The sequence below is a fragment of the Chinchilla lanigera genome, unplaced genomic scaffold, assembly GCF_000276665.1.
Source record: "Chinchilla lanigera isolate Chin_1 unplaced genomic scaffold, ChiLan1.0 scaffold00007, whole genome shotgun sequence".
In the NCBI taxonomy this organism is placed as follows: domain Eukaryota; kingdom Metazoa; phylum Chordata; class Mammalia; order Rodentia; family Chinchillidae; genus Chinchilla; species Chinchilla lanigera.
Genome location: NW_004955408.1, coordinates 16,396,712 through 16,468,800, shown reverse-complemented (window position 1 = coordinate 16,468,800; position 72,089 = coordinate 16,396,712).

Here is a 72,089-nt window from a genome sequence, read left to right as displayed (position 1 = left end):
AGATTAGTTGCTGAAGGAAGTCCTCTTGGAACAAGTGACAGAGAACTGGGAAAAATAGGAAGGCACTCATTAGCAAAGCCGTAGGCAGGGCATTTCTGCCAAAGGAAAAAGCAGCTGTAGAGGCTGTAAGGAAGAGATGTGTTTGGTGCATCCGGTAGAATGAAGGCCAGTGCAGTGAGTATATACTGAATCCAAGTACCTAGTTTAAATTGAAATTAATGTGTTCTCCAGGGGCCAGATCCTATTAGCCTTGAAGTTGTGTAGAATATGGCTTGATTCCAAGCGCAGTGAAAAGAACTGGAACAATGCACACAGAAGAGCACCATGATCAGGTTTATCTGTTACAATGATATCAGCAAATGAGTTATAGAGACACAGGAACAGAAGCAGGAAAACCATACAGAAGGCTATCGCTATGGTATGTTATCGTTGATATTGCCTTAGATTATGTTCTGTGGATAATATTGGGCATTCAGCAAAAAAACAATTTGACTGAATATGGACATAGAAGTGTTATTTAGAGGTGTATGGGTACTTCTTGCAGTCAATTCCATGTTGAGTTCCTTTTGTAACAACTTTATGTAGTGCATTCCTCAGCAAACTGACTATTCTTCCAATAGTCTTTCTCTTTGAGATGGAACACATGTATTACTAAAAGCATTAGAAAACCAAAGCAATTATTTTAAACATTACTTGAAGGTGAAACATAGGAACTTCAGCAAAGCCTCTGATTGGGTTCTGTGATGGCTCAAAGATAGCTGATCGTGGCGAAACTGATTATTAAGGATAAGGAAAGAAAATGAAGAGCCATTATAATCACGTGTATTCTTGTGTCATGTTAGATGACGTTTGAGCTGAAACAGTTGGCTGCTTGATAAAACTGGTGCCTCTTGTAAAGACTTTGCATAATGAGGGGCTGGGGATTTAGCTCAGCGGCAAAGCGCCTACCTGGCAAGCGCAAGGTCGTGAGTTCGGTTCCCGGTACCGGAGAAAAACAAAAAAAAAAAAAAAAAAAAAAAAAAAAAAGACTTTGCATAATGAATGACTAAGCAAGGCTTTCAGTTTATGCAATACAAAATGCGTATTATGATTTACCAATGCCGCTTTATCCAATTAATATTTCCTGAAGGGCTGCTATGTGCAGACTGGACCAGGGAAAACAGTCAATTCAAGTTCTTGATTTGTACAAGGCCACAACAAAATGAAGAATTTGAATTTTAAATCTTATAAACTATTTCTAACTTACTTGTTCTATTTTTAGGCAACTAATAATTTTTAATTAGTTTTTAATTAGTTGCAAACTTTGTGTTGCCTATTAGTATCTTTTTCAGATTTTAAAATCTTAGAAAAAGGGGTCTTTATGACTTGTACAAATTTCTTCTTCACCCCAGCCTTATTTTCAAGGGTATGTGTAAATATTTAGTGAAATTGTTGTTACCCCCAAATTCTTTGTCTTGAAAGTAAATTGTTCCCTTCATCATTGTAATGTTGAACCCCATGAAATGTAGTTAACTTTTTTTCTTGGCTTTTCTTTTGTCCAAAGTAGCTAGTTATTATTCAACTAGGTCTTGGTCCTGTGTTCCAATGGCAATAGTACTTTTTTGATAAAAGGAATGATGTTTGCCACAGTAGGTGTCATTTAAAAACAACAGAATATATCTTTTGTATGGTGTCAATTTTATTGTACCTGTGGTATCCTTGTTAGAAATTTCAATTGTCTTTGTTTTGAAATTTTTTTTATTTTACTTTTTGAAACTGCCATAAAATGTATATTTGTATTTTTTTTCACAAAACTAACTTTCTGAGGGCCTACACTATCACTGAAAGTACTAGTACTAATTAAGATAGTTCATATATATTCATATGCAGATGAAGGGATATATATTATTTCATGTAAATTTTAGACAGTCTATAATAGTGTAACATAATTTTGAAAAATCCACATTTTTGCAATTTACTCTTTTAAAAACTTCTCCTCTTGAGGGAAACTTTTCCCCCTAAGTTCTAGGAAGTCAAGGATTTCTACACCTACCCTTGCTCTACTGCATTGTAATAGCTGACCTTATTTTGACCTATAGTTCATGTTCAATAAATACTTAACCAAAGTTTCAAATGTATGGGCCTCAGAGTTTGAATGGCTTTCCCAGGGCCACACAATTAATATAGAGCTGTCTCATCCCAAAGTCCACTTTAGGGAATGTATATAGGCTTGCTGGGGTTTAATGTTAGAAACTCCTCATGTCATTTATATTTATCCAATAATATTGTAGACCTGATAATTTTCCTTACTTACTTTCCAAATTCTCATTTGGGAGAATTTCTTATTGTCAGATAAATAGCATCAGGTTCTATTACTGTAGAATAGAACCTGTTCTTCTTACCTGGTTCTTCTTACCATAATGGTATTTCCCCAGTGTAGCCTGAAAGGAAAAAAAGAATAATGAATGTAAAATTCTTTTTTCTTAGAATATCTATGTAAAGTTATTAAATTTTTCTCATACTACTTGATTGAAGTCTTCCTATCTCAGCTTCAGTGGGGTTAGAAAGAGTAAATTTTTGATCCTACTATTTCCTAGTAACAAACCATGGGCGATTACACAGTTACCCCTAAGTGTGTTCCCTGTTTCTTCTCTGAGTATTTAAGGTGCTTCTTTCTCTTGAACTCTCTTCTAAACATAGAACTCAGTTGTACCTTCTGAACTCACTTCCAGAAATTTCTAATACCCTATTTGCAGGGAGACAGGAGAGTGTTATATCTTTAATGTATGCTTAAATCTGCCACATCTGTGTATTTGTGCTTGTGTTGCCACTACAATACCTTTCTTCCTGCATCTCTGTTCCTATGGGGGTGCTCTCTCCCTGCAGGCAGAACAGAGACAATCTCTCCAGTAGTATATCATGTCTTTCCTTTATGGTTGTCTCCTGTGGACCAAAGCTATGGTTATTTTCCATTCTCTCATGGCATGGACCTTTTGAAACAGGGATCAAAGTCCACATCCCTTTGAGAGACCACACCAATCCCTGCTTCACAGTGGGACCAGAGTGGTCTGTGGTAGAACTGTTTCCTCATTTTCCTTTTGTACTTTTTCTCTCAGACCACTCTTTAAAGGTTCACAATCTTGAGCATCAGTTGAGGATTTAGAATTTTTAGATTGTAGTATCTACATAACTAGCAAAATTTCTCTTTCTGCTTTGAATAAAGCTTTAGTTTGCCCTAGTGAAGCTTTTTTCATGAAAAGATAGGAGGAATGAAAAAAAATGAGTTCTGCAAACTCTATATTTTTCTAACATACAAATGGTGTTGATATGAACACTATCCAAGGGTACATACCGATACTCTACTAATTTGTCTGCCTGGGGTCCCTCTTGGCTAGGCACCACAGATTTTCCATTTTTTTCTCTAATAGATTTCCCTTTCTTCCGTTTCCTTATTTCATCCTCTTCCCTGTGGTCCCACCATTCTTCCCAGAAATGATATGTCCAGGACTTTGAAGCCCCACTGTGCTTTAGGAAGGAAACATAAGCATGCGATACTTATCAGTTTCAAACATTTTTCTTTGCCTAATAAAGAATTTTTCTTTGGATTGTAAAGACTTTTCATTAAAAAGTTGTGATGAAAGATCCAGAATGTAAGATCAGGTCCATGAAAAATATACATGCCCTGTGTGCAGCAGCCTGTTAGCTCAGTACGGAATGCCTAGCACTTAGACACTGAAAATATTTGTTAAATGTATGAATGAATTAGTTTTGTAATGTGCAAAGCAAGTTTTGCCGCTTTGTTCTGTTTTTTACTGATACTTACTCAGGGGAAAGGGTAGAGGGATATAAAGCAGGAAAGCCTGGAAGAAGGAAATAAATGCTTACCTTGCTGCAAGTAAAATGATAGGAACTGATTATAAAAATATCTTTGGTGTTGTCAAACTGCTACCTTTGTTACCAACCTCTGCTGTTATCCCTTCAAATAGAGCATTAAATAGGAATTTAAATTGTCACTCTCTCGTTTAGGAAGGCTTTGCATTTTGCTTAGAAGAAATTCAAGCTTTGTCTCTGGTTTAGGGTAAATTTAATAGCACAATATAAACAGCATCACAGAGATTTAACTGTACAACTTGAATTTTCTGACCACCACTCTTTATTTTTCATGCAGTGAACTATCAATTAGCTCCCTTTTTAAGATGAAGTCTATGCAACTTTCTTCTTTTTGCTCCTTGAGTCCATGGTTCTATATTGTTTTAGAAGTATAAAATATTCCATTACTTTGACGTATGCTTTGGGGTTTAGGATACAATTTTAGTTCCTTTGGCTGACTTTACTCTAAAGTCAGAGCTCAGACTGCCTTAATGGCAAGGTAAAGTGTGTATATGTTATCCAGACATGAAAGGGGAATGTGCAACCTGTTTACAGTACAGACTGAAGAAAGCAGAAGTTTATTCTTTCTCAGTAGAAGCTAAAATCAGGTAAACCATTTAATTTCCCTTCTATATGTGTGAAGGATTTTGCAGATTTGCCAAATACATCTTTCTACTTTTTTATGTGAGGCTATTACATAATTCAACATTCCTTTCAAGAAATCATGCTTGATAGAATTTCATCCTTGCCTCCTTGGGATATTTTTTAATTGTATATATTAATGGAATTCACTGTGGCTTGTGTACTGCATACATCGATCGTATCTTCCCACCTTTCCCTTCCCCCTGAGCAGTATTCCTAGTCTCTAGTGGTCACTGTTCTACTTTCAGATCAACAATTTTTGTACATGACAGAGAACATGTAAGACTTGTTTGTGGCCAGTTTATTTCAGTTCTATCTGTTTTTGCTGCATATGACAGGATTTTATTCTTTATGGTTAATACTCCATTGTATATATATTGCATTTTCTCTATCGACTCGTCTCAGTTTCATAGATATAGTTTCATATCTTAGCTATTGTGAATTGGATTGCAATAAACATGGAAATGCAGGAATCATTTTTTTTTTTTTTTCGGTACTGGGAATCAAACTCATGACCTCGCGCTTGCAAGGCAGGCTCTCTGCTACTGAGCTAAACTCCCAGTCCCTAAGGAATCAGTTTTGTATGTTGACTTCATTTACTTTCTTAAACGGGAAGGGATCAAGATATGCAGGGAAGGGCAGTGGGAGGCACAGTGGATGAAAAAGAAATTAAGATGTGTTATGTACATGTACCAACTCCTCACAAGGAATTGAAACTTTCTGAATTACAAGCATGTACTAAACAAAAGAGTGGGATAGCTGAATCATATGGTAGTTCTGTTTTTAGTTTTTTTGAGGAAATCTTACATACTATGTTCCATAGTGGCTATACTAATTTATAATCCCACTAATAGTGTGAAAGAGCTCCTTATATCCATACACTCATCAGCATTTATTTATTATCTTTTTGCTTTGATAACAGCTATTCTTATTGGGGAAAGATGGTATTTCATTTATACAATACAACTTTATTTATTTATTTATACAATTTTATGATATGTATTAGTATTGATTATATATTGATTATAGTATTGATTTGTATATAATTTTTAGTATTGATTTATATTTCCTTGATGGCTAATGGTCTTTTCCATAGATTTATCTCTTACTTGTATTCTTCTTTGGACAACTATGTGGATGACTTGTCCATTTTGAATTAGAGTATTTGTTTTGTATTAATTTTTATATATTCTGGATAGTAACCTTCTGACAGGTGAATGATTGAAGATTATTTTGTCCCATCCTGTAGGCTGTGTCTAACCTGCATGATTGTTCTCTCCCAGTGGGGTCATGCGACAGTCTCAATATGTGTGGCATTGTTTTTGCATCCTTTTGTCTGTTCTATTGGCCCTCATGTCTGCTTTTGTGCTCTTCTGACCTTAGCTTTGTAACATCATTTCAAATCTGGGATGCCTCTTGCTTTGGGAGAGAACTGGGAGAGAGCTATGTGTTATTGTTTCCTTTACTGTGCAGAGGCTTTCTAGGGGCTACATCAATTATTTCTCACTTGGGGTCTTCCTATAGGCTGGAGATTTTCTCCAGGAGGGGCCCATTCTCTGCTTTGCTTTCTCTTCATGGTTTATGTGGCTAACTCATCCATGCCATTTAAACACCCATTTTCACATGGGATTCCCCGAGGAGAATGTCCTTGTCGCTTTTATCTCAATGCTACACACTTAGTTTCTTCTGTTCCAATTGATAAGGTTTTTTTGTTTCTGTTTTATAGTCTCATAATTTATAAAGCTGTGAGATTCCTTTCAGATAAAATGCTTCATTAAAGGTGAGAATTGAGGCTTGCTGCTATACTGACCATGTTCTACCCGATACTGAGTGTGTAGTAAACCTCAATAAATAGTTTTTGTATAAATGAATTCCTAAGGAAAACCAAATAAAAATTGATTCTGAACTATGTAGGCCCAATGAAGCAGCTGTTTTTCTCTACATAAAGCTTTTATCTATCTATCTATCTATCTATCTATCTATCTATCTATCTATCATCTATTTATCTATCTATTCATTTATTTACTGGTACCAGGAATAGAACTTGGGATCTTGCGCTTTCCAGGCAGGTACTTGTAACACTAAGCTATATCCTCGGTTACATAAAGCTTTTAAATGCTGCTCCTAAAGTACATTTATACACATGTATTTAAGAAGTGATAAATGTGTCTCTAGATCATTCACACTCCTCTTATGCACTTTTCCTGGCGCATTATCCATGTCACTGTTACTTCCCACTTTACTCCCTCTTTGTTTGTACTCTCTCTTAATTGATAACTTCCATTTATCTCCCTGGTCGCAGTCTAACCTTATGTCTCTGGGACGCTTTCTTTGACTCCCTAATTGAGATGTCATCTCCTTTTCTATAATGTCGCAGTGAACTTTCCATCTGTTTTTATAAAATTCTTCACATTTCGTTCACTCAGTTTTCAAAAATATCTGTGTCCAATAAACTGTTGACTCATCAGGCATGACAAGTTCAAACCTTGCACTGGCCCTTTACTCTGAGCTTTTGAAATATTCTGCCTGAAAAGTATATTTTTTATGTACTAGAGAGCTTGAGCCAAAGAAGGTAGTTCAGACTAATGGTGTGATTTATGGTGGGTTTTGGGTCAGTGCTGTTTCTGTCTAACTTCAGAAGGGGCTGGAGATTGAGTAACTAATACCAGTCACGTGGGTGTTCCAGGCTGTTATTAAAACCAAACAAATGCCTGGACAGAAGGGCTTAGGTGAGCTTCTCTGGCTGGTAGCATTTGGTGTGTGTTTTTACACATCTTCCTGGGAGAATTGAGACTGTCTCATGACCCTACTGGGAGAGAAGAATGGGAGGCTTGGGCCTTGTTTGCCCTGGATTTTGATCTAGGTGGATTTTCACTTGCTGATGGTAATTTGTATCTTTCTGCTGTAATGAAATATAACCAGTATAGAGACATCATTAATTAATGTCTGCTTTTCAGTGATATTCTCTGGGCATGGCTACCTACAGGTCTTTCCTCTGTCCCAGAACCCAACTCCCTCTGTTTGGGAAGGAGGCTGCACTATATTTAGCTGAGTACCAGTTCAGCTGATATACAGATTTAATGCAATCTCAATCAGAATACCAATTGCATCTCTCATGCAGTATCCTAAAATTTAACAACATCCTAAAATTCATATAGTACAAGAAGAGACCCAGAATAACTAAAGCAATCCTGGGTAAAATGAGCAAAGCAGGAAGCATCCGAGATTTGAAATGATGTTACAAAGCTAAGGTCATAAGAATAGGGTGGAACAGGCACAAAAACAAACATGAGGGCCAATAGAACAGACAAAAGGATGCAAAAACAATGCCACACATATTCAGCTCTTTGATCTTTGATAGAAGAGCCAAAAACATATACTGGAGGAAAGATAGCCTCTTTAATAAGTGATGCTGGGAATATTGACTATCCACAGGCAGAAGATTGCATTTAGACTCATACATTGCATCATATGCTAAACTGAATTCAATATTGTTGAAAGATCTAAATGTTAAAACAGACACAGTTAATATGCAGGAAGATAGAATAGGTAAAACTGTTGAAAATATAGGTATAGGCAAGGAGTCTGGACAGAAGCCTTATGCATAAATAGTACCAAGAATCACTAAATGCGATCATATCAAATTAAAAAGCCCAGCACAGCAAAGGAAACAGCCAGCAGAATACAGACAACCTACAATATGAGCAAAAATATTTGGTAGCTATTTCTCAGAGAAAGGACTAATGTTTAGGATATATAAAGAACTCAAAAAATTAGGCACCCAAATAAAAGAGCCAATCAAAATGGACCCTGGAGATGAATAGATACTTCTCAGAAATAATTGCCAATAAATGAGCAAAGCAGGAGATTGCCAATAAATATATGAACAAATCTTCAGCATTAGGGAAATGCAAATTAACACAACATGGAGATTCAATCTTACCTTACAAAGGATGGTCATCATCCAGAAATCAAACAATACCAAATGCTGACATTTTACATTGTTGGTGGGAAAGTAAATTTGTACAACTTCTATGGAAATCAGTATGGACATTCCTCAGAAACTTAAAACTGTAAATTCCAGCTATTCCCTTTCTAGGTATCTTCCTAAAGGAGTTAAAGACATCATGTTATAGAGATGCATCCATACTAGCACAGTTTTAATAGCCAAATACTGGAAACAGCCTATGTGTTCATTAATAGGTGAATGAATTAAAATGGGTATTTACACAAAGTGTAGTATGATTGTGACATAAAGAATAAACTTGAGTCATTTGTAGGAAATGGATGCACCTTGAGACCATGATGTTTAGTGAAATAAATCAGACACACAAGCTTATATATTTCCTGATTTCTCTTATATGGGACATTAAAACATAAATTTGTGTCCCACATCAGAATGCTACTAATCACACACTAGCAATTTTGTTTGTTTGCAGTGCTGGGGATTTTACTCAAGGCTTCCTGCGTGCTAGGCAAGTTCTCTACCAAAACATAAATAAAGAGCTAAGTAGAAGACAGAATAGTAAATAGGGAGATAGATAGTACTGAAATGGGAAAGGGCTCAAAAGGTGGAGTAAGGGGGACAGAGAGGCAAGGAAGGAGGTAAAAAAATTAGGATGTGTTGTATACATGTACCAACGCCCCATAAGGAATGCAAGCATTGTGTACTGTAAACATGTACTGTAATAAATAAAAACTGCAAATGACATGACCATAGCATAGCAGCTCTACTGAATTCCATGAGTGTCAGTGAGTTTTGCAACCTGAGGGAACACTCATCGTTCCCTCAACCTGAGGGAACAATATGGGAACACTCATCACAATATATTGCCGGTCTAGCATGGCAAAAACCTACTAGGACAGGACACAGAGTTGTGAATTAAGCAAATAAGAGCCTTTTCTTCAGTGGGTCTGTCTGCTGATGAAGGAGGAGCCAAATTATGCACAAGTAAATAAATACTTCCAAGTAAAAGTAAGACTCCCAAGCAAAACAGAGAGTTAGAAAAGTGTGTTAAGAGAATTTTTACTTCTTAGTAGACAAAGTTCTATGAGGGGGATGGTTTGTGTTTGATTTACCATTTGTCCTCCAAGTATGACAGATCCCTCGAGAATAGATACACAGTGAACAAGTGTTGATTTAAATAAAATCTAATAATCACTCCCATTTCTACAGATATCATTTTCTTTTGTGAGATTTTTCTGAGCAAAGTCTTGAATTTAGGGTAGCAAACTGCATAGGCACAGGGCAATTATATATTAATTTATGTGTGTGTGTGTGTGTGTGTGTGTGTGTGTGTCTTCTTTTAGATAGAAGTCTCTGCTGATTTTTGAGTTTGAAAATTTTGTTTGAACTTCTTTTTTTGTCTGTTTTTGAGAGAGGGTCTCATTATGCAGTTCAGGCTAGTCTTGAACTCACTTTGCAGCCCAGACTCTCCTCGAACCTGCAATGATCCTCCTTCCTCAGCCTCCCACATGCTGGGATTACAGACATGTGCCACCATGACTGACCTTGTCTGAGCTTCAGACTAAGCAAAAAAAATCTTTATATTGTCACTTAGATGATATAAGAAAATGGAACGTGAAGATACAAATGCTTAATAGCATTCGTGTTTGCTAATATTAAACATATAATTTTGTTGAACTTTATTGTGTATAGTAGTATCTTATTCCCTTTGAATCCCAATAAGTGTTTTACATTTCTACATTTTTAACCATTACTAAAAAGATACTGTTGTGAAAGATAATTTTATAGGAAGGACAACTCTACTACTTCATTCCACCAAGATCTTTTTCCAGCATGAGCTACAGATGCTTCATCTATGTTAATTATGCACTTTTCAGAACTTGGAAAAGTATAAATACTGATTGTGTTTATCAATCTTTTCTTGAAGAATTAACCTATATTGTGCAGCTTCAAGTATCTTTCTGAGATGTTGGGCTAGGTTGGAAATTTCTAAATAAATGGTGCCAGGCTGGGGACATAGCTCAACGGCAAAAGCACCTGCCTGGAAAGTGCAAGGTTCTGAGCTCGATTCCTGGTACCAAAAAAACAAAAACAAATAAATGGTGCCATATGGAAGTATTGTAACACCAGCAGCATAATCTGTTGTTTGGCAGTTAAAATATTACGACTGTGCATTCTCTTTGGTATCTATTTCTCTGTGTGGATTGACCTGAGGTAAATTGCCTTTTCCTTTCAGAGGGGCTCACAGTAAATGCAAGGATGTGTGACTGAGGTGGTGGTGATGGGCACATATACTGTTGTGCATGTGTGTGTCAGGCCTTACACGATCTTCTTCCACTTGTGTGTGTCAAAGGACAATACAATGGATTAGCCATGGTTATCTAAAAGGTCCTTTTTGGGTGTTTTCCTACAATTGCCTGTGGCTGCAATGGAAATAATCACCAACTATGTAAGCAAATAATTTCTTTTGTTTATGTTCTTAAAGTTATGTTAACTTTTTTTCATTGCATGCACTTTACACTTTGGAGGGGAATCAATGAGAGCAACACAGCTCAACACAAACAATAAAAGTCTTAGATCCACACAGCCAAAAGTTTTAAATCCCAGCTGTAATGCTCAGTAATTACGTGAACTTAGGAAAACAACTTTGTTTCCTTGGCCTTGATTTCTTCATCTGTAAATCAGCACAGGGTATTTTAAAAGCAGAAAATAGAGGAGACTCTGCTTTATTTGGAAGTGTGGTTTATATTTGTAAAACATTTTGTATCTTTCAAAATACTTTCATATGTTCTTTTCTCTCCCACATGCTATTTTAATCAACTCTTTTTCATGTCATTTGTGATGGAGGGATTCTTTTAGAATTATGGGGATGGTTGAATGCATGACAACCGTCACTGGATAGAGGGGCATGACAGCATTTTGGTTTATTAGTTACTTATGCTCACAGTTGGTGGAAGGGACGCCTTGTGCCTTGCAGTGCCACAGGAGTATTGCATCCAGGAGAGAGTGAGCAGCCACGGACTGTGGGAGGCAGCCTGTGCCAAGGGGCAGGGTGCACTGTGTGCTCTCTGTGAGGATGTGATTGCTTGGTCGAATAATTTCAGGGGATGGCCAGGAAGTGATACTTGGTAATCAGGAAAGAAAGGAAATGGCACTTTGTCCCTTTGAAAAGGAAGGTTGGGTCAGAGAGACAACTGGGCAGGGAAGGTGACAACCCAGGTAAGACTTTTCTGCTTTCTCCCCGAGTGTCAAGGCATCATTTTATATTAAGTCTTTATTTTAGGCCTTACATGCTACATGCCATGTTCTCTTTGCTCATCATAAGTAATGCTGGTACAAAATTTGGAAGATCTCAACACAATAGAATGTTGTCATAATAAAAAGTGAATTAGAAAATGAGAACAAAGATTATCCACGATCAGTCTATTCAATGTGCCTCATCTATAAAAGAGACTTTATGGAGTTATTAGTTAAGCTGGATTTCTATGGTCTCTAAAGTTAATGTGATAGTAAACACTTGTCTTAGTTACTTTTCCCTCATTCCTGAGACAAAATACCAGACAGCCAAAGTTAAAAAGTATATTTAGCTCACAATGTGTAGAAGTTTCAGTCCTTGGTTGGCTCCAAGGCAGAGTGGCACATGGCAGAGGACCAACTGTTCATGGCAGCAGAAGACAGCAAAAGCAACAAGAGAGAGAGAGAGAGGAAGACAAACCTTTCCATCCCTAGTATAGTATGCAGTCTACTGGGATTAGAATGGTGCCATTCCAATCAGTAGATTGATCCAGCAAGCACCCACACTTAATCCCAGCACCCTTAATCCCAGCATTGCAGCACAAATCAATCACACAGTATATTCAGCCACTTTCAAAAAGTTTCCCACCCCATGACTGCATGAGGTTTTGGGGGGAAATCGAGACACAAACTATGATAAAACTTTCATTGAAATGAAGGAGATAAAGTAAAATTAAAGCATTCAGGGCTAAATTGAGTTTATTTCTAGAGGACCATTTTTGCCAGTCAATTCATAAAAAAATCTATTAACTATTTATTGAAATTGTCAAATGCTTACTGAAATTTGTCACTTTCTAGAAATACCTGGAAAACAATACCAAGAATTGTCGTATGAGTCTGCATGGTTAGGAATGGTGAGTATACTAATTTCGAAATGACCATGAAATGAAATTACCTGGCAGTGTTTTCCACGTAAAAGTTATTAAGTGCTCTTCACACTGGGGTGATGTTTTTTCTAGTGAGCAGCAAGTTCCTATGAGATCCCAAGCAAGGCCACCAGAGAACCCTGGGCAGGAAGTGAGAGGGTCTCAGGCCAATAAGGAGGTGAGGAGCCCTGGGTGCAGCAGTGGCTAGGGTGAGGGCTGAGGCAGAGAGGATGTGAAGTGGTGCACAAGACACATAAATTTGTGATCCTACCATTTTTTATAGCAAATAAGATGTAGTTTTCTTGCTCTGTGGTGTAGTGTCAGTTTACCATGACGTGGTTTCTGCCAATTATTGATCCCCAAAGCAGAAATGCAGATTTTATATGACAGATAGATATTGCTTTGCTTCCAGCATTTTTTAGCTAAACTTTTAAATATTATGAAAAACATGTTAGACATTCATTTGCAAAAGTAATATTATACATTTGAAAACATCCTCTCATGCATTTCAACTAACAAATAGAGAATGCCGGAGTTTGGAACTTGTTGTAGGTATTGGGGAAGAAACTTAAAACAGAAAAAAAGTGTGAACGAACCAAAACATGAAGACAGAACAATTCTTCCATTTATTCACTAGCATTCTTTTCTTTCCAGAAATACTGCAAAGATTAGGTTAAATAAGGAAGGGAAATATATTTTATCATACGTCTGGGAAGCCCAGGGTGAAGGACTGAATTAAGCCCATTTTAATCTAAGGGCTCAACCAGAGCAATTAGCATTATTTTTTTCTCCCTCTGTTATTTTAAATTTGCTATTTTGTATATGTCAGACACATTCTGTAATTCCCAAATTGTCTTTATGCAGCCAGCCAAACTATAGCCATTAGTGCTAGCTCCATTTTAGTCTTGATGTTTTTGTTGCACATAATATTAACATTATTTATTAATAAAATGAAATATTTATTGTCAAATTACTTTTAGAGGATAAAGAAATCCAGCAACAACCTAGAGTCAGCAGTCAAACTGAAGATCTTTGCCACAGTGCCTACAAAAGACAAGAACTCTCCTAAGTGCATCTTCTATACACAGGTCTTACACTTGAAATGTAATGATTTAAAAAGTCTGGTTCCCATGAAAACTGCCTTCCCAGTTATGCAAAAATAGCATGGGCTATGATACAGGCTGAGGTATAACAGTGAGTGACTTCAGCAGGGGTTGTGCTGCAGCCTAATTTTGGGGAGTAGTGAGAGGAAAAGTAGGTGCCAAATGACTATGTTTTTGTTTCATTAATAGAAATAAAGTAAATAAATATGGGAATGAAGAGCATGTAGGTGTATTTGGGGATGATGCTACACATTGAGCTGACCAAGGATGTTAGGAAAACTTCCTGTGATATCAGAGAGTATTATAAAGTAGCAGCTGTTACATGATGAAATGAAGTTCATTTTATAGGGGAGAAAAGATGAGACTCAGAAAGTCCAATCCTGGGCTTCCCCAGGATCTAAACCAGGTATCTTTGGGGTGTATGCTGAGGAGCAGGGAGGAGGCATGGAGGCAGCAGTCAGAGATATCTGTCGTGGATGCTGATGACAAATAGATGAAATTCACTTTGTACTTTGCAAGGCTCATAAAATGGGCAAAGACTACAGATGAAATATACATTGGGTCCTTAACAGTTATAAAGCCTCAGTATGAAGTTTTGGAGAGTTTTTTAATATCTGGTGCAAATATTTTTTTCAAATATGTTACAGAAAATTATGAAATTCTCAATATCCAGGCAAACAAAAATTATAGAAATCTATCATGATGGACCCTATGTCATCTTGGTATATATCACCAGACTTAGTTGTAATCAGTTATACAAAAATTCAGCATATAGTATGTGTAGTTTACATATGCTCACATGTGTGCATGGTATAGGAATATATTTTCTCAGTGAATAGTTTTTCCAGTTATTTTGCTACCTTAAAGAGTTTAAGAGCATTTTTATAAACAACACTTTATGTACAATCTTAATTGTTACTTATGGCAATAGAATTTCCACAACAAAGAGTAAATATTTTAAGAGTTCTGTTTTATTTTTATGTAAAATTGGCAGATGAATTATTTTTATAGTATTATTGTTAAAAGGAAAAGAAAAGCCAGTCCAATTTAGTCCTTTTTATTTCAAAAGCAACTCATTATGCTTTTAGCAGTGCTGGGCCTATAACATTTATGCCTTACTTAGGGGTAATCAGCAGAAATGTTTGTCTCTGAAATTAAGTAATATTCCAACAAGAACATATTTCATTGTGAATCTGAGGAATTTCATGCAGCTAATGACCTGTTACAATTTTAAAATGTATTTATGATTTTGGAAGTAGAAGCATTGAATAGTGCATTTAACCAGTAAAGCATGAAGAGATACTGGATAAGACATTGATAATCATCTTTAAACATGGATTCCTCAGATTGTTATTTACTTATTAAGATATATCTCATAGTTATTTTAGCTGATGTTTTGTATGTTTATATTTAAAATAATTATTGAACATTGACCTTTTTTGAAGTCAGCACCTAACTCACTGCTTTATTCACAATAGGCTTTTAATACTTATTTGTTTGCTTGAATGAGTGATTGAATGTATTAATGAATGAGATTATCCAATTTTTCATTCCAATAGTATACTTAAATTATGTACTTTATAATTCATATTCAGAATTCAGGAATTGGGGGATGAGTTTCAAATACAATAGATTTAAAATTATAAATATTTTTGTCCTGGTAACATGTACTGAAAGAGGCACTTGACCTGTTACTTGAATTAGTTGTCATTTAGTGACAAATTTGTGTGTGTTTGTGTGTATATATAATTTTGACACATGAAATACTCATATGAGTGGGAAATGAGCATGTCTTAGGGAAAAAGTCACCATCCACATATTTTATAATTTATTTTTGAGTGATTATTTCAGATTGCCAACTATATGTAATCTCAGTAATCACTCTTTCTCGGTAATACATTTTTTTAGGAGCAGGAAACTATAAAACATAGATTCTTCTACAAGAGCCTATACGTACCATATAGAAAGTGACATAATGCATGAAGAACTTTAAAACCAATTCTTAGTGTCTCAAATGCAGGTACAGTTCCTTCAAAGTGAGTGAAACTGAGATCTTAGGTGAAACTGAGTGAAACTGAGATCAAAGTGAACGGCAACTGAGACCTTAGGCAATTAATAGCTAAAACTATCTGTTAGTTTTCTTCAAGATCTCTTTTGTTTCAGAACCATGGAGAGCACATTTTTCCCAACCAGATTATACATTTGCTCTTGAGGTCAAAAGAGTGCAAACACGTTTGTCTGGTTGGAGTGCTACAAATGCTCTAAATGAAGAAAAGTGTTTCTTGTTTTATATTATGCCTATATTGAATTGATACAATTATCTTTATACTCTAGGAAGAACACATTTTAATACTATGAGGTAATGATCTATTACACAGTGAAAAATGTCATTTGTTCAAATATTTCTTGATCATCCACTAAGTGAAAGACATGAGATAAACACAGATGAATGAACTGTTTGTTCTGTTCCATCATAACTTCATCACTCAGTGCTATATTATTCTTCAATTGGTTTTCTTCTATTTCTCTCTTGGAGTAGGATATTTTATATAGATAGATACTCTGCTCTATATTATTTACTGTATAATATTTAAACTGCTGAAACTGTTCTGTTAATGTACTAAAGTTTGAGATAAATATATAGGAAAAGTCTTGTACTGACAAAAGCTGAAACTTTACAGTCAGAGTTGGAGTCAAGTTAGTTTCCGGTACACAGTAACTATATGAGCTGAGGAATGATTTTTTATCCTTGCTAAACCTTTATTTACTCAATCTGTAAAGTGAAAATGCTTTTTCTTATCTTGTAGTGTTGTAAAAATTAGAGAAAATACTTGTCTTCTCAATATATGACAAGTCTTTGACTTAGTTCTTTTCATTTGAATGAATAATTTTATATAGATACTGTTATGCTCAGAAGAAATCATTCTCTGGGAATTTTCCAACTGGGTTTTTGAGAAATATTTGCTTTATACTTTATAAAAATTCAGTAAAATATACATTTTAATGGTAGTAAAGAAAAAACAATCCATTTATTATGTAGGCTATAATAACTGGTATTAATAATTTGGAAAATACTGTTTTCCATATTTTTCTAACTCTTGAAAACCAAAGTTCTGCATACTTTTTAGGGTAGCTTATGTTCATCTCCTAAAATATGTCTACCATCTAATTTTCTTCTTAAAATTATACTTGTATTTAAAGTATTTATATGCATAAAGTATTTTTTATTATTGCATTATGTAAATACTTCCACATAGAAAATTTTCAAATATTCCTAATTGGAGCAAAAGGATTTTTTTTGCTACTTCAAGTACTATTGCTAAAAATCATAATTAGTTCATAGTAAATAAATACATGAATTTTGTCAAAATAAAATCAAGTCAGTAAAGCCTGAGAAAGGATCATTAATATGCTAATGCTGATGGCCATGATATTAGCAGTCACTTTTTCAGGAATGACCACTGGGGTTAGTGCTATTCCTGAATTATAATTAGTTTTTATTAGTGAATTTGTATACAAATAGATACCTTAATCAGTACCTAGAGCTTATTAATCAAATTCATATGCACAGTTTTAAAGAATGAATGACACTGTTATGGCTTTTCATTCTTTAGGATATCATTAAACATGGCTGTTTGGAATGAGTATTAATGAATGCTTTTCATTAATTAAATTCATTTAAAGATATGTATGCACAAGCACGTTGTAATTACCGTCATATTAAGTAGTATAAATGCAATCACTGTCAAAGGTATGTAAAGCAGTTGATTAATATTCATATGTTGTGCCTGCTGTAATATTTTTCATGTATTATTGATGTACACAGTTTTACTTGAGTTTCATAGTGTATTGCTGAAAAATTTTGCAGTTTAATAGTGTAGTTTGTCTGTAAGCTGAGACAGACCATGGTTTGACATTTGTGTGGATGTGTCAATGAGACAAGGAGGAAAAGTAGTTAAATTCACATGGACGCCTCATTTAAGAGTACAAAACTTTCAGTTGGTTTTTATAGGTCATTCATGCTCTGTGAATTTACTACCAGGAAAGAACTTCAAGAATTTTTTAAAAACATTGTGGAAATATAACTTTACTGCACATATATAAAGTGCAAAGTTCCACATACCTGTGAAAATCACCATAAGAATGATAATGAATATATGCATTATCTCCCCAACTTTCCTTGTACACATTTTTAATCCTGTAATTTCTTTTTACTTCTTATGTAACTGGTCTGCTTTCTTAAACTATAGATTTGTTTACCTTTCATATAATTTTATATAAATGAATAATATATATGGATATAAATGGGGTGGTGCTTTCTGGGCTTTTGTTTTTTATTGTGCATAATTATTTTCAGTTCCATCCAGGCTTTGAGTTTATCAAGAGTTAAATCTTTTGTTAATAGTATTTCATTATGAATGCATGTCAAAATTTTTCATTTGATGATGACCAATGCAGTCTTCAAGTGTTCTTGAGTGAGATTAGAAAACATGGATTATGTCATGGGTGTCTTTCTTTTGTCCAGAAACTGTCAAGCTTTTATGACTATATTGACTCATCATCACTTCCTACCAGCAGTACATGAGAAGTCCAGGGGCTCCACATTCTTGCAAACACATGATATGGTCAATCTTTTTAATTCTAACAAATCAAATGTATGTGTAGTGGAATCTCATGACATTTTTCATTTGGATTTCCTTAATGAATAATTTTAAGCTTATTCTAAAGTGCTATATATTGTTGGTATAATTATATTGAGATCCTTATCTAATTTTGTATGGAGTTATTTTCTTGTCTTGGAATTTTCAGAGTGCTTTGTATATTTGGAATAATCATTCTTTATAAGATACTTGATTTTCAAACATTTTCTCCCAAACTGTATCTAAATGTATTTTTACTCTAATAGTGTCTTTTGAAGAGTGGATTGCTTTAACTTTGGTTGATGTTAAAATTATCAATTTTTATAAATTATGTTATTGATATTATATTTAAGAAATGTTTGCCTAAATGTTATGAAGACTTCCTTCTATATGTTTTTCAGAAGTTATATAGTTTTAGGTTTTACATATATCTTGACCAATTTTGAGATGACTTTCTGGGTAGTGTGAGCTGTGTGTGTATAAAGATATTTTCATGTATCTTTATAGATTTGCAATCACTCCAACACAATTTTTGAGAAGCAGTTTTTAGTATATGTGTGGGTCTATTTCTTGTATTCTGTTGCATCAATTTGTTTATGTCAGTTTCATATATCTTGGTAAGTGTAACATAAGTTTTGAAAGCAGTAGTGAAAGCTTTCTCAAATTTGACCTTTCACAAAGGTAGTTTGGATATCCTACGTTTTTTCATTTCTATATGAATTTTACAACTAGATTCACATTACAGAATCTTGAGATTTGAAAAAATGAGTGGAGCTTCAAAATATACAGGAGATCAGTGTGTCCAGAGACCACATTTGTGCTTCAGCAAAAAACACTGATGCTCTAGGAATATTGGACAATTTATTTCTACCACCTATTAGACTTTGGCTCCTCAGGTATCCCCAAGCAAACAGACCAGTGTTCTCATGAATTCAACGGAGTAAAAACTAACTATGCCCAGAAATATGAGACTGAATTATGCAGATTTATAGGAGAACACTATATGCAGTTCTGTGGCAACAAAAATGAAAATCAGTGGGAGGTACTCAGTCTTACAACAAAACAAACATAAATTCATGGACAAATTTCTTCAAATAATTAAGGAATTTGTTATTTACTATTGATCAAGAATTAACACCTAATTAATTCACTACTCAATTTTAGGTTAGTTTTGGACAACAGAATATTATAGTGACATTTAAACTAGTCTAGAGTATAAAGAAAGATGGATTATCTTCCAATCTAATTTGTTTTAACAACTATAAAGATAGGGCAGAAATGAATCTATAGACTATTTTCACAAGCATGTATTTTGCAAAACTCTTGACATAATATTAGCAAGTAGCTCAGAAATGTATCAAACACACAATTGTAAAATAGAATTTACTTAAGGAATGGGAATTTATTTTTACATCCATTATATATAATCATAATATATGAATGTATTGCAAGGGTAATTCATATCAATAGTGAAAATATATTTGACAACATTCAATGACACCATTCCTCAACCTACATCTCTTTTTAAAATAAAATAACCAGAAGGATGGTAACAATTATGATATATACTATTTAAAGTTAACTTCATAAGCCAAGTGTGGTGGTCCATGCCTATAATCTCAGCACTCAAGAGGCTGAGGCAGGAGGATCACCATGAGTTTAAGGCCAGCCTGGGATACATAGTGAGTTTAAAGCTTAGCCCAAACTACATAGCAAGACCCTGTCTCAAAATAAAAAAGTTAACTCTACAAATATATAAGAAATTAGATCAGAGTAGCTGCAGACATTGTTTAATAGTGGGTTTAAAATATTTTAATGAATGAAAACATATTGCATTTCTCTGCTACTTAAAATTCTAAAAAGATAAAACATAAAGATTTGTGTATAAAATTGAATATTATTCTTACTAAAATAGAAATCAATTTGAAGTAAAACCAGGCATATATATTATTAACATTTGATGCCTTAAAAGTTCTTGGAAATTCAATAAGTTTGCAATAAATCCTGGAAACACTGGAATAGAATGCTGTTACTGATGTATTACCCTTCTTTAAATCAGCAAACAGGAAAACAATTTATCAGAATTTTGGGTAATATATATGAAAAGAAAAATATAAGCACAAATACACACTTTTTTTTTCAAACAACAGTAGGACGTGGGAAACATTTAACTTTATAGTGGAAATATAGTGAAAGTCAAAAAAAGCACTGCAAAAGAGACACAGGATTTATGTGAGAAAACCTTTTTGAAAGTTATGAAACAAGGTCTGAGTAAATGGAAAAGAAAACATTATTCTTAACTGTGAAGGCTTCTTATGTCAGTTGTATAAAATTAGCATAAATTTAATGCAGCTCCAAGTAGAATACTACATAGATTTTTACATGTGTAAGATGAATTTAAAATTTATGGGAAACCATAAATGCTGGCAAAGAACATTGAGAGAAAATACTCTAAAGTTGCTTCAACCCAATGTAGTAGTAACACTACTTATGTGGAAATAGGCAAATCAATCAGTAAAAGCTGGGCTCAGCCGCACCTGCCTGAAATTCCATCATTTGGGGAGCTGAGATAGGAGAATCACAAGTTTGAGTCTACTCTAAACAATAGTGACAAAGGGAGACCTTGTCTCAAACAAAAAAAGAAATAAAATCAATGCACATGGGTATTTTCCACAAGATTTTAGAAAGGAAGCACATAATTTGTGTGGTAAACTACATATCACATTGTATCAATAACAGTTTGGTAATGAGAATAGGATAACGGTGAGTCTCTGAAAACATCTGTAGAAGAAAAATGACATTGGACCTCCCATGTCCTTCTGTGTGTAGAAGTAAATTTGTGTGGATTAAAAATTTAAGGTAAAAAAATAAAATCTTGGAAGAAAATATAGAAACTATAAGATAGAGGAGAGCTTCTCAACCATGTTGAAAACATAAAATAGGTAAAAATATAGTTTGATATAAAAAAGTTTTGTATGGTAAGATTACAACAATAATAATTGTAAAAAATGATAGAATCCAATACCCCCCCCAGCTGAAACAAAACCAGCTTCTTAAAACTATAACAATGCAATAGATGGGGAAAATATATTTTGCTGCTGAAAGGTTGTTCATGGTCATATCAATTTAAATTTTTAAAAATATATCATTTTGGCACTAGTTTTCCTGTTTTGGGGAGCGGAGCTCAGAGATATAAATGTACCTTCATGTAGGGACATAGATACAAGGCAATATGCACATTCCAAAAGGAAGAAACCTCCAGTGACCCACACTGTCCTCCCCCTCCTGCATACATACATCTGTATTCATCTTTGATAAACTCAACTTGTTCTCTTTAGAAACATTTATTTGGAGGCCACTAAGCACAACACACTATTATAGAGACTGGACTGAAGGCATACTGCACAGAAATGTTTCTTCTCTCTTGGAATTTGTATTTGTGTCAGGAGATAATAGTAGTAAAAATAATAAATATATGGTAGTCACAAATTAATGCAGAGATTACACGATAAAGGACCCTGTAGGTAAATCATTTAGACTTTATTCTGCATGTATTATAAAGTCATATGGTTTTGCTCAGGGGAGTACCATAGCTTGGCTTGTAAAGGATTATTTTGGCTACTCTTTGAAAGAGGATTGTGGAAAGGGAAGAGCTGCAGTGTATTTTGGAGACTATTACAATTTTCAAGGCAAGAGATAGTCGCGTTTTGGCTTAAGAATGGAAGCAGTGGATAAGGAGAGAAGTGATACTTTTGTGTTACACATCTCAGGAAGAGCAAATGGGGTTTCCTGGAGGATTACCTGGACAAAATAATGAAAGGAAGTTCTCTAGGAAAACTCATTTATTTATTTTTGCTTTTCATTTTCCTTTAAAGTATATTAAAGTAAATATCAGCCTTCCCATTGATTCATAAATTTAAACATATAACTATGTATCCTGTCTTGGTTACTTTTCTCTCGTTGCTGAGACAAACTACCTGACATGCAAAATGAAGGAAGGAAAGGTTTATTTAGCTTACAGTTTGTGGAGGTTTCATCCTATACTTGGCTGGTTCCAAGGCAGAGTGGCACGTGGCAGAGGGCTACAATTCATGGCAGTGGAAAACAACAAAAGCAGCAAGAACAAAAAAGGAGGAATGGCCTCAAGCAGCCTCTTTCCCTCCCTTACACTGTATGCAAACTACCCGCTCCAGGGTGGGTGTAGCACTCACACCCATAATCCCAGCACTGGATCATGGATCAATCACAAATCCTAGAAGCCCGCCCTATGATTGCATGAGGATTTGGGAGGACATGCAGACACAAACCATAACATGTCCCATCAAGTAGATAAATGGTGTCACTTTTTAACCTCAATGTCAAAAATTGGTGTAAGAGTGAATTTTATGAATTGCAATAGAAAGTTGACTTTTGGAAGTATAATGTTTGAAACAATTATTAGATATGTTTCTGATGGTAAAAATCAAATACAGTAAATCATTGAATGAGTGGTTACACACTATCCATGATACACAGATGAATGATAGAGAAGATATGCTGGGGAAATAAACTTTAGAGACATCAACAACACATACTTGGTATTTAGAGATTTAGGGTTAAATGAGAGAAACTAAGAGTAGAATGAAAATTGAAAAACAACACACTCAATCCCCACTATTTATATTACACCTCACTGTGTCAAAACTTTACTTGTTAGAGTGTTAGATGTTGGTTATTTACTGTACCAAGGAAGAATTCAGTGAAAGTACATTTAGGTGGGTATGCTAATTTTCATAAAATTGGTCTTTAAAGGCACACTGCAGGGCATGTAATTAACAAAAATTAATCCTGTAGTCCTACAATAACTTTGGTATTTCTCTATAATCATTGTATGAATTATCTTGTTATGATAAAGACTTGCATAATTTTAATATAGTACTACATACTAATGTGGTGAAGCTTTATAGATGACATTTTATCAGGTCGTATGACAATTTGGAGGGCTTGTGAGATTTGGGAAATTGTTCAGAATTTTAGAGACCATAAGTTTTTAATGAAAAGATTCTCAAAGGTAGACAACATAGTGTTTTCAGTGATGAATTGCCATGAATGATAAATGAAATATGTTTCTTCATTTTCTTTCTTTTTTTCTCCACAGTAAGTGGGCTGATTTTCTTTAGCAGACATGAAAGATTAGTTTCTCTCTGAGTTGTCACGTCTTTCAGCCTAATGGTTCCCTCAGAGTTATAGCTGTGCAACCTGCACAGAAATCCTTCCCATGAAACCCGGATAGAATATTATTTAGAGATTTTAAGATTTCTAAGACAGTGGGGTAATTTGAGAAGCTTTGGCTTTTGAGTCTTGAGGGAGAAGCAAGCAAAAGAGATGGGTTTCTAATATCAGGTAGGAATTTCAGTGACATTTAAAGTTTTCATCTGAGCAAACATCATAAGAAAACTTTTAATACTTGAAATCTAAAGGTGTGACTATCCTTTCTCTAAAAGTTACTACTTTTCTTTTAAATATGCTTATTAATGAATATGAATTTCAATGGTAAGAAAACATTTATTTCTAAGTGATTCAGAAATTCAGACTGATGTACTTTGAATTTGCTTTAACTTAGACAGTGGTTCATGAGGTTGTTTAAAGTACTGCTTAATCTGATAGTAGAGTAATTTATTTAAAAAATCTGGCCCTGGAGACGTAGCTGCTGCCTGGCAAGGACGGGGTCATGAGTTGAATTCCCAGTACCAAAAAAAAAAGATAAAATAAAACAAATAAAATCTAAGCAATTGAAAATGTCTTATATCTTTTAATATTCATGATTAAAAGCAAAAGTAACAAATTATTCTTCACTCCATACCAAGTAAAATAAGGCACGACTAGGTAGTATTTTCCTATGAGTTTGTAGGAGGTATTACAAATAATAAAATTTTAATTATGTTTTTTCAAATTCTTCACATGGAAATTTGAAATCAGAACCTTTAAGAATTCTATTTGGGAAACAAAAATCTTATACAATTGTGAGAACTTTTCTTTGGTAATATTTTGAAAGTATTTATTTATTCTATTTACTTTTTCAGAACAAACCTAAAAATTTTATTCAGAAAAGTTTTTGTACGGATGATGGCATTTGGAAGAGTTATCATATTTTTCCTTAAATAAAAGTTGTATAGCTGTAAGTACATGCTGAAACTTCTAGGTAACAAGACTTTCTTCTTAGTGTTCCTAAATTTTTCTTTCATTTAAAATTCTGACATTTCTTGGTATAGTCAGGTCCTTTTGGAATGTTAGCAAGACTAGGACCTCATGTCTCATGTACCTGTATTATAAGACTTATTAAAAATAACTCCTCTGGATAAATTTTGACAAACCTCATGAACTTCTTATTTCCCATCTTATCCTAATTCTTTTTTTCTGAAGAAAAACATGAAAGGCCTACTTTGTTAAAAAGTATTAGGGAATGTAGTCTTCATATGTTGAGTTTATTTTACTTAATTTAGTTCAACATAATATATTTGCATCATAAATGAACTTCTCCAAGATTCTGGAATACAAAATAATGGCATTTTTGATAATATTACATAATTTGAGATAAAAGTACCTAGCCTGTATTTTCCCATCAAATAAATAAAGAAATGGGAAGTAGAATGTTTTAGACAAATGTTCATGTTTATAGTTTATTGAGAAGGGTAGACAGAAAATTAATCATGAGTAGTTCTTATTCATGAATCATTAATCCTGATTTAGGTGCTTTTGAAGTCACTGAATTCAAAATTAATACTTCTGATTCTACCTTCTGATACAAACTGTAAACTTTCTGACAGGCAGACATTGGTAATTAGTTATGTCCCTGTGTTCCACTTCTCTAAGTACAATCTTTTGATACAGTCTCCTAAGAAGCTATTTCCATGTGAGACCTGGTACATGAGACACCAGGAGGTGTGAAAAACTTTGCCTCTCTCCATTTTAAATGTTTGGAAAAGAAGACATTTTAGACAACTTAGTATAATTTCCATTAACTCAAAAAGAAGATAAACCTGGCAAAGTGATGGTGAGTGACTTCTACAGTGTCATAAAAGTAGTTAACAGCAAGTATGTTTCCAACATGCAAGGGTGAAGAGCAGGATCCCGTCTGCAGACTATGTCCGCTCTGTCCACTTTTCTGAAGCCTCGTCTATGCAGCTCTCGCTCTTCTCTTTCTGTGTCCTCACTGTACACACAACCTAGAAAAACCCACGAAAGAAATATACAAAAGACAAACCTATGGTGAGGTACGGGGGGTATTGTAAAACTTCATACAGATCTTCTAGTTCATGTAGAGCTGTGTGGTATTTTTCCTATTTGTTCTCTACTCTTCCTGACAACTAGGTAGATCAAAACCAAGCTTGTGACCTAAAGTTAGTTTGCAGACTCACATAGCTTTCTGCGGTGCTTCAGAAATATTTTTAAAATATAGAAAAAAATAAAAATATTGGGTGGCTCTAAATTAGTCTCAAAATCAGTAACCAGGTTGGACTAAGGAATAATGATGCCTTTCTTTACATATGAGGTCTTCACTTGGCCAAAAGAATTGCATTTGTGTGATTAACTCTTGTTTCTGATACCAATTTCATGCACTAATTGCCAATTATCACTAAATTTGTACAGCATATACAATGTTATCCATACTGCCTATCAAAATGTAGATGACAAAAACTTAGAGCCAGTTGGCTATGTGATTTAACTTTCCAACTGTACCCACTTTGTTCTTTGACTTTGTGAATCCTGGAAACATTTCAATTTACTGCTGTTGGCAAAATTACACTATATCCACTTGATAGCGTATATTGGAATCTAGATTTAAAAGCACAATAATATGTAACCTTTCTTAAATTTTCAGTATTGAAGAAAGAAAGAAATAAGAGAATAAGTTAACCATGTCCTTTACATTTTTATTGCTTCCAGGTACATAATAATTGTCTGTACAACATTTTTCCCTATGAAATATCTAAATATAGGTTTCCTTTTGAAGTTCAGCATTTATTATAAATCTGGAAATTTTCATAAAACCTCCAAATGTCAAAAGATTTAGTAACAAATGGCAAAATAGTCTCTCAGGGCAGAGAAATTCTACAGAACAAAAATTAAAACTATGGGTAAGTCTGTTATTATTAATGATGCAGCATTTTCAGTAGCATAAGAGACCCAAGGCTTTGCCAGAGTGACCTGGTAAACTATCCTCTGGACATCAGACATTTCCTTTTTCCTCAGATCATTCCCTCTCTTATTAATATTTTCATGTGAATTCTAGACAGTCTTGGAAACAAAAGATTGAAATGCCAGCCATCATTTAATGGAACCATAAAGAATGCTCTGTATTCCCTTAACTTATATAAAGCTTTAGCACGGATTTAAGCAACATTTATTTCTTAGAAAGTAATGCTATTAACTGATATTTTAGCACTTTAAGATTCATGGGTTACACACTTACTTCTGAATGTGATGAAAACCCCTCCTGACTTCTTTCTAATAAATGATAGTGTAGTTTCCCTGTCTAATGGACCAGCTTCACTCTGGCACACTTGACCTTTAGTGTAAATGTTTCTATGTTAAAAACTTCTGATTTAGAACTCTTTAAAACATAGTACTCAGCAATATAGTTTCTTCAGGTGAGAGAATGGTGGAAGAACTGTTTTTAAAGTTAGGCAGTGAAGTGTGACTGTATCTCTCTAAAGTGCTCATTTTGGAGTAAAGACCAAACGATGGTGTACATCTTCCCATTTTCTATTCTCAAAGTGCAGAAAGATGGCGATAATCAGATGTTTCCCAGTTTCTGTCTGGATTCTGTTGTCAGATATCCCTGGCAAGTCAACATGCTATTCCTAGGAGGCAGGGTCTGGTTTCCCTGCGGAGGATTCAGGGCAATGACAGGATTCTATAAAGGCAGGCTTTGTTGTGTGTGGAGTTCTGTGTCTTTTACTATTGTTATCACAGTTTCTATTTCTGTTTCTCTTCTTTTCTTGAGGAGTCTTACTCCTCAGTCTTTTACTGTTTACAGCTTAGCTACCTTGCTTGACCCTTATATAATTATCACGTAATCATGACGTTAAATCTCAGCCCATTTAAGACATGTGGCTTATTAAATTGTTTATTTTCTGTGAGTTTCTGATCTCTCATTTGAATTCGGAAATCATTTGTTCTTTACTAATGCTATTGTTGGAAAAGAATTGATGTAATATGTTTAGCATAATGCCTAGAATATATTTCTGAATTCTGTACTATATAATTATAATATAGTTACTATTGTGTAGATTTCCTATCGTTAAGAGGTTGAAGGATTCCTGAGAGCTAAGGAAATTATTGTACTCTTCTGAGAGAATTATACTTAAAGGAAAATCTTTTACTCAGTTTTATTTCTCAAAATCATTTTGGTCAGTTATTGGGTAATTACCGAACTTTCCACTCACATCTACTTTTAATTAGAATGTGCTCTTTCATTTCTTTTATTTCTAAATCAATTGTATTTTAGAAATGGTTTCTTTTCTTTTTTTTTTTCAGAAATGAGTTTTATAGGAAGCATGAAACATATAAAGTAGGTAAATAATGAACTAAATTGTCATGGCAATAATAAACAACTTAATAAGTAAGAGATAATGGCAGAAGCATGAGAAGCAACTCGGACTCAAGAACTAGCTTGCCTGGAGGAATCCAGGTGCCTGGCCCATCCCCCTATACCTCAGCGCCAGGTCACTAGGGGCCGACAGCCACACAGTAGGACCTGGATTAGAAGGCAAATGTTGGACAGGTGAGACTAGCAGGAAGGAAAAGTCTGAAATATGATCCAACAGGTAGTAAGTTAAGTAAACCAGTTCAGTGCTTAGAAATAAAGATACATAGAATAGAAACAGGTGGGTGAGACTTCCACTCTTTTTTCCGTTTTTAAAAATATAATTTTATTTTATTTTATATTAGTTTTATCTTACTTTCTTTGCCTTTTCATTTTTCTCATTTTTTTCTTCTTTCCTTCTTTCTCTTTCCTGTTCAAATCTTTTCCCCAAATCCAGAGAACAAGTTCAGAGAATCCCTTGAATACTCCTTCATTTTTCTTTTCTACCTCTTCTCTAGTTACCCAAATGTTGTGTGACCATCCTGTACCCTTCATCTTTGCTTCTACTTCCCTTCTATAAATCTTTCTTACACACCATCCCCCTAAATTTCCACACCACAGGGTAAATCCACTCTAACAATGGGAGACACATTGCATACAAATTCCTAATTTAAGATTGGTTCTGTTATGTAACTATAGACTTTGCTCCTATGGTCTAAAGTACAAAATCAATAGTTGCCATAGTTTGTCAATTTCTAAATTGTGCTTGATGCTATCATTATTGTTAATTGTACTACTGAAGCTTGGATGCTGTATCTGTTGTTTTCCTTTGTGTAACAATATGGTCAACTTGCAGATAATAACCTCACAAGAGCCCTATACCAAAAGACTAGGAACTGAGCCAAACAGAAACCAACATTCTATTATAAATTAATTGGGAAGGTAGGATCTTGGTATACACAGAAGATATTCCTGAAGAACAGACTTTTCCTAGAAAGGCCTTAATACTAGTGATATAGCTATCTACAACCAAAACTCACGAGGATCATCACAGAAAACAAAATGTGTATTTTTTGAAATAGCAAATGAAAAGAAGAAGGAGGAAAAGACAATCTCACACCTCCATGCCATGGAGAACAAGTCCAGGAGAAATCTACAAAGAAGAAATTGGAGGTCACACACCTGAAATTTCAGAAATGATAGCAACAGAAGTAAAGAAACAACTCCGTGAGGCTAAAGAGGTATTCAGGTCAGAATTATCTCTCAGATAAAAAAGAAATGACAATCATAATGAAAGATTTTCTTAGCATATCTGAAGAAGACATACATAAAATAATAGAGGAAGATAGGAAAATAATGGAAACCTGGAATGAACAACATAGGGAAGAATTAGAATGCATGAAACAGATTCAAAGAGAAATCCAGGAAATTAAAAATTCCATTGAAAGCCAGAAGTAAGACCTCTTAAAAATAACAAGGAATGAGTAAATCACAATTCAACACCTGCAAGATGGTGCAAAGAAACATGACATAGTGCTGATAGGTATCAATGAAAAAGCAGAAGTCAACACAAATGACATAAAAGGACTATATGCAGAAGTAATAGCAGACAATTTCTCAAACAGGGGAAAAGAATCTACCATACAGATAAGCGAAGCATACAGAAATTCCAATTAAACATAACCAAAGTAAATCTACATCCAAATATATAATAATCAGGATTCCAGAAATTTAGTACAAGAACAGAATATTAAAAGCTGTTAGAGAAAAGAAACAGATAACCTATAAAAGAAAGCCCATCAGAATCATGGCAAGCTTCTCAAAACAAACCATCAAGTCAAGAAGAGATTGGAGTAAAGTATTTCAAATTCTGAAAGAAAACAACTTCCATCCCAGATTGCCATACCCTGCAGAACTATCTTCCAAAGTTAATGGAGAAATAAGATACTTCCACGACAAAGGACAATTGAATAAATTCAAGATCACCAAACCAACCCTACAAGGAAAACAACATGGCCAAGTAGTGTTCATCCCACTGAAATAGGGACGGTGAACATACATAAATCAATAAATGTATATACCCTATAAAAGAACCAAAAACAAAAAGTCACATGATCATCTCAATAGGTGCAGAAAAAGCATTTGATAAAGCTTAACTCCCATTTATGATAAAATCCCTACAGAAAGTTGGAATAGGTGATCTTTATCTCAATATGACACAAGCCATCGATCACAAGTTAACAGCCAACATCATACTAAATAGTCAAAAATGGAAATCTTTCAGTCTAATATCAGGAGCAAGGCAAGGATGTCCCCTATCACCACTCCTTTTCAATATAGTTCTAGAAACAGTCAGAGCAATTGGACAAGAGACAGAAATAACAGGTATTAAAGTAGGAAAGGAAGATGCTAAATTATCATTATTTGCAAATGACATGATGCTGTACATACAAGTCCCCCAAAAATCCACAGAAAGATTTATAGGTTTAATAATCAAATTCATTTCATAGCTGGATACAAAGTCAACAGTCAGAAATCAATAGCTTTCCTATACACAACAGTGAACTCACAGAGAGAAATTAGCAAAACCACAACCTTCACACTAGCATCCAAAAATAGGAAATGCATAGAAATCAATCTAACAAAGAAGAAAAAGACCTATGCAGTGAAAATTACAACATTTTGAAAAGGGATATTGAAAAGGATATCAAAATGGAAAGATATTCCTTGTTCATGGTTAGGAAGAACCAATGTAGTGAAAATGGCCATATTCCAAAAATGGTTATAGAGATCTAAAGCAATCCAAATAAAAATACTATTATCCTTTCTCACAGAACTAGAGAAAGCATTCCTAAAATTCATTTGCAATCAGAACAATCCTAGAATGGCAAAAAAAATTCTAGGCAACAAAGGCAATTCAAGGAGCATCACAATCTCTGGCTTGAAATCATACTAGAAAGCTAGTGTCACAAAATCAACATTGCATTTGCAAATTAAACAGACCTGATGATCAGTGGAACAAAACAGAAGAAGCAGACATAACCCCAAACAAACTCAGCCAGGTTATCTTTGACAGAGGGACCAAACATGTTTACTGAAATAGTTTTATCAAATGGTTCTTGAAAAACTGGTTTTCCACATGCTGAAGACTAAAAGTAGACCCATGTCTATCACTGTATGGAAAATAGGTAGAAATCTCAAAAACATACGTGTAGGCAAAGACTTCTTGAACAAAGGCCACACTGCATGGAAAACACCGCAAAGAATCAACAAATCAGTCTGACATTCTTAAAATATTTTTCACATCAAAAGAAATCACCAACAGAGTGAAAAGACAACCCATGGAGCTGGAAAAATGTATAGCCAGCTGTCACTGAGACAAAGGGCTTACATCTAAAGCATATTAGGAATTGAAAAAAATTAGATCCCCTAAATTCAAAGACCTAATCCAAAAATGGGCATCTGAGATGAGTACACACTTCTCAGCTCAACAAATACAAATGGCAAAAAATATATGAAAAAATGTTCAACATCACGGTTATCTGAGAGATGCAAATTAAAACAACACTCAGATTCCATTTCACCCTAGAAAGAATGGCTATCCTGAGGAAATCAGTCTATAACAAATACTGGCAGTGCTGTGAGGAAAAAGGAACCCTTTTCCACTGTTGGTGTGAGTGTAGACTGGTGCAATCACTGTGCAAATTAGTGTGGATATTCCTTAAAAAACTTGTACTAGAGGTCTAATTCAGCCCAGATATTCTCCTTCTGGGTATCTTCCCAGAAGAATTAAAAACATCATACAACAGAAATATCTGTGCACTTATGTTTATATCAGCACAATTTGTAATACCTACATTTTGAAAACAACCCAAATGCCCATGAACTGGGGAATGCAAAAAAAAGATGTGGTCATTTTATTCACTGGAGTACTACTCAGTTATGAAGAAGGATAAAGTTGAGAGTTTTAAAGGTAAATGGATGCAACTTCATAAATGAAAAAAAATCAGTTGTGTGTAAACATCATACTTCTCCCTGATGTGAGAAACTGAAGGAATAAGTAATGTCCAAAATGTGCAGCAGATTTTCTGCAATGGGAAGAAACTGTTCAAACGAAAAAAAAAAAGTGGGTTGAGGGAAAGGAGAAAAGAAGAAAGGGAAAAATAAAAAATATATATACAAGACAGTTAAGATCATTATACTACTAATTTCTCACTGTAAATTGAAAAGAAAGTTTTGTGCTAATATTGTTTGGACAACTTTTCATGCTTATATCTTGTACTGTGAGTAACTATTTTGAAGATAACAGTATGTCATGTGTTAACCATTGTTAATCTCATTTTGAAATTTTGTTTTATTCTTCTCTTTTAAAATAAAAAATTATATTTTGAATTCATTGAACTGAATCTGTGATTTTCATATCTACTTTACTGATAGCGACACATCTCTACCAACAATGAATATTATAATTAATATGAAACTAATGGAGATTGTGGAGAAACATTATTAGTAAGATTTAGTAGACCCGAGAACTGAGTTGCTTTCAAAATCTCCTACGTTAGTTCTAACACTTGTCTTAATAGGCAATATTTGCTGTGTCAGCCATTTTCTTATCGCCCAAGGCTCAAGCAAGTGGATGACTTCAGATCTTTTTCACTCATTGCATCTACAATTGATGTCTCTTCAAGTTGTTTGTAAGTGTCAGAGGACTGCCTTACTTTCAGGATGTAAGTTAGTTCTGGTTCAGTTTGCTTTGTCAGAAAGCAGTGGATCAGCCTGGTTCCCTGTATATTTTAGTGTTTTAGATGTAGATTAATCACTAAGCTCCACAGTGTTACAGAGACATATCCATACTCTTCTTCCTACTGCCTTTTTTACTGGTAAAAATCTTTTCTTGTTGCATTTATGGGAGCATCTTTAAAATTCCGTTAGATGTAGTTAACACTTTTCTTTGATAAACAGTATTCAGAATTTTCTTGATACTGCGATCTGGTGCTGGGAATCTAGATTGTTTTTAAAGTATGAAATTCATACAAAAAAAAGCATGACCATATTTAGGCACAATATAATGGTTCAAATGAAATTCTAATGAAAAGGAGCTTTGGCCCAGTTTCTTGTCCTATGGCTCAGGGCACTGAAGTACTGGAACAAATGTGAAGATGTATAGGATCTTTTGTGTCTGTTTCTGTCTGTATGATTTTCTATTTCTACACATACATATAATAAAGATATGCATTTAATGAATATCTTCTTGCATATGTATTTTCTTAATAAATTTTTTAATAACACTTAAGTAGGTGTTTGTTTATATGAATGGATAGACAATGAGAGGTATAGATATATTTAAAATTACATATCTAGATGTAGATGTAGTGGTTGATTGATTATGTCAACTTGAGGAGTTTAGAAGCATAACTAAACTTGGCTCAGCAATTCTACACCCTAAGGTGTAGAGGAGCCACCTAGGGTGTAGAAGAGCCATCCTAGGGTGTAGAGGAACCAACCTAGGGTAGATCATCACCTAGATAATATAAAAGGGAAATGGGGAAGGACAGAGGTACTTCCATTCCTTTTGGAGGAGCTCCAGTCTTCACCTTCAGCTTGGACTTCTTTTCCTGGCTTCTAGTACAGACTCTTTGGCTTCCAGCTTGGATCCTTCAGCCTTCCATCCCAGACTCATCAGCCTCCTGGTACAGACTTGCACGGAACTATGCAGTGAACTCCGGAGCCTGGACTGATTCCTTTGGTCTTCAGTGTGCAGACACCCTCTGCATGCTTCCTCATCCAACTCTCTGGCTGACCGTCATAAGCCAATCTTGTAATTCTTATACATTTGTACATCTTGTGTTATATCTGTTTCTCCAATAAAACACTGACTGATACAATAGATAAGTAAAAATTCTGATAGTGCTCAGAAAAATAAGTTTATATTAGTAACCCAGTCAGTGGATTCTGAGTGTAGAGTCTTGTAAAGCTGAGAACATTTTGCCAGGGGCAGTTTTTGATATTCAATTATCTCTCTTGTATTTATTCTTCTTCCTTACGTATATACACAGAGAACTTTGAAATTTGCCTGGGCTTAGTCCCATTAGGCATGTGAAAAACAAATCTTATAGAAAATGCTTAATCAATAAGGCTGCGATAATTAGTCTTCATATTCTGGAGTGTACATAGGGCATATAGTAGAAATATATGCTCTTTTTCCTCTCAGATTTCCACTTCTTTGAACCACTTTTATTTCCAAGTACTTGTGTCTTAATAACTGAGTAATCATTGAACCGAGGATTTGCTGTCTGTAAAATAGAAGTTGTCCATCCCCCATCTGTCTTTTCCACTTCTAATTTTACCCCACATTTATACCTTGTAATGGAATAATTTTTCTGAGGTGATAGCCTCAGTTTCTATTCAGTGAATCTGAATATTAAAACATTCCTGCTTGTTCCAATCAGTTCTTCTTTTTGGAGCTTGGAGTGTTCATTTCTGCCTTCAGAGTCATTGGAGTTGGCATTGCTTGATTTTTATACCATGGATCATTGCAAATTACCTGTTAGTGATCTGTTCCTCCATAGTCAACAGAAAAATGGAATGAAGTTGGCCTGGAAGAATTGATGATCAAAATCCCTGTTACTCCTATCACTTATCCAAATGCTTCTAACCCCATACTAGCATTGGGAAAGAATTTCTTTCCCGTCTTTCATGCCTGGAAGTGACATTCCCTGATTCAGTTTCCCCTTTTGGTTGTAGAATGTTGGGTTTAGATATAAAATTATTGGGTCAGAGAAAGGTGATTAAAAAGAAAGATCAAGAGTATTTGGCTCAGTGTTTCAAGGAGAGGCTGGAATTTTGAATAATCCCTCATAATTTATAATAAATGGCAAGAATGACTTCCAGCTTTTGATAATCTTGATGTGGTTATAATCTCAGTGCTATAATCCTACAGCCATAGGCACCTTGCTAATATGCCTTTGTAACAAAACAAGCAGATATCTGCTCTGTAGTTTTCACTAAATTTTACCTATTAAAGAGCATGAAAAATTGACAGAAAATGTACAGTTATCTCTGTTGAAATATAAATCAGAACTGCCTGTTGAGTGGTATACACTACTGGCTTAAGTAAGAAGTCAGTTTTAGAGATATGTTATACAAGAACTAGAAAAAGTTAAGAAATAATTCTTAAGTAGAAAAACTGTCCTTTTTACTCTATTGGGAAATTCAACTTTACAAGATCCATTTCTACTAGAATATTTAGTACTGAGATCCTAGAAGCAACGTGGCAGCTACCTTTCTAGATATTTTTGTTTTAAATAAGTTGTAGGCTGATTTCAAACACTGGACATAGAAAGAGTCTTTAAGAAATTTATATTAGAAAAGCCTAATCTATCCTTTTTTTCTCTACAATAAAATGATCTTATCAATTCAATTAGCAAGATCTAAACAGCACTTAAATTACTGACAAGGGACTCTAAACCACATTTTAATAGCTAAAGACAGTGTGTATTTCAAGTGGGAACAGTTTTAAAGCTGTTATCCAATGTTTGATGGTCACTTCATCTCACATCATCCTTTCTTTGTGCAACAGGGTTAAGGTAATTTTATTCTGTGTAGGAGGAAATAAATTTGCTGCAGTTCACTTATAATGGATCAAGCAGCATCTGCGATATGGTACAGCTAGATTAATAAACCTGTAATTTAGGACTGAAAATATCAATTGCATTTTTCTTCTCTGGTACTTTCTGCTGTATTTTCTGAATAGATTCTTGCTCATTATATTTAATTTGGGCAGGGTTACAGCCTCTGAAGAGTGGAGCAAATGTTGTTTCAAAGACAGCGTTTCGGGGTGAGCATAGTTCCTCTGCAATGTAATTATTCACATATGAACAATATTTTATCCTCCAGAAAGATTTCAAGTTCATGCAAAAATAATTAGGGATTATATGCATTTTGTTTTCTCCTTAAACTTCATTATTCAGAGATTTTGATTACTCCATTTTTAATTGCTTTTAAATGTAGTAAAATCACCCAGAGATAATATTTGGAAGGTATTTTAGTGTGAACTAGCAAAATATAAGCAAGAGGCATTGTTATCTATGATTAAAAGAAGGATGACACAGAGGGATTGAAAAATGATTATGCTGAATCAGGAGGAAACACACAGTTGGATAGACATATATATGTAAATATAAAACATGATTTGGCTGGGAACCAGAGGTCTTACAGTTATGGCCTCATTCTATTAAATTTTCCCCCTTTGATCTCAATTTCTTCGTGTGTAAAGAGCTTACATTTCTATTGGCTATTTCCATGACAGCATATAGTATCTAATAGTCGAAGGAGTAGGTGTTCTGAAAGGGGGCTTTGGTTTTTAGAGAAAAAATAGTATTGACCAAAAAATTTTTGAGAAAAGTGGCATAGACCATTATACATTTCTTTGTTATATGTGATCTTAAAGCAGCAGAGTACAAAATTTTACATGTGCTAAATTCTTAGAAGATAAGTCTTAGTGTGGGACCCACGAGCATCTGGGCATCTCTGATGTCCTCTCATGAGCCTATAAATCAGAAATATTTTCATAACAGTGAGGCATGGGACCAGTAGTCATTATATTCTTTACCACCGTGCACTCATAGTGAAATATAATAAGGCCCATTCTGCATCTTTAATGCCAGTAAATTTATTTTAATAAGTCTCAGTGCTTTATTATACATCTTTTTAAATTTCTGCTTGACACAGTGGGAACTCTGTATAAAGCACCTCTACTCTGGCATGAAGAATAGTAGAAGAATAGTAGCTGATCTGATTGCAAGTTGCAGTAACTGCTTTTTTTAAGTTTAGTGGCCTTTTTCCAGCCCTCTTATATTTATAAGGTTGAATTTTCTTCATGTACCATAGCCAACGTAACAAATCACAGCAGATTACTGCAGAAGGAAATATGAGGATTCTCCTGTTTTCTATCAAGTCAGACATTAAAGAGGTTTGCAAAAATGGTGAACTCTGATGCAGTTCTCACTAGGTTGTTTTTAGATTATACAGCGTTTTTGTCAAAATGTATTATCCCTGTGTACTTGTTTTATAACTATTACTTGAGAATAAATTACTAATTTTAAAATACTTTAGTTTCAATTTCACATTTGGTAAATAAAGACACTTAACACTCCCATAAACAAAGGCTCTCATAAATCTTCAATGGTTTTTAAGGTTATGAAGATATTATGAGAACAAAAGAACTCATTCCAATTACAGGGCCTTGGATTGCTTTTGTACCTGGCCTCTTGAAAAGCAATAGGAAAATATCTAATTTTGACTTTTCCCCTGAAACTCTGTCCACTCTACAATAAAAATTTACCAAAATTTTCTCTCAGGATTGAATATAAGAAAGAACTAACTTTGAGAGAACCTGAATCTTGCCTTGTGTCAGAATCCTACAGCTGGCTGCATAGATGTCAACATTTTAGGCTTGAGAAGGGACAATTCTTATATTTTGTCATTGATCTGGAAACTAATTCTTCAGGTCCCTAGAATCTCTCATTCATCTTTGTTATTTTTCTTTCAAAATTATAAAATTTGAAATATTTTTATAAAGTATGAAATTTTTCTTTTTGTGGTATCAGGAATCAAACTCACAACCTCATGCTTGCCAGGTAGGCGCTGTGCTGCTGAGCTAAAACCCCAGCCCTGAGATTTTTAAATAGGGTTATTTATAAATAAAAATGGTTATATGTACGGTGACATATTGGGAAGTAGGAATTATTTCTTTTGGTCCTTTATAATGGCTCAGAAAGTTCAAGAAAGCTCTACCTATGAAGGATGTGAACTATTGGATGCATTTGCTAAGTTATCAATTTATCTTAGCTCCTGAAGTGACACTGAATCAATAAGAATAGGTAAAGCTGGTGGCTAAAAATAGGTGTATTGACTTGTGTAAATGAAGCATAGTATACACATTATTACAGTTAACTGCATGTGTAATACACTTTAGGTCAGCCTTTATTGCTAATTTACCAAATTACACTGCAGAGTGGAGTGAAAGGCAGTAGATTAACAGTGTCTGCTCTGAGCTGTACAGACCCCACTGTGTGAGTGGTGATTTGTTGGTAGGCATACCATTTGTTAACTCCTGGGAGTAAATTCTGGTTGGGAGCATATCATAAATTATAAACCTGTCCTGCCTGCAGTCAAAGCCTCATTTTGCTCTTGTTTTTGCAGAGTACTTTATGATCTGCTAAATTAAACTGCCCTGTCTGTTCCATTGATGGAGGCAAAGCAGTCCCTCACAAATAATCTCAGCATCAATATGGAAGTAGATAAAATGCCAACGTGCTACATGCACAGAGCACTTCTGTGTGGCAAGCTCTGAACTTGACTCTGTGGGGGAGACTGTAAGAAGCCAGAAAAAGAGGCTCCTCCCCTGGAGGTCTTTCAGTGAAATAGGCCACCAATGACATAGCAAAGCACTGGAAAGCATTATGGAATTATTCTAGAGTACACGGTAGCAGAGGGGTAGCCAGGGAGTAGTTATTGATATCCTAATTATAATTCAAAAGGAGGGATGACATTGTTTTAAAATTCTTTTTAAACAATTATAGGCTATTTTAAGTATACTAGAGAGGACAGGCAAAATATAGATAGTCTCTGTGATGCCATACATATTTAACCCATTTAACATTTATTTTAGTTTCTTCAAACTTTCCTTCTGTGAACATGTGATCCCGTTGTTCTTCTGCCTGACCACTGTGATTCCTAGTATTTTAATCTGCTTTGATTTCTATGACCACATTTTAAGTCCGTATACCCTCAGAAATTAAAAACAAGTGCCATTATCTAAGGGTCACGTTGCAGAAAGCTATTGAGTCCTCTTTCTAGTGTTGCAGATATTACTTTGCTCTTACTCTTAGGGTCAGGATATGGGGTTCATTGGGTACAAAGTGGGTGTTTTTGTAGACAAATGCTATGATTACTTCAATGAGAAGTTCATGCAGTGGTGTTTTTGGTAAAAGTCCTAATTAGCCTTCTGTAGCTAATGAGCTTGCGGGTTATAAATCTAGTCATTATTATGAATGATAGAGCCAGTGCTTGAATTTTGCCAGTTTTGAACTAAGACATAATTATTTATGAAAAGGACTTGCCCCAGAAATGGAAATCATAATAATTAGGTTTAATCTTTCTGTGGTGCATGTATTATTTTCTGGGAAACAGATGTCTAGAGGGTACTAATTACTAGTAGTGGAAAGTTTCCTATACAGACATATAAGAAAGTCAGGAAGCGAAGCCCTGGAACTTTTAGCCACCACTTAGCCATGTGTGCTTAGAAAGGAAGCAATCCCCAGACGTTTCCTGCCTGTCAATGCTAGATTTGTCCTACATAATGTCACCAGCTGTTTGTCTTTGCAGCTTTGTTTCTCCTAAAAGCAATGGATTTAAGGCGTGTAGCCTAAATGGTTAAACAGATAGCATTAATATTTTGCAAAAGTTTACTATCTTAGTTAAAGTTACACCATGAGTCAAATGTTTTACCAGGAAAAGAATTTTGAAGAAGTCCCTTTCATGTGGGACATCTAGCTTCACAGTGAAGAACGGCCTAGTTGCAGATACCCGGGTCCTAATTTCCCCTGTTGATACTGAAATAACTTATGGTCAGTTTTCTTGAATTGTGTAAAATAATGTTCAATCACTGCACTTAATGAAAAATTTAACTTAAAACAATCTTATATGACAGAAAGACTTCGCCTATACCTATGTCTTCAAGAGCTGCACCTATTCTCTCTTTAAGCATATTTAGTATTTCTATTCTAATAGCTAGATCTTTGATCCATTTTGATTTTAATTTAGATCATGGTGAGAGATTTAGGTCTAGTTTTAGTCTTCAGCATATGAAAACAAGTTTTTGCAGGGCCATTTATTAAAAAGGCTCTCTTTCTTCCCATGAAGATGCTTGAGAAGATATGGTCGCTGAGTGTGTTTGTAGTTGTTTTCACATCTTTTAATCTGTTCCATTTATCTTCAGGTCTGTTTTCTTTTGCCAGGAACATGTTGTTTTTATCATGGTAGCTTTATGAACAAAACCCCGATTGCATGGCAAATATTACAAAGATCAACAATTGGGATCTCATCTTATCTAAAAGCTTTTGCACAGCAAGAGAACCACCAATGGAGTGAAGAGACAACCCATGGTGTGGGAAGAAAATCTTGCCAGCAGTTCCTCAGACAAAGGACTAATATCTAGAATATATAAAGAACTCAAAAAAATCAGACCCCCTAAATTTAAAGACCCAGTCCAATAATTGGCATCTAAAATGTATACACAATTCTCAGGTGAAGAAGTATAAATGACAAATAAATATATGAAAAAATGTTCAACATCACTGGTCATTGGAGAAATGCAAATTAAAATAATGCTGAGATTCCATCAAACTATAGAAAGAATAGTTATTACCAAGAATTAAACCAACAACAAATGCTGGAGGAGCTATGGGAAAAGAGGAATCCTTCTCCACTAATGGTGTGAGCGTAGACTGGTGCAACCACTGTGGAGATCAATGTGGAGATTCCTCAGAAATCTAGGACTACAGATCCCATTTTACCCAGCTACTCCCCTTCTTGGTATCTTCTGAAAAGAATTAAAAGAGTAATGCCACAGAAATAGGTGCACACCCATGTTTATAGCAGCATAGATTGTAATAGCTAAATCTTGTCCAAATGCCCATGAACTGATAAATGGATAAAAAGATATGGGTTTTTATTAATACAATGGAGTACTGCTCAGCCATAAAGAAGGATAAACTTGAGACATTTTTAGCTACATGGGGGCGCCTTGAGGCCATACTGTTAAGTGGAATAAATTGGACACACATGTGTAAATATTGCATTGTTTCTCTAGTGTTAGTAATCAGAAGTGGAAATAACCTAAATGTATAACAGGTATTATGAAATAGGAACAAAATATTCAAATGGGAATGGGAACTAGGGAGGGGGAGGGAAAAAGGAAGGAAGAGAAAAGGAAAAAATGAGAAAAGAAAAAATGGAAACAAAGCTTTGTAAATAAAGAGGGGAATAGGGTTGCAGGGAGGGGAGGTGAATGGGAAAAAAAAATCAAGATGTATCATACACAGGTACAGATTCTGTATGATGAATGTGATCCTTATGTATATCTAAAATGTACCAATAAACTTAATTTAAAAAGAATAAAATGATGAAAAGTTATGGCTGGTTGCCTTTGTAGTTCAAGCTTTTGTTCTGTATTTTAATAAAATAATTACATTGGATGATCTTTGCAGATTAACATACTAATGTAATTTACACTAGACTCTAGAGCCAACTTCTCATTTTAGATAAGGATATAATACATGATGTGCAATGATGTATAGCATGTGAGTGGCAGAGCTGGAACTCTTGGCTTCTCCTTCACTGTGCTCTCAGTCATACTTCAGAGCCATCAGCTTGTCCTTAACTAGTCAGTGTATTCATCTTTCTTGCTCAGCTCCCGAACATTCATGCCCTCCCTTTCTCATTTTTCCCTACAGCATGGATTCCTATCTATCTAATTCCTATGCAGAAGGGTGATGTTTGTAATTTTATGGAAACATTTCCAAGCATTAACATTGTGCCTAAAGAAAGAGGTGTGCAATACAGAGGCATGCTTACCTACTGATTACATTCTACTCTTGCATCCTTGACATTAGACTCTAATGGATATCATTATGAATTCTGAACACTGCTGCTTACATTCAAAACTTACTCCCTCATTTATAATCTCAATGACCTTGAATGAGCAACTCTCTAGTTCAATGTTCTCTTCTGAAAAAAATTCATTAGTGTAAATATCTCATAGACTTTTGAGAACATTAGATGAGCTGATAGTCCTAAACAACATAGGAAAGTGCTTGGCACACAGCTTGAACTTAGTAAATGGTAGATTTTATGCTGTACATTATTAAGCTGAAACAAATTAGTCTATAAAATAATATGAATTATAAATGTATTAAGTTTCTAAGCACCATACATGAATAAGCTCTTATATTAATCAAAATCATCGTTATGGCTGCAGGACAGTTCTCTGGGTGGTCTTGAACTCACAACATCTTCTCCTTCCCCACCTGTAATTCCCCAGAATCAGTATGTGATGTGCTCTAAATGTTACATGATGTAAAATACTAAGCAAAGCTTTTCTTTGAGAAGGTAGCCCCAGGGCACCCTGCTTGGGAGTGGCCACCTAAGGAATCAGTTTACCAGGATTTGTTTTGCATGCTCAACTGCCAGAGCACTCTGGAGCCTCCACAGCTCTGATTCAGAGGGTCCTGGCTACAGCTGGAACCGTCTGCAGTAGACGACTTTGGTGTCATCTATATTATGCTGTGTTTACAGCGTGAAGCTGTAAGAGTTGAGCTGAAATTTGCAGTGGAGAACCCCAGAAAGTTGGAGATGCCAGCAATGTGAAATATTGACTAAAGAAAGTAGCAGACAATGAGCAAAGCCACTCCTAGAGGGAATCCCTGAAGGCTGCATCTAGCAGTGTCAGAAGGGCAGGACCACCCAAGTGATTTGGTGGACATATCTTATTACAGCCTTCTCCAGGTGCTGAACGTAGAACTACAGGTTTTAATGTTTGCCCTGCTGAGTTTTGGTCTTACTTTGGCCCTGTTGCTTTCTACGTCTGTATTCCTCTCTTTTGGAATGGGGATGTTTACCCTGTGCCATTATGTTGGCAATACTTAACATTAGTTTTGATTTTGTATAGGGGTTCACAGCTAAAAGTTTGCTTTGAGTCACAAAGGAGACCTTGGACTTGGCATTTTTAGCAATGCTGAAACTTTTAGGACTGTGGGAACTCTTAGACATGGACTACATGCATTTTGCATAAGGAGATTTACATGAGTCTTTTGGGGCCTAGGTGTGGAATGTTGTGGTTTACATCTTAATGTCCCCCCCCAAATCCTCACACATCAATCATCTTACTAATCAGGCAAGGACTGAAACTTCCAAAACAGGAGTCAAAATAAACTCTTCCTTTAAATTGTGGGTACTGGGTATTTGTCATAGAAGTGAGAAAAAATGACTCAGATGGTTGTTTATAATCTCATGTTTTTAGAAAGAAATTGCTTACAGCTACAGTTATGAAACAGGAATGTACCAATCTGTAAATAATGAGATTTCCATTACTAATTTCCAGTAACATCTGTATAATGTTCTGTCATCTGAATTTAAAGAGATTGGATTAGGTGAAATTAAACCCAGTCCCAGCATTGTGACCTGTTCTTGTTTTGGCCATTAAAACCAGGTAGAGGAATGTAATGGAAACTTGATTGGAATGGTGGTCAGAAGACTTAGATTTTTCAGCTCAGCTCTCAGTTACCTTGAACTCCTTGCTTCTTCTATGTGCAACTCATTTTCTCATTTTTAGAGTGAGGTGAATTTGGAAGAATAGGTTATTCAGAAATTAACCCCACTATCTCAGTCATTTAGATTAAATGAAGTGTGCTCTCACTCATTTTGCATGTTTAATGTGGATGTGCAGAGGACTCTGCCCTGTACCATCACTCAGGAGTGGGCAGAGGATGGCTTCCTCTGTGGAGTTGAGTTCTTGTGACCTGAGTTTTCCATCTGCCTTGCAACTGGAGATGAGAAATTAGAGAATAGTGTGTGAACTGTTATTGTTTTATCCCGGAAGTGATACATAATCATTTCTGCTCACATCTCATTGGCAAGAAATAGTTATTGCTTCCATCCAATTGCAAGACAGCTGAGAAACAGGAGAGCAAATGGAATATGTGGTGAATGTGCCCATTGCTTTCGTATAAAAGATTTTTTTTTTGCTACAGCTTGGGAGACAGATCTGGGTTTGAGTCTAGAATAACAAAATATCCAGTTGGCTACCTGGGGCCATTTCTTGAAATAAAACTGTATGAAACAAGTATGAGTGAAACTGAACCAATAGAAATGGGGGAAGAAGCGTGGACTCCTACCAGTTTCAAAGCTACTTTGCCTCACAGTTATACCCAGTGTGCCTCCATGGACCATCCAGAGTGACTGTAGACAGAGCAAAAACTGTGGGGTCTGATGATCCCTAACTAAGTTCACTTCCAACTTTTAAAATTCTATTTGAAGATAATGACTTCCTTTATAAAGTTTTTTTAAAAAAATTTCTATTCTGATTTTTTTTAGATTTATTTATTTATTTATTTTTGTCTTTTTGAGACAGGGTCTCGCTGTGCCATTCAGGCTGGCCTTGAGCTCACTTTGTAGTAGCTCAGGCGGTTTCAAACTTGCAATGATTCTGCTGCCTCAGCCTTCCTCTGTAAATTAATTATGCAAGTACATATATTATTTTAAAAACCTATTGTCAATAATTAAGGATTTTAAAAACATGAAATATTAGTATAAACAAAAATATTTGACCTATCATCACTAAAAATTATCTTTCTTTGCCTTCAGGAAGTGTCAAAATTCACACAGAAACACAGTTATATTTATGAGAAATTATATTTTTATTTTATATTTATAATAAACACTTTTGAATTCTGTTTCATCTTTTTAATGATTTTTAATAAATGTAACACTAATGACTTTAAGTAAATCACTCTTCAAAGCAATAATGCAAACTCTTTTTTTTTTTTTTTTTTTTTCAAACTCTTAACTTAGTTTTAATGTGTCAGTACTCAAAAAAATGACAATAATAATTAATATTAGCAATTTGATTTCCCTAAGAGAAAATTAGAAATTAGAGAAAAAAAATGTAATGCATTGCAAGGATTTGCCTGAGGAGGATTAATAACTGAGTAGCAAACTCTGTGAGTCAAACATATTATCTGAGCTAAGACCAGAATTATGTTGCGTTTTTGGTGAGAGCATGCTGAGTACCATGAATTGTCTTAAGTATTTGTGTGAATTATCTCCCTCTTACAGCAGCCTATGAGAAACAGGTAAACACATTTTACAAATCATTTCATGAGGAGAACACCGAGTCTTAGGAGTTTAATATTTTGTCTGGAGTTAGCCACCTTCGAATTTCCTTATACTGGGCTCCACCCAAGTCTGTCTGTCTCCCAAACTTAGAACCTTACTTCTGGTTAAATTAAGAGATTCTTAAAAAAAAAAAGCAGTCTATGGTGAGAGAAAATTGGTGAGGAAGTGTTGAAATTCTTTTGCCAGCCTTGTCCAATGTTAATGTTTGTCTTACCTTTTAAATTACTGGCGTGTAAAAGTTGCACTGAAATTTAAACTTATAAAATATAAATAAAATGGCAAAAGAGGGCTTTTAATGCCAATACACTTTGAAGTAGTTCCACAGTTCATTTTATCATAAACTATTGAGAATAAACAAATGATAAATTATTATGTGGGTTAATATGAATTCTATCTTTTGACCCTATAAAAATGTTTAATAGATTATATAAATCAAGCCCAGTGAGAAAACAACTTATTTAAACTGCCTTCAAGGCAATGCACACAATAGTAGCAAGTCTAATAGTGTTGAAAAAAGGAGGAAGACTATAACCATGTATTGATTATTAATTATTCATATATTACCAAATTCCATGATAGAGGACCTTGACCTACATGTAGTAATAGCAAATTCATATAGAAGCAAAGACTATAAATCTGAATGTCCTTTTTTTTTTTTTCTCCTTAATAATATATTTATCTTCATGTCAGTTAATTTCAGGTCATTCTATTTTGAATTATGTAGCACAACATTGGTCTTGTTTGTAACATTTATCTCTTAAATTAGACTATAAATTTTGTTTCTAAGTCCCAAGAGAACCACAGATGAGGGGGGGTTTTGTTTGTGTGTTTGTTATCATCATCTTCTTTGGTATTGGAGATTAAACCTGGTGCTTTTGCCTTGAGCTGCACTTCCAGCCCTTTTTATTTTTTGTTTTGAGACACGTCCTTGCTATGTTGCAAGTCTGGCCTTCATCTTAGAGCAGCTTCAGCTTCCCAAGATGCTGGGATATGTTTTGTCTGACCAAAGAATGTTCATTACTATTTGCCTGTGTTTTGGATTTGGTATTGTAGTAGGCATAATGACTTCTCAAGGGTGCACATACCCTGATCCCTAGAACTCAAGATTAGTTTACTTTGTGCAGCAAGGGGATTTGCAGTTAGAATTCAGGTTATGGACTACATCTTAAAATAAGAAATTATCACCAATTGTTCAATTCAGGTGCACCCAGTGAAATCATATGAGCCTTTAACACAAGAAACTTCCTTTTGGAAGGCAGAGAAATGTGGGAGCAAGAAAAGCCTGAGATACACATGAGAAAAAGTCACCATTCACATTGGGGGGCCATATCGAAAGCATCAGAGGGATTGTGGACAGCTTCTAGTAACAAAGGAAGAAAAGAAGTAGGAACTGCAATCCTACAACCAGAAGGAATTGCATTTTTCAAATTTAAATGAACTGGGAAGTAGATTCGTCTCCAGGTTCTCTAGCAACACATGCAAATTTATGGCACCTTATTTTAGTCTTGGGAGTAAGAGGTGCCAGCATCCAGTTAAGTGAAAAAAATACCAAATCTGCCAATGAAATTTGCGAAACACGCTTGCCATGATCTTTATATCTGGCATGGTACGATATAATCTGTTTGAAACTCCCCAGATCTCTGATTCACCCTGGGGAATGAAAGAGGTATGCTACACATCTAATGCCCCAACATTCCTGGGAGAATACCAAGAGTACTGTGTTCTGTTGAGCTTGTTTCAGAGCTCTGGTGGGACTTGCCGGTTCTCTGGTGGTCCAGGGCCAGTTGAAATTAAGGATAGTGTTTTTGGACTGGAGGTGAAAATAGTCCCTGTGGCTGGGTTAATACAATGTAAGTGAATGAAAAAGCTCAACATCTTCCCCTCAGGAGGGAAGGAAATAAACAGAGTACTCATTGACCTGATTTTTTTTGAGGATTCTTGCGGAATGTAAATATAGCCTCTGTGCTCTCTTTCAGTTGCCATTTATGTGGGATATCTTTTTATCCCTTGATTTTCAGGCTTTGTGTGTCTTCAAATATAAGATAAGTAATTAGGAGACAAAGTACAGTTGTGTCTTGTTTGTTTTCTATTCAGTCACTTTAATATTTATTTTCAATAGGGAATTTACTCCATTTATATTTAAATTGATTACTGATAAGGTATAATTACTACCACCTTGTTAACTGGATATTCATTTTGTAGTTTTTATGTCACTCTTTTCCTCTCTTGCTTTCTTCTATTGCATTTGTCAATTTTTTATAATGATATATTTTGTTTCTTTTTTCTTTTTCATTTTGTATCTTCTAGGTATTTACATTGTGGTTATCAGTGAGTTAAAGATTATCTAACAGTTTACCTTAAGCTGAGAAGTTCAACTGCATGTACCAACTGTACACTTTCACTTTTGACCACAATCACAATATACATTACTAATGTCGCAATATTCATCTACCTGTAGCATGTACTTATTAACATGTTTTTGGCTACATATTTTTAATGTTTTTGTTTTATAACTTTTATAGAAGAAGTAAAGGGATTTGCCTGCCACAGTTATAGTCATACAGTATTCATCATTTGTCCATATATTTATCTTTACCAGTTTCACACATTTTTTAGGTCACTTCTAATGTTAACATCCTTTAAGTTTTACATGAAGACAAGGATGTCCATCTTCAACTTTTTCAATGTAGTACCAAAAGGTCTGACCAGAGCAGATAAACAAGAAAAAAAACAACAGGCATTCAGTGAAAAGGACAGAAGTAAATGGCATGACCTTATATATCAAAAATCCTAAAAACTCACAAAAACTTTTAGAATTAATAAACAAATTCAGAAAATTTTTGGTATACAAAACTCAACATACAAAAATAGTTGTTTTTCTGTACATTAAAAACAACCTACCCCAAAAGAAAAGTGTAAAAATAAATTCATAATATAAAATGAATGAAATAGTTAAGCATAAAGTTAATGAAGGAGGTAAACACTGAAAACTCTAAATCAGTGATTAAAAACTTGAACATCAAATAAAAAAACTGAGAAATGTGTGTTCATGGGTTGAAAGATTTAAACTAGTTAAATCTTTCATGGTAACACTATGGAAAGTAAGCTACACATACAATGCAATACATATCAAAACTCCGGTGACATATTTCACAAAAACAATTCTAAAACTGATACGGAACAAGAAAGACTAGGTATCAGAACATTCTTGAGAAAGAACAAAACTTGAGGCATCACATTTATTGTTTTCAAAATATGTGTACTAAGCAATAGTAATTGAGACAGTGCTTGTTATGCCCCATACTTAGATGTCCCCAGAAACTCATGCACTCATAGGTAGGGCTTTGTAAGGTGGCTGGATCGAGAGCATACGACACTGGATTGTGGGAATGTGATAACTGGATTGGTGTACTGATGGATTTCACATAGGTCTGTGTGTTCACAATGGGAAGGACAATCCTGGGTGTGGGTGCCACCAACCAATAGGTTTATAGCCCAGATAGAATACAAAAAGGAAGGAAGGTCTGCTGCTTCCTGCCCCTGGCCTCCCTTGCCATGGATTGTGTATCCTTTGCCATACCCTTCTTCCATATTGCCCTTCTTTGGTGTCACCTGACTGTGACCGGAAACCTCTACAAATCGTGAGCTAAAAAAAACCTTTCCTCCTCCAACTTGTGATTGTCCGGTATTTTGTCCCAGCAATGAGAATGTAACTGAGACAGTATAGTACTGGAATAAATACAGAGAAAGATCAATGGAACAGAGTAGCAAGTGTGGAAACAAGTTTATGAGTGTTCAGTCAATTGACTTTTGACTAATGTGCCAAAGATACCCCCCCGGGAAAGCACAGTCTCTCTAACAGTGCTGAAAACACTTGTAGCCACATAAAAAGAGTCACATTGGAACACTATCTAACACCATACACAAAATTCAACCGAAAAAGAATAAAAAACTTAAATGTGAGATTTCCCCAAATTTTAAAACAACTAGAAAATAAATGAGGACAATACTTTCTGATATTTATTTTGGCAGTGATTTCATGAATATGATATGCAGAGCACAGGCAACAAAAAAATGCATAAAGTAAAACTGCATCAAATTAAAGGTTAATCACAGCCAAGAAACCTATGAATTGAGTGAGATGGAAACCTATGAAAAATGGGAAATCTGTAACTTGTATATGAGATAATGTGTTAACTTTCAAAATACAGAAGGAATCACTCAAAAGAAGAGAAATAAAATGCTACTTTAAAAATGACTGAAGATATGAATAGATATCATTCAAAGGAGACACACAGTTTACTACAGGTATGTGAGAAGATGATCAGTGGCACTATCGGGGAAAAGCAAATCAAAACCATGAAGAGGTGTCACCTCACATTTACTAGGATATCTTTGATGGAAAGTAGACAATAAGTGTTGGTGAAACTATGGAGAAATTAAAACTTATATATATTGTTGATCATGGAGGAAAATGGTGTAGTTACTCTGGAAAAATATGCAAGTCCCATGATAAATTACAGCTGTTATACGGTCCCCAAATCCCACTTTTGGATACTTACACAAAATCATCAAAAACAGGATATGGGAGAGATAGCAGCTTTGTACTGTTTATTGAACTCTTTATAATATGAAACAGCATGGATGAATCTTGAAGACATTATGCTAGGCCTAATACTCCAATCACAGAAGGATAAATACCTCATTTTTAGGAGTGAACTAAAATAGTCAAATTCACAGAGTCACAGTGCAATGATAGTTACTACTGGCTGAGGGCAAGGAAAATAAGAAATTACCAATCAATGATCATAAAGATTCAATTGTGTAAGATGAATAAACTCTAGAGATTTGCTCTACAACATTTTGCCTAAAGTTAATAATGATTTGTACACTTAAAATTTTGCTGAAACAATAGATCTCATGTTATATTTCTACTACTACAAAATAAAATTAAGGATGAATAAGTAAAAGACTTTTCAATAGCCAGAACCTCATAGGACCACTCATGATTTGAAGACTTCCCATGATTCTTCCAATGAGCTTGACTTTGGCATTCCTTATTTTTAGTGAGGATTCCAATCCACATTAGATTTCACTCTGTTTTTCCTTACCAATATTCGTTGTTTTATTTTTAATAGAGTTCACTGGACTAAAAAAGTTGGTTGCCATGGAAACATAAGTCTTCCTTTCTCACAAATATTTTTTCAGGTGTAAATGTCATCATACAGTTCTGTTCTCCAGTTTCCCCTTAAGCCTCAGTTGCTATGGCATTTCCCACCTCTATTTATTGAACAATGCAGGACAGATGTTTTTGTTGCAAATTCCAAGTAAAGGCACTGCTCCAATGTTTTAAATTTAATAACTGTTGTGACATATAAAGGTAGGGCATGAGACTCTTTAGAAAGAATAAACACATCATGTTTCTGATGTGGAATTATTTAGCACTGGAAGTCTAGTGAAACAAACCTAGCCTGGTCAATAGCTAAAGGGATATCTCATCTCAAACACAATGATTCTTGTTCTAGTGATTGAATATATGAATAAAATTATGCATCACTTATATATTGTCATAGAAATCCAAGTACCTGTTCAGATTATTGTTTTATTGCATTTTTCAGCTGGAACTTAACATGACTTTGTGTAGTATTCAAATATTCTCTCTCACTATCCATTCTCTGAAGATTAAACACTTATCAACAGTCATCTATCTATATTTAACAGAAGTGCAGATTAAAATTAGGGCTTTTACTCTTAGATCGATTCATATTCCCTTTGTTTTTGAAATTTGGAGACTTGCTAAGTGTTTAGATTGCTGGCCTGGGCTGGACTTAAACACTTAGTAATCCTGCTTCAGTGAACCAGTGTGCCAGGATTACAAATGTGCTCCATTATACCCAGCTAAAACCTCTATATCTTGATTCTCATCTTTTTTGCTAAGAATTTAGTACAGTGTCTGTACCATTATAAACTTTTAAATAACTTTTGAATGAGTGAACGAAATACATATGGTTTAGTGATCATTTTCTGCATAGAATTGTGGTGTAGTACCAAATTCTGAATTGTTATCAAGAACTGAAGACAAATAGTTAATATTTCAGCATGCTTCAGGTATTATTTGAGGAGCGGGAAAGTTCCTGGCCAGAGATCTATTTTTCTCCACCTCCTCTTAAACAGCAACCTGGTGGATAGTTTGCTAGTAAAATCCTGCTACTAAAATACTTGATAAAGGGATATATGCTATCACATTATAGGTGTCAAGCTTCTGATACTCCCTAAGGCTGGCTCTTCAGAATCTTCTAGCATACTAATCTTGGCTGGCAGTGTGGTCTCATTCTGTATGAAGATCTTCTGGATGTTACTTGTGCAAACTGTGAACCTGCTTCTAACTTCAGTGCCTGGACCATTATCTGTGTACTGTCCTCATATTAAATTTATTTACAAATGTATTTTATTAGTGAGTTTTCTCTTCTTGCATCCTATATGGGCCATTTTTCAACACTAAATGTGCCATTTCACTTCTAACTCACAGTAGAGACATCCCTATAAGTGTAAGACAGAGGCTTTCATCTCAGAAGGGTTCCCAAAGACAGTCTTAGTAGAAGCCATTCCCTGAGCACTGGAAGCCCTACAAAATCCCTATGTGCTAGGATAAAAGGCACCATTGAAAAAATTTCATATAAAAGTTTCTCTCTTCTTTTCAAAAAAATTTATACTTTTCGTTTAAAAATAATGGATGTTTATTATAAAATTTAAATAAGAAGAATTATGAAAACTAAAATTGCTTCTTTCCCTCTAGTCTTTATTTCTTAGAACAGCTATTGGTGCCTGGTATCTGAGTAACCCAATTGAAGATAACAACTGTTATCTTCAACAACCAATTGAAGATAACAACAACCATAGTTAATTTCCTGTCACCTTCTCTGAAATTCTGTGCTGCTTTTATTGTATTTCTGTTGTTTTGTTTATGTCTGTGTGTTTGTTAATATGTTTTTGTTCTTTTATCTTTAAGATAAAAAAAAAACTATCTCTTTCATACAATCTCTGGTTTTGGTGTGACTCAGATTAGTAGTCAAGCCTTACCACTGTTTTTCTTAGTGTAGTTAGGGGAGTCACTAAATTTCTAAGCTTTACTTTCTTCATTTATAAAATAGAGCTCATAGTGCACTTACTTAAGATTAATATAAGCATTTGGTGAAATACATAATACATAAAATGCTTAGTAAGGCAATACTCAACATAAAGTGACTGGTAGTGCATATAAACACAAATGCATATTTCACATAAATAAGGTATGTTAGTCACATTTGTATGTTTTTTACTTAAATATGTAAATATTATCTATGCCAGCTTTGTGCTTCTGTAACAGAATACCTGAGGTTGAGTCATTTGTAAAGAACAGAAATTTAATTCTTACACTTGTGCAAACTGGGAGGTGAAATATAAAGATGTTCAAAGACCTGGTGTCTTGCAGGGACCAGAACTCTGTTTCCAGTAAGGTGCCATGAATGCTGAAGCATCCAAAATGAAAATATTCTGTTCCCCACATGATAGAAGAGTGGAAGATAAAGCAAATCCACACCTCAGGTACCTTTTACAGTGCAATGAATGCATTCATATAGGCAGAATCTTCATGACATGAAGACATCCCATTAGTGTCCACCTTCCAACATCATTACATTGGATATGATTTCATTAAGAGATTTCTTATTAATTAAGTTTATTGGTACATTTCAGGTATGCATAATGATTACATCCATCATAGATAATTTGTACCTATACCTGATATAAATTGATTCATTTTTCTCCATTTTCTTACTCTCTCTTTAACCCCTCTTTCTGTCCTTATTTACACAAGAACTGTTTCCATTTTTCCTATTTTCTCATTTTTTCCTTTTTCCTTCCTTTCCCCTACCCCCTTCAGTTCCCATTCCCATTTGAACATTTTCTTCCTATTTTATAATACCTATTGTACATTTAGATCCTTATTTACACTTTTGGTTACTAACACCAGAGAAATAATGCAATATTTTCATGTGTGTCCAACTTATTTCACTTAAGAGTATGGTCTCAAGGTGCAGTCATTTAGCCAGAAATATCTCAAGCATGTCCTTCTTTATGGCTGAGTAGTACTCCATTTAAAAAAATACCCTACATCTTCTTTTTTCCATATCTTCTTCATTTATTAGGTGATGGGCATTTGGACAAGGTTTAGCTATTACAAACTGTGCTGCTATAAATGTGGGTATGCATATATTGCTGTGGCATGATGCTTTTAATTCTTTTGGGAAGATACTAAGATGGGGAACAGCTGGGTCAAATTGGACCTCTAATTTTAGTTTTTTGAGGAATCTCTGCACTGATGTCCACAGTGGTTGTACCAGTCAACGCTACCACCAGTAGTGGAGAACTGTTCCTTTTTCTCCACAGCCCTGGCAACATTCGTTATTGATTTCTTGATAATAGCCATTTTTTTCTGTAGTGAGATGGAATCTCAGCATTATATTAATCTGCATCTCACAAATGAGCAATGATGGTGAACATTTTTTCATATATTTATTTGCTGTTTGTATTTCATCTGAGAAGTATGTATTTACTTCAGATGCCCATTTTTGGATTAGGTCTTTAAAATTGTGGGTGGGGTCTGATTTTTTTGAGTTTTTTTTTTTTGTTTTTGTTTTTTTCCTGTACCAGGAATCGAACTCACGACTTTGCTTGCACTTGCCAGGCAGGCCCTGTGCCGCTGAGCTAAATCCCCAGCTCATGGAGTTCTTTATATATTCTATATAATAGCCCTTTGTCTGAGGAACAGTTGAAAAATTCTTTTTCACACACTTTAGGTTGTCTCTTTACTTTGTTAGTGGTTTCTCATGCTCTGCAGAGGCTTTTAAATAAGATTGGATACCAGCTGTTAATTCTTTGTGATACTTCCTGTGTGATAGTGGTTCTGTTCATAAAGTCTTTGCCTATACCAGTGTCTTTAATAGTTGTACCTATTCTATGTCCCAGCAGATTTAATGTTTATGTTTCAATATTTATAACTTTGATCCATTTCAATTTTAGTTTAGTGCATAGTGAAAGATATAGGTCTAGTTTTAATGTCCAGCATGCGGAAATCCAGTTTTTCCAGAACAATATATTAAAGAAACTATCTTTCAGTGAATGTGTTTGGCACATAGATAAAGTGGCTAAGTATGTCTGGAATTCTTTCTGCATCTTCTAGTCTGTTTCATTTATCCTCAAGTCTGTTTTCTTGCCAGTACCATGCTGATTTTACCACAATAGCTTTGTAGTGTAATTGCAAGTCAGAGATTGTAATGCCCCCTGCCTTCCCTTTGTTGCCCATAATTGCTTTTGGTATTCTAGGACTTTTATGATTCCAAATGAAATTTTAGGATTGTTTTCTCCAATTCTGGGAGCCATGCTATTGGAAGTTTGATCAGTATTGCAACAAATCTGTATAGAAATTTTGGAAGTATGGCCATGTTCATTATATTGCTTCTTTCCATCTATAAGCAAGGGATATCTTTCCATTTCATGATATCATCTTCAATCTCCTTGTTCAGAATACTGTAGTTGTCAGTGTAGAGGTTTTTTACTTCCTCCATTAGACTGAGTCCTAGGTATTTCATTTTTTTGCATGCTATTGTGGAAGGTGCTATTTCCCTAATTTCTCTCTCAGTGAGTTTGTTATTCATGTATAGCTAGGCAATTAATTTTTGAGTGAGGATTTGCATCCAACTTCACCACTGAATTTGGTTATTAAATCTACAAATCTCTTGGTAGTTTTTGGAGTATTCTGTGTAGAGTATCATGTTCTCAGGGGCTGGGGATTTAGCTCAGTGGCAAAGCGCCTGCCTGTCAAGCCCGTGTCGTGAGTTTGGTTCCTGGTACCGGAGAAAAACCAAAAAACAAAACAAAACAAAACAAAGAGTATCATGTTCTTCACAAATAACGATATTTAAAATTTTTCCTTTCCTATTCTTACTCCTTTTTTTTCTTTCTCTTTTCTATATGCTCTGACTACTGTTTCCAGAGCTATATTGAATAACAATGGTGACAGTGTACATCCTTGTTTTAATTGTTATCCTTTTTTATTTTCTATTGTAAAAATTAAAAAATCTAACAAAACAACAATGAAAACAAAACCAAGACATAAAAACAACAAAAATGATACACGACCTCAAAACAAAATGATAGGAATTAACAGTGGTTTCTGCATTTCATACTGTTATCTTCAGTGAAGTTGCTCAGTCCAAGACATAAGTCTCAGACATAAGAAGGTAAGATTGTTCAAATAATAAGGATAATAACAAGTAACAGCAACAACAAAAAAAATTGGAAGTGATGCAGAACTGCACTATACAAGATGGTAGGAGTTCAACAATGTTTCTTTTACTGCATATTGTCGTTTTCAGATCAGTCATTCTGATTACCAAATTCAAGCTGGCAAAATTGCTCAAGAAAAAAGAAAATTGTAAGCATTGACTATTACTCTCAATAAACAACAGACATCAGCAATACACCTATATATACACATGTAAATTTTGTTTTTCATTTTTAAAAAACCCAAAATAACAAAAACAAATACATAAACAAAACAACATAGAGAACAATAAAATGATACAGAGTTTCAAAACATGGTAATATGATATTAACAATGGTTGTTATATTACATAATGTCATCTTCAAAATGGTTGTACATATAACCACATATAGACAGGCAAGATTGATCAAATAATTACACATTAACAGTTCCTTTCAATAAATCAACAGATATTAGTATTATCCTAGCTATCCTTTCAATAAATCAACAGATATTAGTATTATCCTAGCTATCCTGTGTATATATATACATATTTTTCCCTCTTCCTTCTTTTTCCTCTTCCCTCCTTCATCCCAGTTGCTCCTTCCTACTTGAGCAGTTTCTTTTCCCTTTCACAATATCTATTGTACCTTTCAGATGTTGTTTACTCTTTCAGGTTCTTACAGTAGTAAACATCATACCACTGAGGTATAGATGCAACCATGTTTATAGTAGAGTAATTTGTAAAAGCCAAATTTCCATCAATTGAAGAATGGATAAAAAAGATTCACATGGGTAAACATCATATTTCCTCCCTACAATAAGAACCTGAAAGACACTACCCATGTGAATCTGAATTATTCCACTAGTGACTATGGTCTCTAGTTGCATCCATTTATGAATAAAAATCTCTAGCTTATCCTTTCTTTATAGCTGAGTAATATTCAATTGTATAAAAATATCACATCTTTTTTATCCATTCTTCAATTGATGGACATTTGTCTTTTTCTGCATCTATTGAGATGACCCCATGTTTTTGTCCTTGTCCCTATTAATATGGTGTATTACATTAATTGATTTTTGTATGTTGAACCATCCCTGAATCTTTAGGAAGAATTGTAATCGGCCATGGTATATAATCTTCTCAATGATTTGCTGCATTCTGTTAGCCAGTATCTTATTGAGGACTTTTGCATCTATGTTCATTAGGAAGATTAGCCTGTAGCCGGCAGTTCCCATTTTTGCTTGGGTCCTACTCTGGATTTGGGGTCAGGGTAATGCTTGCTTCCAGGAATGAGCTTGGGAGTATTGTTTCCCCTTCCACTTCATTATTAAGTCTTTAAATTTCTTGTGCAATTCAGCAGTGAATTCATCAGGATCTGAGCTTTTATTTGTTGGTGGGTTTTTAAATTGCATCTTCAATTTCACTGACTGATATTGGTTTATTTAGAATATTTATATCTTTTTTTTTTTTTTTGAGGCTGGGATAAACAAACTTTACTGCACTGCCAGTCCTATGAAAGCATACCACATATGGTATAAATGCATACATAGTACTTGATGATAATGAATGATGGTGTACTGGTCTTTATGGTTACTGTGTTATGTATTCTAACATTTTTTTTTTATTTTAAAGATAAAAGGAGGGAAACATTAACAGACATACAACATTTTACAACATATCACAAGCACAATACAGACAATACAGAGTTACAAACAAAGTGGTAGGGAATTAACAATGGTGGTTGTATTACATATTGATATCTTCAAAGTGGCTTCTCATGAAAACAGATATAGACATGCAATACTGGTCAACCAAAGATTCATTGACAGTTTCTTTCAGCATAGAAATAGAAGACAGAAGAACAACCATGTTATCTATCCTGTATATACATGCATACAAAATTTCTCCTTCTTTCCCTTCTCTTTTCCCACATCCCAGAAGCCCTTTAATCTTCAGTGGTTTCCTATCATTTCACAGTGTCTATCATACCTCCGAGTTTAAATTAACTCTTTCAAGTTTTACACTAGTGACACAATGCGGTGCTTGCACATGTATGTTTGATTTATTTCACTTATGAGTATGGTCTCTAGTTGTGACCATTTAAATATAAAGGCCTCGAGTTTATCTTTCTTTACAGCTGAGTAATATAGAATATTTATATCTTCTTGATTCAGCATTGGTAAATCATATGTATCTAGAAATCTGTCTAGCGTTTTTGAATTTGACCTCTTATTAGAATACATGTTCTTTTGAAGTAGGAATAGATTACATTCTAGATTTCTGAAGAATCCATTATGATTGAACTCTTTTTATTCCTAATTGCATGGATTTTTGTCTTTTCTTTCCTTTTTGGTTAGGTTGGCGAGGGGTTTGCTGATTTTATTTAATCTTTCAATGAATCAGCTCTTCATCTCACTGATTCTTTGTTTTGTTTTCTTAGTCTCCATTGCATTGATTTCTGCTCTGACCTTTATAATTTCCTCCCTCCTATGAACTTTGAGCTGGATTTGCTCTTTTTTTTCAAGAAGCTTGATGTTCAATATTAATTTGTATATTTGAGCTGAATTTGTTTTCCTGATATGTGTATTCACCACTGTAAATTTCTCTCATAGCACTGCTTTCATTGTGTCCTATAAATTATGGTATGTTGTATTGGCATTATTGTTTAATTATAGAAAAATGTCTAATTTCTTCTGTGCCCACTGGTTGTTCAGGAGGGTGTTATTTAATTTTCATGTGTTTATTAAATTCTTATGGTTTCCTTTGCCACTGATTTCCAATTTCATTGTGGTATGGTCTGATAATATCTGTGGGATAATTTCAGTTCCTTTGCATTTAGTTAAGCATGCTGTATGAGGTAGTATGTGGTCTATTTTTGAAAACATCCCATATACAACTGAAATAGCATGTATTCTGATGTTGTGGGGTGGAACATTCTGTAGACATCTACTAAGTCCATTTGTTGCAAAGTTTGGTTCAGTTCTAATATTCATTGTTGGTTTTTGTTTAGTTGATCTGTCTATCAGCAGCAGTGGTGTATTAAGGTCCCGCATTACAATTATATTAATGATTCTTTGGTTTTTCATGACCTTAATATTTGCTTTATATAATGGGGGTGCACTGGTAATTAGTACTTTTGGTACTTATGATTGTTATCTCTTACTCTTAGATTGTTCCCCTTGTAAGGATGTAGTGACCTTCTTTGTCACTCTTTATGAGTCTTGGCTTGAAATCCATCTTGTTTCCAAATAGAATAGCTACCACTGCTTTTTTCAGGATTTTTTTCACATGAATTATTGTTTTCCATCCTTTGACTTTCAGTCTATAAATTTCTTTTTGAATTAAATGTGTTGCTTGTATGCAGCATGTTTTTGGATCTTGCTTCTTGATCTATTATGCCAGTGTGTTTCTATTGATTGAGAATTGAGACCATTAATGTTGATGGCTATAATTGATATATATTTATTTATCCTTGTCCTGTTATTTTTCTGTTATAGGCTCTCTTTTCCCCCCTCTTTTTAATTGTTTACCTTTCTGATGGATTAATTCTGTTGGGTTTCATGGAGTTGTCATCCTTGTTATCTCTTTCTACAATATCCTTCAGAACATTTTAGAGTATTGGTTTGGTATTCATAAATTTCCCCATGTCTTCTTTGTCATGGAAGTATCTTATTTCTCCATCAGTTTTGTAAAGATAATTTTGTATGGTATATCAATCTGGGCTGAAGATTGTTCTATTTTAAGGTTGTAAATAGTTCATTCCAAGCTCTCCCTGACTTGAGGGTTTGTGTTGAGGAGTCTGCCGTGATTCTGAGGGGTTTTCCATTATGGGAAATTCTTGAATGTTGACTATTATGTGCCTTGCTGTGTATTTATTTTTGATCATGGCTAACTGGAGTTCTAAATGCCTCACTTACCAGTATATCAAAGTTTTTTTCACTGCGAGGGAATTTTTCTGCCATGAGGTCTGTAGACAGGATTTCTTATGTGCTTTGCCTTATTTCCTGCTTTTTCATTGACTCCAATTATTCTTGTGTTGTTCTTCTCTGAATCATCTAACAGCTGTTGGATTGATTTCTCATAGTCTCTTGGAATTTTTTTATTTTAAAGAGAAAAAAAACAAGACAATCATACAGAATTTCAAAACAACATAATAGGAGATTAACAATGGTTGAAATATTGTTATGTTCAAGGTAGTTGTTCAGATCACAAGATGTAGGGATGAATAATTAATCAAACAATATAAGGACAAACTGTTCTTTTTAATGAACTAATTCAAATTAGTAGTATAATTATCTTAGCTAGTATATATATACATATACATAAACATATACATGTATATATATATGATATGTTTTTCTTTTCCTTTCCTTCTTTTCCCATCCCAGTTGTTCTTTCATTTTGAGCAATTTTTTCCACCTTTCACAGTATCTGTTGTACCTTTTGGAACTTATTTACTGTTTCAGTTTCTTACACTAGGGAGACATGGTGGATTGACCACTGGTGGTCAACTTATAAACCCCAGCTGAACTAAGTAAGCATGGTGCTGTGTGTGGGAGGCCCACCTGGGGACTGTTGCCACTGGCATAAGAGGCAGAACTGGAGAAGAAGATGTAAGGCTGTTGGGAGCTGAGAGAGGGTGTTGGGAGCTGGTAGAAGCTGTAAGGATCTGTTGGCTATGTTGCAGGAAATTGTCATGCTGGCTTTCCTGATGAACTTGGCTGTTTTCATCCTCCAAGAGCTCGGGGCCTTGTTGGCACTGAGAATAGCTTTGGTTCACTTTGGGGGAGTTCTGGTCCTCACTCTGAGCATCACTTCCTGGCTCTGAAGGGAAAAAAGGTGTGCAGACCCGTCTCCTGAAGAAGCTTGCTGCATTGGCTTTCCTGATGGGAACTCAGCAGTCTTCAACATCAGAAGAGCTTGGGACCTCACTGTTGCTGAGGATGGCTGTTGCAACTTCTGGGGGAGCTCTGGTTCTTACTTTGAGCATTGCTTCCTGGCTCCAGTGCAGATCCCTCAGCCCGCTAGCACAGACCCTTCATCCCACTGGCACAGACTTTCTAGATTCCACCACTGACCTTTGTGCCCTCCCAGCTCAGACCCATGAAACAGGCCTGCATGAGATATTGTTATGGGCTCTGAGCCTCCAATTGGATTCATGGGAGGCATTGTTATGAGCTGTAGGTCTTCAGCTGGACTCGTGCAGGACATTTCCATGGGATCCAGGCCTTTGGCTAGATTTCTGGGTCTATAGTGTATAGGCAGATTTCCTGCACTCTCTCATGTATCATTCTTTGGGTGATTATTATAAGTAATCTGATAAAATATGTGTCCTGCATTATATTGTTCTCCCTTGCAAAAATATTCCCCAGACCCTAACAGTAGACAACATGATGTTTACACATATGAGTCTGATTTATTTCACTTATGAGTGTGGTCTCAAGTTGCATACATTTACCTGTAAAAGCCTTGAGTTTATCCTTCTTAAAGCTGAGTAGTACTCCAAATCTTTCTTTATCTAGTTGCTGACCACAATCCTGTCTTCCATATCTGAGATTCTGTTTTCACATTTACTCATTTTATTGCATGTCCGGCGCCGTTTTAGTAAGAACTTAGTCACAAATGAGTCAGCTCTCAATGTTTATTATGTACAGCGCTGTTGGATCTGACAAGATCCTCCACCCTCATCTATCCTTCCCTTCTCTCCCTTTGGGGGCAGAGACGCACACTTATATAAGGTCTGAGTAGCCAATCAATGCAAAGCAAGGGTTACAAGCTGATAGGTCAGAATCATCAGTATCCAGGCAGACACATGTTTTACAAGGTTGTTTACGCGGCAACAAGAACCCGGAAGCAGGAAACAGGCGCCATCTTAGGGGAGCGGCTAAGGCAGCTCCCAACAATTGCAGATACTTTCAATGGAATTTTTAATCTCCTAGATATCCATTTAAATCTGTTTTATGGATTAAATTTCTTTCCCATGTTGATTTCCATTATTTTCCAAAGATGATTTTTGAAAAAAATATTGTATATCTGCTCTAGTGTCACAAAGCATGTCTTTTTTTATGGTCACCATCTCTGTAGTTACCTCAGAAACTATTTCTGAATTCATTTTTTTCTAAGCCTCATTCATTTCCTTTTTACTTCTGTTATCACCACTTCAGAGAGCCCAGGTGGATGGTTTTTGGTTGCTGCACCTTATGGCTCCCTGGGTTTTCTTTTTTTCTTTTTTTTTTTTTTTTTTGGTTTTTCTCCGGCACCAGGAACCGAACTCATGACCTTGCGCTTGCCAGGCAGGCGCTTTGCCACTGAGCTAAATCCCCAGCCCCAGCCCTGGGTTTTCCTTTGGTGAGCTGCATACCTGGGGTTGCATCTTGTTTAAGTGTCTTCTCATTTGTTACTTTTTTAGCTTAATGTTTGGGTTGATGCTTGTAAATTGCCTGCAGTGAGTTGATTTATTGCTAGTATTTAGAAATTTCAGAAAATGAGTACTTCTCAGAGGTGTCTTCCAGGTGCAGCTGACTTTTGTAATTTGAGTCTGTTGCACTGTACTGTCTCTTCAATTTATTGGGGGTGAAAATTGCTGCCTACTTGGCCCAATCCCTGCTTCTTTGGCACTAGCCTATAGTATTTTTTATGATCCTTAAGGAATCAATCTTGGTATACTAGGAAAAACAACCATTTAGAACAATTGTGTCACCCTAGTTAAAGTAGTACAATCACAATAGCATCAAGCATGACCTAGACAATGACAAACTGAGGTAACCATTAGTTTGCCACCTTTAACCATATGAACTAGATTTTTGGTTATGTAACAAAATTTAAAACGAATCAGAAAATTGTATGCAGTAAATAAGCTCTCAATATGACAATTATATCCTCAGGTGAAAAAAATTAAAAGGGATTAGGAGGAAAGATAGAGAAATAGAAAAAGAAGATGAGATTAGAAGCAGGGGTGGAAGACAAAGGAGGATAATGCAAACTTTGGGAAACTGGTAAGAAGACAGGAAGGAAAGACAGAAAGAATAAATAAAAACAAGAACAGAAGAGAACAGCAATAAAACTAGAAAGTTTGTTTACAGTCATATAAAAACCAGAACAAACAAGAACCAAACAGAACAAAGCAAAACAAGAAAAGAAAGGAGAGAAGAAAAAGAAAAGAAATATGAAAAAAATGTTCACTTCAAGGTGTTTCTCTGTTGTCACCAGCAAACAACTTTGGCAGAGTCCAGATCCACGTTGATTAATCCAAGCAATCTAGCAGTAGCTTTACAGCAGGGTTAGTGCATTATCTCAGCAAGGCTGCACCTTAATTTCTCCTGAATTTCAGGCTGATTTCTGGCCATGAAGGTGGAAGTAGACCTATTCAGCCTGCAGCAGTTCCTGTGCCTCCTACTTGCTTGAACTCAAGTGGGAGCCACTGGATAGAGCCAGAAGTTGCTCTGAGGTCCAAGTTCCGTTAACCCTTCTCCAAGATGACTCCTGGCCAATTGCCCTCTCCTGAGGGATGTCTGAACCCAAGTAACTCACCAAACACTGCTGCCCACTTTCTCCATTGCTCTGTTCCACTGTGCATTTCTGCATGGAGGCCTCTAGTGTCACCAGTAGTCAACATGCATGTGCACATTCAGGTCACCTCTCACACAATGAGTCAGGGCTCAGGAAGAAAGTGTCACTGCTATCTCCTTCTGCATTGAAGTCTCTCTCCTTGTTCTCCTTGTGGGCATCAATTCTTGCTTCAGATCCTTGCTGGGTCTGGAGACCCACTTCCCTCCTTCTTCTCTTCATCACATTGCTGTATTTCAGTGTTTGGAACCAAATCTCAGAGAGGCTTTTTTCTCTGCTGCTCACCTCACTTCAGTGGCTCATAGTGAGATTTAAGTAGGACAGAACTATCAGGTATCTTTCCAAGTCAGTACATAAACACAGAGCTACTTTTTAGAATGACTTCAAAACATTCTAATAGGTATTTGTACTATGACTTGCCTGATGATGAAGGTTTCTCTTATGTTTTATATTTTCTATATTTGATTATTTTTTACTATTAGGTGAAGGTCATTTATAAAGTGCCCTAAGGCCAACTCTCAATAATTGCCTTTGTCAACTATTGACTATGGTGTGTACTGTCTACATGATTGAATGCAATGAACTATAATTGCTACTTCGTTGATACCTTATTGAATAATTGGACCCCATTTGTAATCTAAACACCCATCCATTGTCCTTTCTAGCACTAACAGTTAAAAAGTCTGAAGTGAAGAGAGTTAATAGCTTACATTATTCACTTAAACAATTGCAATTACTTGAAGTATTATTTCATCTTATTGCATAAAACAGAATAGGGAATATGCATCACCTGCTTTCTCTAAATATTAGAATTATCATAGAAAATCATGTTAAGTTCACTCAATTTTTAATGCAATCCTTGATTTGAATAGCTCTACAATTGAATGGTTTACAAAGAGTCTACAGCTTTTTAAACATACTTAATGTGTAAATTTTGTAAATTTAAAAGTCATGTGACAGTAAGTGCTAATGGTAGCACATTTTTGGCTGGTTAAATTCTGTCCTATGTGATGATATAGTCATTGATCAAAGACCTGGATGTTTCTTCATTTTGTATAGGATGAAACTTCTGCGATGTACCTCTTTTCAGTGTTGCTTTCAAGGGTAATAAATAAATTTGTAGCCAAGAAGTTTGTAAAAGATTACTTGCACAAATAAATTAATAGTCACGTAATAAGAGAAAAAGAAATTTGGAGTGAAAGAAGTTGACATTTATTTAAATAACTGAATAGGTATATTTCTGTCACTAAGTGTCAGAGTCTTTTTCACTGGTCTTTCTCATATTGTCTGCTCACTTTATTCATGAAATTTCTAAGGCTCTTAATTGATTTTTATTGTGGAGACTTACACAGGCAAATGATGCTCTGTTTGGTGATGTATCTCTTTACTCTGAGCTACTAGTAAAGCTGAGGCTGCAGCATCATAAGTTTGAGGCAAGCCTGAGAAACTTAGCAAGATCCTGTCTCAAAATAAAATAAAAAGCAGTGAGAATGTAGCTCGGTAGAACATTTTCCAAGATATGAGAGGCTCTGGGTTTACAGCATCTCTTGTAAGGCAAAAACAAATTAAAAATCAATACATGGGATTAAGTGAAACTTCACTGATAATAAATTAGAAAATGAGTTATTTTCATAGTAAAAGAATTTTATAGATCTCAATCTATATATCTATACATACTCAAAGTTAATGTCAGTTAAAGCATTCCAATTAAAGAATAAAAAGAAAAGTATATATTAAAGCTTTACACAAATATTCCATTTATGGGCAATATTCCATTTTAGATGAAAATACAATTATTTTTATTGGCCAATGACTTTCTGGCAATTATAGTCCCGAAGAAAACTGTATACTTATGGTAATTCATTGGCTCATAGGCTTCTTGACACTCATACATTGTTTGCTGGGTTGTACCCAAATGGATACAGCCTTAGTTTCCTCCTGTGCATTCCTTACTAAGTATCCATCTTAAGTATCCATCTTGAAAATATCATTATGGATTTCCTGATATCCAGTAGAGTACTACAGAATGTAGCCAAGAAAGTAAAAAAAATAGAAAAAAAAACCAGATTTGGCTACTAGAGTCTGTAAACTTCCTTAATCTACAATTATTTTGTTCAACTGAAAAATATGAAATTATTCATAGCATAGATTTTCCTTCTTAGTTTTGCTAGTGTTCTATGTTTTTGTAGTTCTTGAGTTTTAATCCTAACTTGGGCTGTATTCTCCCACAGACTTAGTTTTTGATTGGGGGACAATATGGGTTTATGATATTACTCATTCATCTTATGTTTTGTAAATAGCTACTATATATCAGGTACTCTTAGAAGTAGTTAGGTGCAGAGAAAGATCCCTATCTCATGAAGCTTGCATTCTATTAGGGAGAGAAGGATAATAATAAGCATGGTACAGATGTATATGGCATAGATTGTTGGAAAATGCTATCTTGAGAGTAAAGAACAAAAGATAAAAAGGGAACAGAGATTGAAAATGCAGTTTGCAGGGAAGGCAACAACTGCAAATGTGGTCTTTTGATGGTCCCCCTTGAGACAGTAATGAATATGCAAAGACAGGGAGAATGTGGAGGACTTGTGTCCTGAGTAACAGTGGAACAGCATTCAGGAGCCATGAAGAATATTCAGTTGAGGGTTTGCCTAGAGCATTCAAGGAATAGAAAGGAGATGGCTGTATCTGGTGGAAGTGAGGCAGGAATAAATTAAAGAAGGGATCGGAGGGGAGGTGGGGCTGCTGTGGATGCTGAGGGTGGTAGAAGAGCGGATCATACAAGACCTCGATGTTCCCTTTCAGGAGTTTGGCTTTGACTACGTTAGGGGGATGCACAGCAGGATTCTGAACAGAACTGTGCCAGGGTCTGAAGCACTTTTTAAAGAGACCGCTGTGGCAGTTAAACAGAGGGTGCAGTTTTACCTTGTATTGTATTCAGTCTTACACTGCATTTAGGAATCTTTAAATTTTTTGCAGTTTTTAAAAAAACATTTATGATATTTGAACGATGGATAAAAGTAAGGCTTCTCCTCTCCAAATCTAAAATTTAAATGGACTAATTTAGGGAATTATAGTCCCTGGCTATTTTTTATTGCTCTTATATTTGAGATGCCTCAGACAATATTTGCAGATTCTATCCTGTTTATTTTCCTCCAGTTCATGATCAGGTCCTACTTAGATTGCAGGAGTTAATTCTTCATGGTTTTCTGAGACTTACATTCCATATTAACTTTAATTGAAAGATTTTTAAAAATATTAAAATTTTAAGGTGTTTCATGTTATAAATTTCTATGTGCTCCTAGTTACTTTTTATTCAGCTAAGAGTTCTATAAATCTGCAACTGCACGGAGCCACATATATGTGGCCACAGAAAGTTGAGGTTTGGATCTGCACCAACAGAGGAGAACCATATCCTGATTTTATATAGATAAAAGTAATTTTATTTTAAAAGTACCATAGCTGTGAGCATATTCTAGTAATACATTACCACACAAAGAGGCAGGGACTGCACTGAAGATGGAGAATCCTCTAGGGAAAAATCTTGCTTGAGATGGAGACTTCAGCAGGCAGCGGAGAAAATGCCAACACTGTACCATTTGTTAGTTTCTTAAATACTGTGTTCAGGAAAAAGTAGCTTGGTGCCAGCAGGCCTGCATATCCTACAGCAGAGTGTCTTGGGTCTGGCTAAAGCCAAGTACCCTCTTGCAGCATACTCAATGCTATCTGTATGTAAAATATTTTTCCCAGGGGGAATGGTCAGTTACTCCACATAAAGGCAGCACTCAAGGTCATTTTAGTGAACACTTGCATTTCTCTGAGTGTCATCATTTCCCTGACAAAATCCCATCACATGATTTGACAATGAGAGAAGCAATGGCAGATGAGGCATTTGTTATCCCCTTCAAGAATTCAGTGTTCTGGAAGGAAAGAGGGATTAAAAACAAATGAATGGATAAATGAAATAATTACATATCCTAGTAAGGGTTATAAAGGAAGCAAACAGATAACTAGCGTAGAGTAGGTCAGGTGAACTTCTCTGAAACTGTCATTAAACTGATCCCTGAAGGAGGTGACATGTTGGGAGTGGATTGGGCTGAGAGGTGAGAGGGGGGAGTGAGAGGCTTGAACATGGAAACAGCTTGTACAGTACCCCTGAAGGAGAAATGAAATTGTCTATTCCTGGATCCTCAACTCTGGGAAGGAATTAAGCAAAAATTAGGATCAACCAGGGTGAAGACAGAGGTAAATACTAATCCTAAGGGGTCTTGCAGAATATGGTAAACAATATGAACTGAGAGTCCACTGGAAGGTGGTGATTAGGTTGGTGATCATCTTATTCGTGTGTTAAAAGATTTATTTTGACTGTCAGAATGGTTCCTGACTTGAGTAAGAAAAAAATGGAAGCTGTGTGTTGAAGGCATTTAAGCAAGAGAGGTCAGAGACTTGGATGGGATGAGAGCAGTGAAGACAGTGAAAATTTATACACTGAAGAGCTTGTAAGATAGACTATTAGGGCAGGACTGGATTTCAGAGGTAGGTAGGAGAAAAAGAATACAGGTTCTGGGTTTGTACACCTGAGTGAAAGCTGACACTACAATAGGAATGAGGGGACATACTAGTACACACACACACACACACACACACACACACATGTACCACCCTGAGTTGAAAATGAAGCTGAAATTTCCTTATAGAACTTTGTCTCTTGCCAGTGGCTTATTGGAGTTCTGTTCTATTCCTCTCTGGAGCTGTGACAGATTCATGGCCCACACCTATTTATAGATAAGACACTAGCAAAGGCTTTACCAACTAGTTGGGGTCAAGCAAAGAATTAAATTGAAATTCTCTGTTTTCTTAAAACAAAATTCTCCCTACTCAGTTCTCATATCTGAAATAGCATTTCACAAATTCCTTTTAAACAGGGTTATGTTATATTGAAACTGAGGTAATCTAAAACATTTGGTTTCCTAAGCTCTGCTATAAATTAAATTCCTGTTAGCTTCTGCATAACTAAGGAATTCTTTTAGAACTAAAATAATATATTTGGGAGGTGAAATAGTGTAGAGACCAATCCAAATTAAGGGCCAAAGAAATTATGCATCCTCCCCAAGGTCATGCAACTTGTTGGAAGAATGGGGCAGTTTGACAAGGAATTTCTCTATGGTTTTCTCTAGAGCTTTCCTCATCAGCTTTCACAGTAATAAACATTGTGCAAAACAAGATAGCTTACTCTGTGTGCAAGTCACTATGATTCATTATCGGATATTTAGTCTCATTGTATCAACTCTGAATATTAATTTTCTTTTTAGTCAGTGGTTGGATAGAAGATATTCAGTGTGCAGAGAACAGACTGATCTTGACGCTGGAACATATAAAGCCTCTAATATATTACCTTGTTGAAATTATTTTAGACTTAATTACAGAACATTTGTTTCATAGTCAGGTTGGATAAAAAGCACTGAATTTTGGCTCAGTGTGTTTTTATAATGTTGAGAAAATACAGAAATAATATTATGGAAGGGCTAATCCAGTTATAAAACTCTGATACAAACTCCAAATAGAAGGGGGAGATCAGAGAAGAATTAAATAACTGTGAACTAATTAAACATGCATCCGAGAGAAACTGGAATGGAAATGAGTTTTTGAGAACGATATTTTTGAATAAAAGAATGATGTGATTTCTATAAACGTGCTTGCAGACTTAGCTTTCATGAATTTTACCAATGTTTAAATAACTGATTTATTATGCTATATATCCAGACACTTGCATTTCAGTGATATTGTTTTACATATTATCAGGGTACATGTATACTTAAAATATCTCAGCTTACTCAAAAACTCTTTTAATGAAAATATGTAATTGAAATGCCACATTTAAAATGAAATATAGGAAGTTTTACTGTCATGTGCTAGTAGGCGTCTCTCTCAGTAATCATTACATGTTACTAATTTCTTTACAATCTAAACTGTCTTAATTTGAAGCTAGATGCATGTGGGTCTCTGTAACCCATTTTAGAAGATAGCCTTCTTTTGATGAAAATATAGGCTGCTTCAAGATTTCGCTATTATGAGTTGTGCAGCTATAAACACAGGTATGTGTGTCACTGCAATATGATGTCATGAACTCTTTTGGGAAGATACCTAGGATAGCTGGATGGAATGGAATTTTTAGTTTTAGTTTTTTGAGGAATTCCATCTGATTTTCAGGGGGTCTTTATTGTTTAAATCCCTACCAACAATGTATTAGGGCTCTTTTTTCCATTACAGTTTCACTAGATTTTGTTATTATTTGTTATTATTTTGTTATTTTGTTATTATTTGATTTCTTGATGGTAGCCATTCTTTCTGGGGTAAGATGAAACCTCAGTGTTGTTTTAATTGAGACCATGATGCAAACTGAAACAACTCAGACACACAAACTTGAATATCATATTATTTCTCTTCTATGAGAAACCCAGAATATAAATAAAGAACAAAATAAAAATATAGGTTATTATAAGTAGAGAGATATATCTTTCTTAAATGGGAAGGGGTGCAAGAGGTGGAGGGAGAGGAGTGGGAAGAGGAGAAGGTAATGAAAAAAATAATTTTAGATGGGTTGTATATTTGTACAAATCTCCATAAGGAATATAAACATATGTACTCAGACATGTACTAAGAAAATAAAAGTATATATACAGTGCATGGTCCCTCCACTATATCTTGATAAAATTGTAGACAAATGAAATAAAGTAAAATAAAACAAATAAACAGTAGAAAAGGTAGCCTTCTTTCTGCTCATGAAAGGACAATGAGGTCTAATGAAAAGGTTGCTCTATAGAAACTTTAGGGTTTCAATCTAGTTTAAATCATTAGCTTGCTGTGTGATTGGAGTAAATTATTCAGCACCTGTTATCTTGTAAGATGAAGTGTTAAAGATTACATATTCCTTAATATTTGTATGTCTGAAGGTCAGTGAAGACAATATTATACTAACTATATAGCTTTAGCTGCTTTTTTAGAAAAATAAGAAAACACCCTAGAATGTAGTTGGAGCTCTTATCATATCTCTATTCCAAATTTGACTAATAGTTATAAGCAATGGTTGCCTAGCAATAGTTCAGCATGCCTATGAGCTTCAGACAACTTTAGATAATGGAGTGTATACATTTCTTCAAAGCATAGCATCCACAAAACCATTTAAATAAAACCTGTCAAAGTTTAAAAATAAACTTATAGTGATTTCAAAGGAAGTGAATTTAAAATCAGAGAACCAAAAACATTCTGCATAGCTGAGAGATTATGACATACGTACAGCAAGTGTGCATATTATATATAAAATTGGTGTTGAAAGTGTTCTGAACATTGATGGTAGTGATGATTACACAAATCTATGCATGTGATTTTCTGATTATATTTAATGCACTCTAAGAGGTTAAGAATGTTAACACTGAGGTAGCTGAGTGAAGATATTGCAGGAACTCTCAGCTCAAGGGACAAACATCATTTCACATAAAAACATTGTTTAAAGAAATTTGAATGCCAGGTAAAAGAATTTAACTTCTGAGTTAGTTTCAATACATTTAATCAAATTTAATTCCAGAGCCTTTTAAATCCTTTAAATTATTGTATATACACCACTTTTAAAGATAAGGAGATATTAGAACTGAATTACTAGCACACAGATCTGACAATAATTCATATTTTTATGGCTCCAATGCTTAATGAGCATCTGTGATGTGGTGGTATGCAATCATGAAAACAGGAAACATTTTGGAATGACGTGGTTTAGGATTAATTTCTGATTTGATGGGTACTATTATAACAGCCATATTAAAGTCTACTGTGAGAATTAAGGTAGTTTCTATAAAACTCTTTGGGAAACCCCAATATACCAAACTCATTTTAAAATGAATGAGGAGGAGGCTGGGGGTATTCAGGATATAGCTCAGTGGCACAAGCGCCTGCCTGGTAAGCATTCGATTCCTGGTACCAAAAATAAATATACAATGAGGAAATAGAATGCTTTTTAATGAACAAAAAATAACAGAGATAAAATCATCGCAGTGAGACTGAGTAGGGAAGATGAGATTGAGAAAATTTATGTACTGTTAGTGATCAAACAGATTTTAGTTACTTAAATCTTGCCATTATCTGCATTGATAACATCATTGTAAAGTAACTTAAATGTTTTGATTGTTAAAGTTGCTTTCTATAAGAGGCACCATGAATTATAGTTATAAGAATTTGATTAATATTTCTGCAAGAAATTAAAATGAATGATAAAACATAATGAACTCTGAAGGCAGGATCATATTTTAATATTTATTCATTAAATTATTTTTGCTGAAGGGAAGTGGTATGTCATACTCTGATTTTTTAGTCATCTTTGGCTCTTAGAAGTTGTAACTAATAATAAATATGCACCTAATGGTTCTTTTCAACAACAACTTTAGGTTACACAAAGGAAAAACATATATGCATGTATATAAAGTGAGGATTCATTTTTCTTTTCAGTGGATTTGGAGAGGATTTTCTTGCAGGAATTCTTTGATCTTTATTTTTATTTTGTGGTTCCTAGTGAGAGACACATTTTATTTAAATGAATAATTTTTTTGTCAAAACAGATTCAATTTTGTATAAGAAAATGTGTAGCATAAAGGGTCCTTTGGATGAACTCAAGCATCCCATTTCATTTTTTTCCTATGAGAAAGGGGAAGTAATTCATCCTCTGGAGCCATAGTAATGATAATACACATTCCCAAATAAGACAGTTCCCTTCACCTAATCACTGTTATAGTAATATTATCAAGCTCTATGAAAAATTTGACAGAAATTCTTAAAAGACACAAGTAGATATTTTATAATGGTAGTAAAATCATTTCTAATTGTATAAATTTGCATTTATTGTGCTATGGTGTTTCCATTGATAACCTTTAATTCTCAGGTTGTACTGAATTTTTTCTTTATTCACCTTACAAAATTGCAAATTTGGAGCCATGGATAGTATGGTTGCTAAAAATAATAGTGTTAAAAAGAAGCTAAGTTCTTTGAACCAGGAATATAAGAAAGATAGCTTGAAGGCATCTCAGGATTCAGCAAGGCTTTATCCATCACAATTTCAAAGATGGAACAATATAAAATTTTACTTAAGAAGAAAATTTAAGAAGGACTGTGTAGGGAGACAGTACAGTCTTTACACATAGTAAATAAAATGTAAAGATACGATAGATATTGTGAAAGGAAAAGAAACTGTTCAGCAGAAAAGAACAACTGGTATGAGGGAGAGAAGAAAAGAAAAGGAAATACACACACAGGATAGCTATAGATAATTGTGCTACTAATTTCT